Below are 70,760 nucleotides of genomic sequence, written 5' to 3'. Positions count from 1 at the left end.
ACGGAATAAACATTTAAAGGTCCAGTTTTGAGAAGCACTCACTGATCCTGGATGAATTTGTCTAAGGTCTACAGTGCCCTCTAGAGGTAGGCACTGGTAATATCCCCATTTTACTGGTGCCAACACCAAAAAACAAAACCCAGATTATTAAATCCACTTAATAGTAATTCCGGAACCAGGAAACGGAGGGGCTTAGCCCAGAAGATACACAGCTGCTGTGTCTACTCTCCAACTGAACAGATAGAAAGACAGACAGAAGCTCATCTTCAGGATATTTTCTGCCTTCCGCGAGCAGAGCTACACACGTGTTTGCCCTCTTACTGCATCTGGAATTAACTAAAAGCCACGCCTCTGGGTGGATCTTGATGGGGCGGGGGGGGGGGGAGGGGGCGTTCCTGAGTTTCCAGAAAGGATTAAATAAAAGAGGGAGAGCTTCCCACAGAGTAAGTAGCTCTTTCCAAAAAGCGGGGCTGCTTCTGCCTGTTCACCTTACTCGTGGTGAACGCATGGGCTTTGCTGCTGCCAAACCCGCTGACATCCTTTGGCGATATTAGAGCCCAACTTCTCCAGTATCCTAGGGTGGTCTGAAAACCAGCAGCTCTCCGGGAATCCCAGCCCGTCAGCGTCAGATTGGGGCTGGGGCTTCTGAAGCACCCAGGCTTTGCACTGGGCAGCTACAGGACTCTCAGTCTCTCCGGCATGTAGACAGACATTGTTCGACTATCCAGCCTGTATCATGTGAGCCAACCTGATGAATCCCCTTTGTAATATATATGCATTCAATCGGTTCTGCTCCTCTAGAGAACCCTGATACAGGTGCTGCCGTAACACCCGGACTTAGGCGTGGGTGTTTTTCTTTAACCAAAAAACTAGGGACCCAAAATGCATGACTAAGCCAGGGCTTTGCACATGCTAGCCAGGTAAGAGCTCTACCGCGGAGCGCACCTGCAGCCCCACAGCGGGACTTTAAACCGGTGCTGTGGAGCAGACAAGCACAGAAATCAGCTGAGCAGCCTGGGACTCCAGTGGGAGGAGTCACGCACCGCCCCCTCTCCTGACAATGCACTTGGCAGCCTAGCTGCTCCTCCTACAGGCACTATGCCACACCCCTCTCCAAACAATGTGCCTAGCAACCTCAGAACCCCCCAAACTTTCGCTTTAACAGGCCACACATACTTGACTCTCTGAACAATAGCAAGGATTTCTCCACTCCTAGGAACGGTCTAATTTAAACAGTTTCTACTCAAGACGATTCCAGTGTATCAAATATGAAAGAAAAAAGGGCAGCCATCACAAACCAATGTTGGGTGCATGTGCAGAAAGGCGAACTGTTCTTCGAGTGAACTTCCAGAGAGAATCCCCTATCTACCACCTTACGCCTGTGCAAATTGGGTATGCATATTATTAAAATCAGATGCATTATGGGAAGGGATGCATGCAGTAGGAAGACTGAACATAGGACTTAATCCATCCATCAAAATGTAGAACCACTCAAACAAGTCCCTTCTTTTAGACCCTGTAAGAAAAAGATCCTAGGCATGGCTTAAGACCCTTGAGCCTTCTCACGTTTGTGGTCTACTGATGGTCTAGACAGTGTGCCTCTCTAATCTATACTGCCCCTTCACTCCAAATAAACTTTGATTTCTTTGCAATTCTGTGTAGCCCTTTTTTTTTTTTTTCAATTCTTTGGGTAAGAGGCAAAGAACCCGGAAACATCCTCACAGACCCCCTATCTCCGGAAACAGCTTATCAGAGTCCATCTGCAGGCACAGCCAGGTCCAGTCTCCATCACCATGTAACTACACCCCAATCATGCAGCAAATCCCCATCCGTGGCCTTGGGAGAGGCAGAAGAGAAGGGGAGGAAGCCAGAATTTCCCAATAACTTGTTATGCTTGGCCCCAAGTATCTAGGGAAGATGGAGTGAGGCTTGTGCCCACCAGAACACCCTGGTCACACCAGGCTACAGGGATGCATCTGCCTGTACCCCCTTCCCGGATCCTTCCCGCTCTGGGGACCCAGGCCAGGCCCTGTGTGCTACAGTATAAATCCTCCCAACTGCCCCAGCCCTGGGAGCAGATCCCTTGGGGTCACCACCAAGAGCCAAGAATTCTGAGAATTCAGGAGGGGGTGGGCAGTCCTCAAGAAAACAAGCCAGTTACTTGATCCTTGGACCAACATAACATTTTTATTCACAGGCTGGGACTAGGCTCATCCTCCTGGGGGAGAAGCCCAGGCAGGCAGGCGGGAGCAAAGGCCAAGGTACTCATCCACTCTACGGCAGCCTTGAACTGTGTTGTGTTGGCTGGGGAAAGGCAACCCTGAGTGAGTACAACGAGGCTTTTCCTGGGTGTGAACCTCTCTTAGAAGCAGGGAGGGGGGACGCAATGAGGAGGCAGCTTTTCCTCAGACGGAAACTTGATGGCCTTTCAAACTCACAGGAATGTCCTCCAAAATGAATATGGCCTTTATTTCCCAACCACACTGCATTTTCTAGCATTGAGTTAAGCCTTGATAAATGTATAATGAGCATTGTGTCTGTTTTCTGGCCCAGAGAAACGGGGTACAGAGGAGTGTCAAAAATGAATGACAGGGGCCGGGAATGTGCATCATGGGAGAGTGTGTGCCTAGCATGTATAAAGCCCGAGCTTCGTCTGTAGCACGTCATAAACTTGGGTGTGATGGTGTGTGCCTCTAATCTCAACACTCAGAAGGAAAGAAAGCAACCAGGAGTTCAAGGTCATCCTTGGCCATCTGGGGAGTTTGAGGCTGGCCTGGGCTACATAAAACTCTGTCTCAAAAAAAAAAAAAAAGTAAAGGATCTGAATGTTCAGCAGCTGAGTGCTTGACAAATGTCCAACTTTCTCTGTTATCACAGTGATAAGAACCTCGACCAAAAGCAATCTAGTGCAGTAAAAGTTTATCAATAAATGTATTTATTTTACAAGTTCATGTGTGCACCTGAGTGTGTCTGTGTGCCGTGTGCATGTAAGAGTCTGTTAAGACCAGAAGAAGGCATCAGGTCCCATGGAATCAGAGTTACAGATGGTTGTGAAAAAAACATGTGAGTTCTGGGACCTGAACCCAGATTCTCTGCAAGAACAATCTGTGCTCTTAACCACTGAGCATTTCTCCAGCTCTCTTCAGAGCGACCATCTCCTTCCTATTCCCATGCACCCACTGTTTTCTGTCTTTGTGCCCTTCCTCTGGATAATATACAGATGCCACCATCCCCAGCCTATTCCATTCCAACCTCTGCCATGGAGAGCATAACATCTAATTATTTTTTTATAGATTTATCTATTTATTTGTGGGTGTATGTGTGGTACGCCAACAGAGATCAGGAGAGGGCTTCAGATCTCCCCGGAATTGGAATTATAGATCCTTGCAAGCCTTTTACTGTGTGTGCTATAGAATAGAACCTCCCAGGAATGAGTCCTCTGGAAGAGTACCAAGCATTTTCAGACTGAGCCATCTCTCCAACCTAAACTCAATATTTTTTAAAGATTTGCTTTTATTCTTTTTGATTATGTGTACACGTGGGTTTATGCACATGAGTGCAGATGCTCATGCATCTGCATCCATACACTGGAGCTGCAGTCACAGACAGCTGTGAGCTACCTCGGTGCTGCACATCCACAGTCCTAGCACTGGGGAGGCAGAGGAGGAGCCTGGCACTCACTGGTCAGCCTAACTGAAGTGGCATGCTCCAAGTTCCATAACGAGACCCTACCTCAAAATTTAAGGTAAAGCAGTGAGTAAGGAAGACAACTTGAAGCCAACCTCTGGCCTCCACATGTGCCTTTGAGGGCAAGCACACCTGAACAGACAGGTACACTACACACCACACATATACATATAAACATATGTACACACAGGAAAATAGAAATATTAACTCCGTGTCAGCAAACTTGATAGCAAAGCCATAGAGAGTACAAGACATCTCTTAGCCCTGCTGCACAACCCTTGTGGCCAGACTTTTACCTTCTCAGATTGTAGGCCCACCCAAGACACCTCTAAAGCCATCCTACAATCTCAATTATCAAAGAGAGGGGCTAACATTTCTTAGCAACCCTTTGAGGTATCGTCTGAGAGTTGCCAAAATGTTATCTATGGCTCCTGCTGAAACATGTCAGCAAAGTTCCCCATGAGAAGCCATGTCCACACCCTTGTTATACTTAAACCCCATTTGTAAAAATTTGTGTGTGTGCTGTATGAATCCATGTAGATATGTATAAACACATGTGCATGCAGGTGTGTGTGTGTGTGTGTGTGTGTGTGTAGTGAAAAGACAGTTGTTGTATCTCCATCAAGCAAACTCCACCTTAATTTTTGAGGCAGCATCTCTCACTAAACCTGGAGCTCACCAATTTAGCTAAGCAAGATTGTACATGTTGGCGTATTTGGTCGGTATTATAAATAACCAGACCAGCTCAAGAACAACTGGTATAATTTAATAATTGAAAAAGGGGGGAACTCACGCTACAAAAGTGGGAGGTCCGAAATCCAAAATGGTTCGGTGTGTAGAGAGAGTGCACACCTACCTACCCCGGTTTTTCTCTCTGGGCTCCAGGCGGCCACACCCTAATCAGCTGTGACTGATTGAGCTTCCCCATCATGCGATGGCCAATGATTTCTAAGGATCTTCCTGTCTCCATTATCTCATTGTTGGGGGAAGGTTTACAGCTAGTAACTACCCGCCTACCGGGGCGTGGCCTCATAGACTATTTACCCAGATGCGGAAGCGCATCTGGCCCCTTCTCTCATTCCCCTGGTTCCCGCTTGGCTAGTTCGGATTGTTTTGGATCTCATCTCTATCCGTTCAAGCAGAGAATCCTGGTTTTGTAAGTTTTCCCCCTATAAATAACTGTCTATCTCTCAGTTCTGAGTCAGTGTGAGATTTTTTTTAAGCACCCAATAAATTTGCCCATCATCCCATCTCTGGGATTACAGATACGTACCACTTCACCCAGCTTTGACATGGTGCTAGGTCTCCAAACTCAGGTCCTCATGTTTGCAAGCAAGCACTTTTTGCTCACTGAGTCACCATTCTCCAACCCGCGAAAGGTCTCCTTTTAATAAACTCCAATTATATCTATTCTGGCTCATCCCAAAATTATTTTCTATAGTGAAATCAATGATTTTTTTCCTGCCTTTTAATTTTTCAACCAATGGAGAAAAATGAATCTGTTTCTGCACCTCCCGGTGACAAGGACACAAGTCCATGCGCTGCCACTCTCATAGGAAGTCCCTGTTTTTTAGGGACTTCAACTCAGACCAAACTGGGATTCCTGATTTCAACACGGAAAGAGTTTTAGGACTAGCCAATCTGAAGTAGAGTTGGAGGTTTTATTGAAGATAATTTAATGCAAGCTTAAGGGTGGGAGTTAAAAGGAAGAGGGGTACTCAGAACAAAGGTCAACATACCCAAGTGGGGTCACGTGCTTCTCAAGAGAGCATGGAGAAGGAAGACACACCCAAGTGTGGATACAGCTCCCCCAGGGAGAATGAACAATGAATCGTCCTGGCATCTGTTGTGTAGACATTTTGGCACTTCTGAAGTTACATCCCAAAAGACAGCTAAGAACCAGTTTTCCCTCTTCTCCGTCTCCCGGTAAGAGAGCTACAAGGCTCTGGGATGCCTTGGGTGAAGTTATAGTGAGTGGAGGCAGACCCTGAAGCCACTGGGTTGCACAGGTTTTCAGACGTGTCTATCCCACAAATGAAGTTTCTAGGGCAGCTCCTAGGAGAGTGCTGATTTGAAGCTGGGAAGGGAGAAAGGCCGTTAACAGCTGATAACTGAGATGAATCCTGTTCCACTACAATACAGAGCCCCAGCTGTAAATGAAGACTGTGCTGCCCAGCCACCCAGACCTGAATAATCACATAGAAGCTATATTAATTGCAACACTGATTGGCTAATGGCTCAGGTGTTTTTCTAGCTAGCTCTTACATCTTAAATGAACCCATTTCTGTTAGCCTATGTGACTATTGCCATGTGACTGTGGCATTACCTCATTTTCTACACGTCGTCTATCCTCAACGACTGGCTGGCATTTGCTTGGCTCCACCTACTCTCTCTCTATATCTCTGTTCAGATTTCCTGCCTGACTTTACTCTGTTAAACCATTGGCCGAAAAAGATTTATTTATCAACCAATAAAAGCAATACACATACAGAAGGATATCCCATATCATCTCCCCTTTTCTATCTAAATAAAAGGAAGGTTTTAACTTAACATAGTAAAATTACATATACAAAAGAGTTATCAAGCAAGAATTACACTTACAATATTTAGTCTATTTGTATCTGACTTTGGTTTATCAATAAACCAAAGTCAATACCAATATAGTATTCACTTCTATATTGTATCCCCCCTTTTTTTTGAGAAAAACCTTAATCATGACATTTAACTATTTATAGTCAACCTGCTTTAAATAAAAAAAATTATAAACAATATTTGGAAATTTGGACATAGTTTCCTGGTAATTAGGGGCACTGTTAATCAAGTCTTTTATGAAGTATCCTGTGTAGTTGATCCATCTCAGCCAGCAGTCCTAAAGCTGTTGTGGATATGGGATCACCTGGGCCATCACTTCAGAGAGTCTTGTTTGATCAAACCATATTTATTGGTAAAGAATCCACAGCTTTCTATCCTCTATGGAAACAAAAGCAAAATCTCTTTTCCGAAGTAACATGTCCATAGACTTAAATTTTAAAGTCAAGATACCTTTAAAATATATATATATATATATATATATATATATATATATATATATATATATATATATATGTTGGTTTAGCTTAGCAGTCCATACAATGAAATGTCTCTCTAAAGTTAGCTCATTCATAGTCAAAAAATTCAATGAAAGTCTAATAATATACATAATCCAGACTCTACGTATTTTCCATCTTTATGTGGCTTTTTTACCCTATTTCTTTTATTTATTTTTTAATTTTGGGTTTTTTGAGACATGGTTTCTCTGTGTATCTTTGACTGTCCTGGATCTCATTCTGTAGACAAGGCTGTCCTTGGACTCACAGAGATCTGCCTGCCTCTGTCTCTCAAGTGCCAGGATTAAAGGCTTGTGACACCACACCCTACTACTCTATTTCTTCTTTTAAAGAACTTTCTCTATCCTTCTCCTTTTCTCTCCCAAGTTTATATCTATATCTAGATAGATAGATAGATAGATAGATAGATAGATAGATAGATAGATAGATAGATAGATACACACACACATATGGTTTTCTGAGACAAGGTTTCTCTGTAGCTTTGGAGCCTGTCCTAGAACTAGCTCTTGTAGACCAGACCTTGAACTTGAACTAACAGAGATCCGCCTGCCTCTGCCTCCTGAGTGCTAGGATTAAGGCATGCGCCACTACCACCTGGCCCAAGACTACGTATATTTTTAAACACTCTGTAAATTTTTAGAGGTTTTTCTATAAATCTGTCTTTACTGTATATCTCTATCTTTTTCTGAGCACATGAGTCTTTAACTTGCTAAGTGATAAGGCTAGAATTAAAACTTTGGCTGGTTCCATCTCATTCCTTTTTGAGAGTCTAACTTCATGGCGGATGTACTAGCAGGAGCCACATTAATTGCTACAGCTCTGTGGAGTTCCTAGGTCCATGCCACCACCAAGAAGTCTGCCGCCAGCTGCTCATAAACACCATTTGTGGCAGAGCCTCTTAAAAGAGCTGCAAAGTTTTTGCTGCAAATGCTGAGTCAAGAGCCTTTCTTAAAAGAGCCGTGCCTCTGTTTGCTTCTAGCAAACAGAGCCCACCAGAGACAATGATGTGACCAAGAAGCCATTCTTGACTCTGTCTTTTCTGTCTAGAATCATTTTTTTTCCTTTCAAAGCTTTCTCTGGCTTTATGTGGACATTCTTGCCAAACATTTGGACACCATTACATAAATGGAGACTGCACTTTTGTTTCCCAGCCACCCAGACCTGAATAATCACATAGAAACTATATCAATTACAACACTGTTTGGCCAGTGTCTCAGGTGCATTTCTAGCTAGCTCTTACATCTTAAATTAACCCATTTCTATTAGCCTATGTATTGGCATGTGGCCGTGGCGTTACCTCATTTTCTACATGTTGTCTTTCCTCGGTGGATAGCTGTCGTCCACTTGACTCTGCCTTCTCTCTATATATCTCTGTTCAGATTTCCCATCTTGCTTTACGCTGCCAACCCATTGACCAAAACAGCTTTATTCATCAACCAATAAAAGCAACACACATAGAGAAGGACACCCCACATCACCTAGCCATGCCACCAGACACCTAGGAGAGGAACTTTTCTCTCTGTCACATGTCCCTCAAATTTTCCCTCTCCTTGCGTACCCTGCCCAGCATTCATAAAGCCAGAGCTTTATCCCCAGCAGTGCATAAAAGAGAACAGCTGAGCCGAGCTGTGATTCCAGCACTTGGGGAGTACAGGCAGGAGCTCAAAACCATCCTCAGCTACACAGTGAGTTGGAGGCCAGTCTGGGCTATCAAAAAAGGGGGGGAGAAAAATATTGATAGGAAAAATTGATGGCCAGATCAATGGTTAAAGCCCTTGCTGCTCTTCCAGAGTACTAGGGTTTGATTCCCAGCACCCACATCAGTGGCTCACAACTTCTGAAATTCCAGCTTGAAATATCTAACTCCCCCTTCTGGCCTCCACAGGTACCCGCATACACCTTACTCATACACACAGACACAGAAATAAAAAAACAAAATGTTTGTAAAAGTGAAGAACGTTTCTGTTTCTGTTTTTACAATGTTTCTGAAACTTTAAGCACTGCACAAGGAAAATTAAACAGCAGGTGACTGCCTGGGTGACAATATGGCAGGGGCAGGGAAGGGAGCTGAAGAATGGTGAGCACCTATAAAGTACCAGGAGATACCCATGTTCCTAACAACTTCCCTCCAGGACAATCAAACCTCACTGTAAACCTGCGGAAACCAAGACATATGGTGTTTAGCTGTCTTGTCAGGAGTCATTTGGGGTTTATTGAGGCAGCACCCACTTCTAGGAAGACCGGCAAGACAGGGCAGCTGCTAGTTTTCTGTCTCTCTCAGCCACCCTTCACCCAGTTCAGCCTCGGGAGCGTCCTTGGAGAGAAAGGAGAGAGGGCAGGCAGGAAACTGGCCCTCCCATCAAAACCTGTGGTTCTCTCCATCTCAAAGGCAGGCCTCAGCTCCCTACAGCCCCACAGACATCAGCATTCACCTCAGAAGACGCAGAGGCCCAACCCAATCTGAGTGGTGGTTTGAGAACCTCATGAAAGGAAGCTTTATTGGAAAGGACTTAGGCGGGAGGCAGGCATGGGGCCTGCGACATGTCTGGTGGCTTCCTGTGAGCTCCTGGCAAGCAGTGATCATTAACAGATCCTGTTCGGGGTTTATGGAAGTTATGCACAGAATTTTCTTGCAAAGAAAAGTATTATAGGCTAGATTACATGGTTCTAAGGAGCAGAGGGGCTGGCTCCTACTCTGACTTGTTTTTTTATTTTTTCAAGTTTTTAAAGGCCCATGTAGGGTTTCTGGGACCTCACACCAGGACTTCTGATCATTTTTAAAAGCCTCCTTTTGCAAAACATAAATAAAATTAAATTTAAAAAAATGAATCACAAGGTGGACGCTTTGTAAAAGCTCAAGGGTACAACACTGGTGGTGTGTAACAAGTTGTTTAAAGATAAGAGCTGCATGCAGCAATTCGGGAGTACCTCAGCTGACAGAGTACTTGCCTAGCATGCATCAAATCCTGAGTTCAACTCCCGATATCACATCATAAACTGGGTGTAGGGGCATACACCCATAGTTCCAACGTTCAGAAGATGGAAGCAGGAAGATTTGAAATTCAAGGTCATCTTCAGCTACACACTGAGTTGGAGGCCAGACACACACACACACACACACACACACACACACACACACACACACACACACACAGAGGAGTGGGGAGGGGGAGATAAAGAGGGAGAGGGTGGAGGAAATCACACACAGTGTTATCACGAGACAGGCAGAGGGCCAGAGAGATCTTTCAGTGGTTAAGGACACTTGTTCTTGCAGAGGACCCGTGTTCAATTTCTCACACCCATATGGTGGCTCCTAACCATCTGTAACTCCAGTTGCAGGGGAATCTGACACCTTCTTCTGACCTCCAAGGGCACCAGGCAAGCACCTGGCACATACACATGAATGCAAGCAAAACATTTCTACACATAAAATAAATTAAATCTAAAAAACAAAAAGAAACAGGCAGAGTTAACATTAAGGTAACAGGTAAGTCCTCCTGTCTTTCTCTGTGTGAAAGCATGGGCATGCATGTGTGACCATGTGCATGCATATGCATGGATGCATGTGTGTGCTCATATTTAAGAGATAGAGGTAGACGAAGCCTCGGGGCATGAAGCAGAGACCAAATTGGAGGGGGTGCCTGGACTCAAACCTCAGCTAAAATTCTATTTCCGTATCTGCTCCTCTTCGGCTCCATGGCCTTAGCTGAGTTCTTCAACCTCCCTCCCATGGACAGAAGACAGGTTATAGACCCTGACCCTGGGGGTTGCTTCGCTGAGAGAAATTGAATATGAAGTGTTTCACGCACTGCCTCACACACAATAAATCCCAACTGAGTAGCCACTAAACGAATAGGTGTGTGTACTTCAGAACTTTTCCTTTATAAACGCGGTCCCACAGGGATTGAATTTTGTATCTCGTTACCTTAAGTGCTTCATCACGAGAGACGTGGGGAAATGGGTTTCTGGGGTGGGTTAATGAGTGTCCCCCACAGGCTGGTGTGACAGAGGCTTGAACCCCTCAGAGGCACTACTGGGAGGTGATGGACCTTCATAGAGCAAAGCCTAGAGGGAGGATCCTAGCTCGCTTGGAAACATGCCGTCAGACTGTGGGACTGTGATCTCTCCCATCTGTCTTTGATGCTCCTTGGCTCACAGAGGCAGCAATTATGTTCTCCCACCATGATGTTCTCCTCTCTCCAGACCACTCCAAAGTTGTAAGTCAAAACAAACCTCTTCTCGTTATAAGCTAATTGCTGTGGTTATTTCAGGTTAGCCGTACAAAGTCGACTAAAATAACTTCTGTTCCCAAGGAACAACTTTTCAAATGTGAGACTTTGCAAATACTAATACAAATACTGATTTCTAGAAAGAAAGGGGATCTCGTGTGCCCTACGCTGGTCTCCAATGTGTTCCATAGCCAAGGATGACTTTGAACTTCGGAGCCTCCTGCTACCACCGCCCCAGTGCCACTAAGCCTGGTTTATGTACTACTGGGCATTGATCAGTGCATTCTAGCCTCTTTGAGTCATACCCCAAGGTCTCAATTACATTTTTAACGACGTCAGTTGTCAATGCTTTGCACATGCTTTTGACCAGTTCCTTCATGACAACATGACCTCACGAGTCCAAAAAGCAGCAGATAGAGAGGCTACAGGTTCTCCACCTCCAAAAACCCTGCTCTTTATACCCGTGTCCCACCCACACTAGTCCAACCTACACGATGTGGAGAGGTGACTTCTCTTCCCCACCCTCAGCTGCCTTCTGTGCTAAGTGGGGACACTAAGCAGAGGCTCCCATTTTTGCTTCCCAGCCACCCAGACCTGAAAAGTCACCCAGAAACTATATTAATCCTAACACTGCTTGGTCAGTGAATCAGGCACATTGCTAACTAGCTCTTACATCTTAAAGTAACCCATTTCTATTCTTTTATATTTTACCATGAAGCTTGTGGTTTGTTACCTCTGGTTTCTTGGTTGGCTACATGGCTTCTGCCTGACTCTGCCTTCTTTCCTCCTCTATCTCTGCTCGGATTTCCCACCATGCTATATTCTGCCCTGCCATAGGCCAAAGCAGCTTCTTTATTAGCCAATGATAATAAAGCATATTCACAGCATACAGAGGGAAACCCCCATCAGGGGACAAACCAGGGCTCCACACACACCTCAGCAGGAGACTACCATGGCTACTACACAAAGCAATGAACCCTGTAGTTGGAAAGTTCTCAGGAAAAGGTAAAGTTAGTTACCAAGCTGGGAACGGGATTTTTTTTTTAACTTATTTATGTGGAATTTTACTTACTTACTCTTTTACTTTGAGACAAGGTTTCATTTTGTAGCTCAGGCTGGTCTTGAACTCATAATCCTCCTTCTGCCAACCTCTGGAGTACAAGAGTACAAGTAGGGATGGACCCCAGAGCCTCGCATGTTAGACAAGCATTCTACCACTGAGCTACACCTAACCCTAGCCTGAGACCTAAAGCTTCCTATTTTCAATATAGGCAGTCTAGCCAGGAAGATGGCTCAGAGGATAAGGAGCTTGATGCCAAGCTGGATGATCTGAGCTCAAACCCCAGAACCCACACGGTAAGGGAGAGAACCTACTCACACGAGTTGTCCGCTGACCTCCTCGTATGCCATGGCACACACGCTCACAAGCAGGCATGCACACGCACTCACACATAAAAATAAACAACAAAATTTAGGCATATGTATGTATGTATACACATGTACACACACTTGTCTTTGTCTGCTCTCCATTTTGGCTTCTGGTTTTTGTTGTTTTGCTTTCTTTGGTTTTTGTGTTTTGGTTTTGGTGCTTATTTGGGTTCTCTGTGTGTGTGTGTGTGTGTGTGTGTGTGTGTGTGTGTGTGTGTGTGTGTGTCACTAATTAGGATAATATACAATAACACAGGGACAGAAGTGGCCAGTCTTTACAACGATGGAGCTGCAATAAATGGAGTCACAGCTGGTGGCAGCAGCTCTGAGCTCTGTACCCACTGGCAGCCAGCAGGCCAGACACAGCTAAAGAAACAAGCGGCTGAGTGCCAGGGTGGGTGCACAAAGCCAGGGACCTTCTGTGTACCCCACAGGAGGCAGGATAAAGCTTTGCCTGTGGCCCAAGAGCACCCTTAGTAAGCACAGGTGACATAGGGAGTGCCCAGCGAGACCTGAGGGTTTAACCCTATGTTGTCACTTACAAACCTGAGGCCATGGTGAGAATATCGTAGACCTTAGTGTCCTCATCTATTAGGAGTAAAGGAGACATAACCTTTGAGAAGTCAGAATGGCACTTGGGGCACAATCGATGTTTTTAAAATGTTTTGGCTTGCTTGAGAGACTTGAAGGTTTCTTTTATCGCTTTTTAAAATGTTGTTACGTTTGATATTTATTTTCCATGTGTGTCTCCCTGCACACACATGGAGGCCAGAAGACCACTTGGAGCTCATTCTCTCCTTCTACCCTGTGGGCCTCAGAGGTGTTTAATCAGGTCATTGGGCTTGGTTGGAGCAGACACCTTTACCCACAGAGCCATCTTGCCAACCTTATTTTATTCTTTCCCTTATTTTAATTGTGTGTGTCTGTGCGTCAGTCTGTCTGTCTGTCTGTATGTGAGCTGGAGTTATGGGCTCCTGGGAGCCACCTGACCATCACCCCTCCCGCTGCCTCATGGTTCCTGCCACATTTCCGACCTTGACCACGGTCTATATGTTCATCTGACCCTGGCAGCCAGAGCCCTGTCTGCTCCTGTGTCAGCTCCCCCAGAACTGGCCAAAGCCCTTCCCCATTGCCAGTCAGGGATCTGAGCAACAAAATGAAAGTCTCAGCCTGTGCACGGGATCCACTGGGAAATGTGACTGCGTGAAAAATATACACCTGTGTGCTCGGGGCACTGGAGATTAGGGGTGCTATGTTAGGGGTGCTGTGTGGGCTCAAAGGGGCCAGTCAACCTGCTTCTCATCATTCTAGCCATAGCAACCAAGCCCGGCCAGAGAAAGGAGCTCTGTGGACAGATGTTCTATATTAGAAGGGGAGGCGTTTTATAGGTGGTTGAAATAGTCTGGGCTTTTGCAGACTTTTTTCCTGTATACTAAAGGACCCACATGCCCCTCCCCACAGAGGTTTCCACCCATCCAAAGTCTGCATCCCCCTCTGTTTCCTTTGGCTTGGCAAGCTGCCCAGGCTGGTTGCCCTGCACAGCTCATGTGCCCCCAAGCATCCACCCATTGGGAAGACCCTTCAGCATGCAAACTTTTAGGTAGAGTCTCAAACGTTTCAGCCTGAAACTCGCTATGGAGCCCAGGCTGGCCTCAAACTCATGATCTTCCTGTCTCTGCCCCCTAAGTTAGAGGTGTGTATCACCACGCCAAGTTTAGCAGAAGCTTGTTGAAGGGCCGGGCTGGGCTAGGGGGAGAGACATTCAGTGGTAGAGTTCTTGCCCTGGTTCCCATTTCTAGCAAAAACTAAAAGAGCTGGAGGTGGGTGAAGGGACAGAATGGCTCAGCCGTGGGTACTGGCATTGGCTTCTAGGATTTCGCTGCACAAATGTCAGTCCCTTAGGAGGGCAGGGAACATTGCGAGGTCCCTGAGCCAGTGCTTCGGCTGTCCCACAAGCAGCAAGGAGCCACCCCTGCACTGAGCAAGGCTTGAGACAAGCCTTTCTATTTCTTAGCTCTGAAGGCCCATTTGCAATGGTGGCAAGGAAAAACTTGGAAAAAAAAAGACTCTCCGCCTTCATTGCTTGGGACTGGATGAAAAATAGACTAAGTTCAGCGGTGAAGAAGCCACCAACTGCATCAGAACCATGCATGTAGAACTAGCTCAGGCAGTCGACTGTCTGTGAATGTGCATGCTGGCACACGCATGTGAATGGGAGCATGCATGTCAGGGCACACACACACACACATAGCAGTGACCCGAAAAGGACTTCAAATTTCTCCTGTTGGAGTATCTCCCCGACCCCTGGAGCTTGCTGTTTTTCAGCTAGGATGTCTGGCTAGCTGGCAAGCCCCAAGGATCTGCCCTGCCCACTTCCACCTCCAGCCCTGGGATTATAGTAGCACATTGCCACAACCATCTTTTATGTGGATACTGGGAACCCAAACTCGGGTCCTCATGTTGCATGTATGATTGTGATGGAATATCATAATCAAAGGCACCTTGGGGAGGAAAGGATTTACTTCACTTACACTTCACATCACGGACCATCATTGAAGGAAGTCAGGGCAGGAACCTGGAGGCAGGAGCTGATGCAGAGGCCCTGGAGGGGTGCTACTTACTGGCTGGCTCTCCCAGGCTTGCTCAGTCTGCTTTCTTAAAGCATCCAAGACCACCAGCCCAGGGACAGCACTACCCACAATGAGCCGGACCCTCCCACATCAATCACTAATTAAGGAAGTGTGTTACAGGCTTGCCTAATTTGTCAATGACTCGAGCTTGCGTCAAGTTGACATAAAAACTAGCCAGCACACACAGCAAGGGCCCTTACCCACTGCAACATCTCCCCAGTCCCTAGCCAGCCTACTTCCAACCCCAAGGCCAGCTACCTCTCTTCACTGTCTCTAATCACAAACCAGGAGAGCTGGAAGGCAGCTCAGCCACAAGGCTCCAGCAGGCCCTACAAGGGGGTTGTTTCTTGCACCTCCCTAGCTGTGCCCAGCCCGAGCAGGGCTGAGTCATGGAAAAGTTAGTTCTGCAGGCAGGCGCTCACCTCTCCCATTGAGCCCACAAAGGCTCCTTTCACGTTGTCAGGAGGGGAATAAAAAAAACGTGTGGGGCCCTCCGCCCAAGGCTTGGACGGGAAATCTCAAACTTCTTTCTGGAGTTGGATTCTGCACCTCCTGCCTCAAGAAACAGAAGAGAGAAAGAAAGGGGGAACGTATCCCACATCGCAAACTTCTTGTTGAAGCCAGGCCAGCCTACTAAGTTGCACACCCTTAGCCAATGCTCCCCACCCCTAGCTTCCTGGGAACTGGGGGTTGGGGGGATTGAGACAATTATAACTCTTCCCTGGATTGCTGATGCTGGAGGAAGCCCGAGGCTCACGGGGACACTAGGACTACAAAATCCACATCCTGAAAGTGGACTAGGTAGAAACAGGGTCATTGTCTATCTCGGGCTAGCTTCTGAATCTGTCAGTCCCTCTTGAAATTGCCTGGCAGGGTGTTTGTTTGTTTGTTTTCTTCCCCCTGTGACTCCAGCTCAGACCCAACAGGGAGCATCCTGTGTTGCCATGCATGAGTTACTTATATATATCGGGCCCAATTTCCTCCTGCTTCGAAAGGGCACGCGGCACCCACTTCCCTGGACCATTTATGAAATTAGGGTGTGTACAGGACACGTGTGAAGGCCCATTGGGGTTCTTGGTATCTTTCCACCTACTACCTGCCCTCTGTCCCAAACACACACCTATGGAACATTGGCATAAGCCCTCCTGGTCAGTCAGCTGGTCTGGCATCTGAACTCGATAGGATGAATAGCTGATCTCTGGGTTAGTGACCTCTGATTTGAAACAGGGATAGAAGAGGCTGTGATTTTTACAAGTCCTTAGCTTTTCAAGGTTTGGGGGTGTTAACCTTACACGGAGAAAAAGGCCAAAGCCAAAAGAATTAGCCCCTGGAAACTGGAGAAGCTTGGAGGTGTAGTGTCCCATATTAGCCACTAGGCGGCTCCAAGGCTAATAGATGAGGACAGAAGCTACGAAGCCTGTTGGGGTCTCCCTAGTTGGAGTCTTCCACATAGGCCTTGGCAACTGTTGGTTACCAAGTCTGACTCTCTGCTACCGGGATATCTTTCCTGTTGGAAGATGGGGAGAAATGGTCACTGCAGTAGGATGGGATCTAAGGATGGCAATGCTCAGTCCTTCCGACAGGCCTTTAAGAAGAAGAATGGAGACTGTGGGGAGTCTGCTCACTGCAGCCTTTGGCCAAGCCTGTCCTCCACCTCTCTCCTGCCTTCTTGCCAGAGTGGAGTGGGGTGGGGTGGGGTGGGAAGAGAAATTAGGTCTGGATTGAATTCCTCCCTCCTGCACTTCCTGGCTGGGTAACCTGGGAAATGGGATGACAAGGTCCCCAAGGCGAGGTCAGCCGGAGGGTGGAATGTCAGAACAGAACCGCAGGCGGTCCATGCAGGAGAGTGACTTCCTAGCCCCTTCATCCCTTTTGCTCCACCAGAAACTGGGAGTTCTCAGGCCTAGTCTCTCCCCAGAACCACAGTAGTTGGCAAATAAGGAGGTGATTCCCACCCCCTCCCCAAATCAGCACTTCTCAAGGGGACTTGCTCACACCAAGGCGGGGAGTATTAAAAGCAATTAGTTCCTCTTGCGTCTAGGGCCTGCTGGATCAATCTCCAGGACTGAGGCCCAGGACTCCCGGCCTGAACACGTCCAGAGCTGGAAAAGGCTGCCCCAGATTACAGGGCAGGCTCCCTGGCTGTCTCTCCTTCTCCCGCCCAAGGATGTGCAGAGGGGGCGGGCGGCAAGTCTCATCAGCGCTTTTAACTGGGCCTGCCTGTCATGACTCACCTCCTAGACTTCCCGCAACAGGCAACTCTAAATAGCTGGGGACCCACCCTCCCAACAGGGAGACGTTCTTGTAAGGGGTGGGTAAGAGGTTACAAGGTGGGTGCCCAACAGGGCAGCGGAGGAGGGGGGGACACTCAGAGAGAGTGGGTCCCTGCATGAACTGAACAGTGGCACAGGTTGAAGACGTGTTGTTTACAGGCTTTTCTTATTAAGGAAATTGCTGTCAGTCAAGGTAATTCTAGCCCAGATAAGCAATAAATATGCTCCCAGCTAATCTTACAGGGATTTTATTGGCACCTGGGGTCAGAGGTTCCTTTACCCTGCTCCCCTTTCTCTCAAAGTAAAATCCTACTCCCCAGAGGTCCCTCCACCTCCGCAACGTGGGAGATTCCACGTTGGTACAACTTCAGATGTACACTTTTCTGAAGAAAAAAGAGGACCAGGCAATGATGAAGCTTGACTTCCTGGTCCTACCTGAAGGGGGGAGGGATGGGGGGGGGGAGGGAGGAGTGTGGCGGGGGGAGAGAGAATGACCAAGTGACCTGACATGAACCCTTGGCGACCCGGTTGCATCAAGGCATACGCGAGTTTCCTCTCGGCTTGTCCCGCACGCGCTCAGGGGTGGTCACCTGGCCCGGGCTGGGAGGAATGTCTGATAGAGTAAGCCGGCTTGCCTGAGACGGTTCCAGCGTGTTCGAATTCCAGCTGGGAGCCCTCGGGGAGTAGGGCGGCAAGTCCCGGCTTGCAGGAAAGAGAAGCCAGTCCCAGGAGGGTGCGAGTCGCAGCGAGACCGGGTACGCGCCCAGGCGCGTGCCCCGCCACGGCGCAGGGGGAGGGGAAGTCGCCGCAGCCACTCAGAGGCATGGTAGTGAAGCCTCCCAACAACTTTAACTGTCAATCAGACTTAATGGGGTATTAAAAAAAAAAAAAAAGGAGGGGGCGCCCTTTCGGTGGGTCCACGCCGTAGCTGCCCCGCGAGCGAAGGAATACGACGGTGCAGACTAGGGCGTCCTATCCACGCGTGCTCCACAAGCCGGCCCCGTCCAAGTTGAAAAGGACAAAAAGAAGGCAATAAATGCTAAAGGGGAGAGAAGGAGAGAGAGAGAGAAAGCCAGACCGAGCGGCAACTCCCAGCCCGGGCTGCAAGAGAAGGAGGCGGGAGCGGGAGAGAGCGGGCGCGCGCGAGGGCGAGCCGTGCACGGGAAGAAACTGACACCCGGACCCCCCACTTCTCCTGCACGGTGCTGGCAATCAGATCGCGTTTAAGCAATTTCCTGAGCCCGAGAATAGCAATGAGTCGGGAGACTTTGGCGGACTGAAATTGGGAGCTGCAGTCACTCCCCAGGTTTTGTGTGTGTGTGTGTATGGTGTTTTTTTGTTTGTTTGTTTTTGTTTTGTTTTGATTTTTCCTTTTCCTGGAGGAAAGTTGGGGAGGGCGCTACAATTGAGAAACAGCTTTTTGTTTGCTTGTTTTTTTTAATCTTGCACTTTGAAACCGCGGACTGTAGCAGGGTGCGCTCTTGTGGTTGGTGCTTTTTTTTTTTTTTTTTTGGCTTTTTACTGCCCCCCCCCCCGCCCCGCGCGCGCCTTAACTCCTCTGTGGGTTTGTAAACATTACCTGTGAATTGCCCAGCCGAAACGGCTGTTGGGGCAAGAAACTTCTTGTTAGAACTTCCCACCCCCGGCCTTCCCTCCACCCCTCTCACTGTCCCAATCTTGTGAGACGCTCCCCCCTCCCGCTCCGCCGGACAGAGCTTATCCCCCCCCTACCCCTTTTCCTCGCCCAGTGCTCTGCATCTGGAAAGAGATCAGTTCAAGAGTGCCCAGGTGGGACGCCTCTCTTTTGCCTTATTCAGCTTATTTATTATTATTTGGGGTGTTTTCTTTCTTCCTTTTTTTAATTCCTGTTTTGCTTAGTCCGGAGAGTTTCGTCCGCCGCCTCCTACCTCCTCCCCCTGTGCCCGGCTCCGCCGCGCGGAGGATGGTGTGGAAATGGCTGGGCGCGCTGGTAGTGTTCCCTCTGCAAATGATCTATCTGGTGACCAAAGCAGCCGTGGGACTGGTGTTGCCCCCCAAGCTTCGGGACCTGTCCCGGGAGTCAGTCCTCATCACCGGCGGTGGGAGAGGCATCGGGCGCCACCTCGCTCGGGAGTTCGCAGAGCGTGGCGCCAGAAAGGTACGCGGCGTGGGGGCGGGGTGGCACTGCGACACCTGGAAGTGGGTGCCGAGGGTGAGGGGACTCTGGCGCGCGCGCTTGGGGTTGGGGGTGCTCCCACCTGCTGCGGCTGCGGCAACCAGCGCCAACAAGCTGAGCGTCACCGGCCCCTCACCCCTTGCATCACCTGGAACTGCTAAACTAGCCGGTTTCAACCTTTGTAAATTTCCCCGGCACAGTCTTTTTGGCAAAGTCCTAAACTGATCGGTTCCCCTGGGATTGGTATCTGACCGACTATGTGCCCCCACCCACCCCCAGACTTAGGACACCCACCCATTCCTCCTCGTGACTTCATCTCTAAGGTGTTGTGCCCCCTACACTTCCCCCTTCTGCCCGCACCCCGTTGAGCGCGGGGTGTGCGCGCCCCTGGGTAGAGCTGGAAATCCTGACTGCTAAGGTTGTGCCTGATATTTTGCTTGGCAGCTCGCTGCCTAGTCCAAACCTGGGCGGCTACAGCTCTGCAGGGACGTGAGAGGAGTACACGTTTGGGTTTGAAAAAGGGGGAGCTGGCTTGGATGGTCTAGCCTGGCAGAAAAACTGGGAGGCCCAGGTGTTTCAGAGCCGGACAGAGGGGTGTGAGGGTAACCAACCGCTGATAAGGACCCTTCAACCTTGATCCTCTCGACCCCCTCAGCAGAGGGGATCCTTCCCCCACTGGATTAGGAGGTGGCACTATGCCGCCGCCGCTGTCCACTGCTCTCGCTATGTGGGTGACTGCAGCTCCTCTTGCTCCGGGGACGTGCAGGAGAGTATTGGAGGGAGAGCCAGCTGTCACCCAACTTGCAACTGCAGACCAGGCTGACCCATCCAGTGGCAAGAGCAATGGAGAGGGATTTGAGACCGACCGGCAGACCCGGGCTGTCTCCAGCCGGCTGGCCAGGGAAGACGAAGAACAAACTAGGGAATTAGTTTGAAATTTAAACTGTTGCTAAGGAGGGGGTAGCAGGACTAGGCAAGCCAGCTGATCTGACGTGGAGCTGCATACCTTGGGGATTAGAGTAAATATGCTCTGTGGAAAGCCAAACCTTCTTGTAATTCCAGGTTGCTTTTGTTTTGTTAAATACTGCCGAGATTTACAATTCCTTCGGTGGCTGGGACTGAACTTTGGAGTCTGAACTATCAGCCCAAGCTGATTGCCTCTTAACTCTTCCCTGACTGGGTTGTCCTAGCACAGCTGGGGTGGGGGTCATCCAGCTGTCCCGGGCTCCTGAATCTCCTTGGGTGGTTTGGACAGCTGCTTAACCTTGCCTTTAAAAGGGGGCGTTTTTTAACCCTTGGACTCACTGAACTAAGGGGAAGTAAAAGTTGTTCTCAGCAGTTTCTCTTGGGGAGTGGTGGGGGTGTCCCTGTGGAAGGCTTCCAAAGCCCTTGGTGGAGGGGGACCAGGAGGGCAGAAGGGTTACTTGGTGACAGTTGCTTTGGCTTGGCACTAGTTGGTCGTCTGCGTCCCTGTCTCATCTGACTATTCCAGCTGGCCCTGTCCTGCCGTCCCTTTCACTCTCTGTGCTTGGCTGCAGTAGGCTTACGAGGAAAGCTTTGTCAATCTGGAAAAACTTGACCGACTGTAAACAATCCTGGAGTGAAGGCAGGAGAAGGCCCTGGGGTGTGTGTGTGTGTGTGTGTGTGTGTGTGTGTGTGTGTGTGTGTGTGTAAGTAACCATGTAGAGTAGATCCAGCAGGTTCATACCCTGGAAGGCACAACCCCGCCTACACGCTTGGAAAGGACAAGCTTGCCCAGGCTGATGAGAAATAGGCCTTTAATTGGTGACAGGGTCACCCAAAACAAAATCCGGGGGGGGGGGGGCTGGGAAACTGCCGGTGCCATTCACTTGGCTGGCAGGATAACCCCCTCCCCCCAGGGCTCTCTGGAATCATAACTCTCTGAAGCTAGTGGAGAGCCACTGCACTCAGTAAGCCGGTCTCCAGCTATCCCCGTGGGAATGTGCACTCCAGGCCCTCTTGTCTTCCTACATCTGGGGTCAGTGCACGGACCTGAGGACAATCCCCAGAGCCAGGAGTCCTTAAATCCCAGAGGGCTTGGCAGCAAAGAGCTGAGTGCTGTGGGGGTTGGGAGTTTGCAGTTGAGTTGCTGGGGGACAGGTGTGAACTGGGGGTGGCCCGGGAGTATGGGAGGGAGGTAGAGAAGGCCAGTGGTGTGCAGTGAGGTGGTCACCACCAGCAGCATTGGTTAAGGGAGAGGCTAACGCTGAGAGCGCTCCCTGCCTGAATACCTGGAGAAATTGAATCTAAGAGAGATTCCCCCCGGTGGGAAAGAAAGGCAGGCAGTTTCTGCAAACAGCAAGCCTGTCCAGGAGGGGGCGGGACAACCCAGTTTCCCATAATGACCTTGAGTTAAGTAGGATTTGCAATATTTGTAGAGCGTGGGGAGCCTACCAAGCTGACCCAAATAAAGAGTTTTCTTTTTTAAAAAGAGATTTACTTTGTTTATATGTGTGTGTGCCCGTACGTGTGTGCACACGCTCACACCCGCATGCACACACATACATACAGGTGTCTCTGGAAGCCAGGGGATGTCTGATCCCCTAGAGGTGGAATTACAACTTGATGTGGGTGCTCAGAACTGAACTCTGGTTGGTACTCTGCAAGAGCACCAAATGCTCCAAACCACTGAGCATCCCTCCAGCCCCTAAGAGTTCGTCTTAAAAGAACACAGATGTAAAAAATTCAGAAGTTCTTTATCAGGAAACAGCTCTCCCTACCTACAAGACACCAAGTTGAGCAGAGACAGAAACAGCAACCCTTAGGAATTGGGGGGGAGCCCCTTGTTGGGTCATCTCCTGAGCAAACCTTTTTACATTTTCTGTGTCTCTGTAATTGCTCCCCACAAAGCAGTGAAAACTCAGGCTTGTCCTCAAGTCTGCAAGTTTGTCACGGTTTTAGCATGACCTCTTGATGGAAGCAGGAGAAGATTTATGAGGGGGCTGTTTGGAAGTATTTGGACACTCCATATCCTTTGGTCCAGTTAGAGGCAAGCATCCAGACCATGACTGAAGACTTACAGAAGTGGGGGCCCTGGGACCAGCATCCCCACTCAGGACCCAACGTCCCATTTCAGGAAGGCACTGCAAGTAGCTTGGGGTTGCATCTGTCTCAGTATCCGTGCATTTACAGGGCATGTGACGTGAAGCAGCCAGCAGGGCCTGGCCCTCAGGGCCATCCCGTGCCCCCCACCTCCTTTGTGTGCCATCCCTTCCCACTCCCAGTGACTAAACTGGCCCAAGCTCACCATTCCCTTGACTAGAGCCCAGTTCAAAGCTTGCTTACAGCATCCAGCAGGTGGTGGCCCAGCTCTGGGCTGGTAGCAGGGCTGGAGGCTAGGTAGAGATACACTAAAGAGTCCTGAAGACTTGGCATCACAGCAGGATGTCACAGCAAGGGCACGCGTTAGTGGTGGTGGCTTCCGGTGGCGTTTGTCGTGACTTAACCACAGATCAGGTAGTTGAATGGCAAGTGACTCGTGGGGCTTGTCACCGACTGTCTCAGCCCCTCTTGCTGGTCATCAGATCTCTCTGAGTGAAGAAAGATTGGGAAGGTACACTGTGCCCCCACTTAGAGGACACTGCACACCCACTTCCAAACTTCTTCACGAGCCCCCAGCTTGCTGCTGCTGACCGTCCACACTGAGAAAGCAAGCTCTGCTGTACTTACGATAACGTGCCCTTCTACCTAGGGGAGGGGTCCGGTTGTCACATCCCTGGACGTCCTTCCTAAAGCCATGTTGCCACCAGCAGAGTCATGCAGTTAATGGTTCTTCCTTCCAACTGGGGCGTTCCAGACTAGAGAGACGTCACAGCAATTAAGAACACTGATGAATCCCTCTCCCAGAGAGCCTGGGTTCAATTCCCAGCATCTTCATGACAGCTCACAACAGTCTCTAACTCCAGTTTCTGGGATCCCATGCCCTCTTCTGGCCTCTGCGGGCGCTGCTACATGTGGTACATATACAAATAGACAAAACATCCACACATGTAAACAAAGATCTCAAAAACGGGGGAAGGGTTTCTACCAACACATAACACAGGAGAAGAGAGCCTCCCAGCATGCCCTCACCAGGACCTTGGGCAGTTATGGTTTGCCATTGTCCTCGTTTCTCAGGGCAGGGTACTGTAGGGAAGTATAGCCAGGTGTATTCCCAACCTTCATTCTCAACTTTAATTTTAATGTACCGTGAGTCTCTGGAAATACATGCCGGACATCCGCTTTGGCTCCTGGCTTCTGATGGGACTGGGATCTGTCAGCCTGGCTATGATCACTTGTGTGATTGGTGGCACGAATAACTGAAGTTTCACACAGGATCGTGGTCGCAAGCGTGATCGCCACTGTACACGACTGTCATCCCACACAGGACTGTAGCACTATTATATGTGGCTGTGGCAACATCTGTAACATTGTACCATTCATGGCCACAGGGCGTTTTTGTATTGTTCTTTTCAGTGGCCTTGATGGCCCTTGGAGGACTTGTAGCTTGTGTACAAAATAAAGGTGCAGTTGGGAGCCAGCTTTGAACCACTGATTCTCAGTTTCACAACCAGAGTTTCTCCTTCTGGCCTGCTAATCTCAGCCCCACCCAGCTGTCTCCCTCGGGGTCACAGGGAGGTCAGGCAAGAGTTGTTAGATCCTGGGGCCTGGTCTACAGAGGGTTCTGGGGTGCGGGGTGGTGAGGAGTCAACAGGATGCAGGCAGGATGTGGATAAACCCACTTCTTCAAAGAACCTTGTTGGGGTGCATTTAAATACAATGGGTGGGATGCTTGCCAAAGGGTCAGGCTGGCAGCCATCAGGGTTAATTTTAAAGCCAGGCTTGGCAACCCAGGCTTATTATTCCAAGTCTTGAGAGCTAAGGCAGTCGGATCAGTAGCTCAAGGCCAGCCTCTGCTACCTAGCAGAGTTCTTTTTTTATCTTGTTTTGCTGGTTTTTAAGATTTAATTATTTGTTTTATGAGCATGTATATATGCCTGAGTGTAGTAAGCGTGCCACCTGTCTGAAGGTATCTGTGGAGGCCAGAAGAGGACGTCAGATCCCCTGAAATTATAAGGGTTTGTGAACTTGCCAGTGTGGGTGCTGGGAACAGAACCCCAGGTCTCTGCAAGAGCCCCAAGTGCTCTCTGAACTGCTGAGTTATCTCTCCAGACCCCATAGCAGGTTTGGGATCATCTTTAGCTTCTTGAAACTATCAATCCCCACCCCCCCAAAAGGAATGGCCATCTGGCATAGTGACTCAAAGATGCAGGGCCTGCTGGTAAAGGACCACCCCTAGGTCCTAGCAGCCCTAGAAAGCCAGGCTGTCCATCATTTCTCAATATTCCAGTTAAACAGACAAGCGCCAGCAAGTCCATCTTTAGGGGACTGATATGGGCTTGACCTTTTAAGGAAAGGATCGGGGATATACATGAAAAGTCCTGGTCACAAAAAAAAAAAAAGAAAGAAAGAAAGAAAGAAAAGAAGAAAATAGAAAGAAAGGGAAAAAAAGGAAGAGCATAAATGTCTCTCTTTAGGTCACAGGGTGAATCATGAATCATCTTTCCCTCCTGTCACATCTGAGGCCACCATGCTTAGTCTCTGCTAAGAACTGATCTGTGACCTTTGAGCCTGCAGGGTGTTGAGGTGACTCTGGAGGGAGGGCAATCTTGGGGAGACTCCTGGAAGGAGCTGACTGCTCAGGGGAAGGCGGTGAAGTCCCAGCTCCTCCTAGACGGGCTGTTGTAGGACTCTAGTAGAGTCACCGTATCTAGGGTAAACATTGGAAGGAAATGGTTGTTTTCCATTGTATCCAGGGTAAACAGAAGGACTCGCTCTTTCCTAGAAGTACTTTGACCTTGAAGAAATCACTGTGGGAAACAGTGGCTGTTTGCTGTCCTCTAGAGAGCGGGGGGGGGGGGGGGGGGGGGGGGGGGGGGGGGGGGGTGGTTCCGAAGGAGCTGTACAGCCTTGGCGTGACCTTGGTCCAAGACTGTTCCTGCCACACCTGGAGGTCTTGTGTTAGTGGAAATACGATGGCGGGCCATCCCACGGAAACTACATCATGGTACTTTAGTTACCTTGCCACTTCCTGTACACTAGCATCTCCCAGGATCACTTGCTACTGTGGGTAAAGGTCGGGTGGGGCAGGAAGGCGGACCAGGTGAGCATTCTGCTAAGGAATGTCAGTGGCTCCCTTACTATCACCCTAGACCCGGCTACCACTGTATTGGTCTACTTGAGTTGCCATGGCTACTCAGCCAACGTATTTTCCACTCCAGAATGGAATCATGTTATGCCCAGAGGAAAATACATCACACAACAGGCACCCAGCCCAGTAGAGCGTGATTGGCCATGCCAGCCCTAAAGCTGAGGCCTGACCCACAGGCAGGCAGGGTCACTCGCCAAGTCTCCTGAGTGTTGGTAGTAGCTCACTAGTCCCAGCACCCAGCAGTGCTGTGTTACAACCAGGGCTGCTGGGAACCAGTTCCCAATAATAGCGCTCTTAGTGGGGGACCTCCAAGGAACGGGCTGCGTGATCCTGCAAGTGACTGTATCTCTTTGAGCATTGGTTCCCTCATCTGAAAAATAAAAGTATAAAGAGTCAGTCAAAAACTCATATAAACCTCTAACTGCTTGTAAAAACTTCCTCCCACCAAAATGAGTGCCCATCTGTGGGGGCAGTGGAGGCCAGGAAGGGGAAAGGGGACACCTCACAGCCCCAGCCCCTCACTTTGTTCATAGAGCGTGGGTGGCACCAACCACAAGGGACACAACCTGCCTGGGCCTGGTTCTGAACTTTGGCCTGCAGCTCCTCCAGGACAGACAGAATTCTGCCCAGGCCACAGAAGCTGTGGGCCAATCTTAGCCTTTGACCCTGATCTGGCGCACTCAGGGCACAAACCACGCTGTTGTCATGATTGGTGACTGGTGAATAGCCAGTTTCTTCCTGGGCAGGGACTGGTCCAATGCAGACTCTGCCGTGGCTGAGGGCTAGAGAGACCTGATCCCCACTCCCCTCCATTAGTCACTGGCTGGGCAGCGGTGATCCCAGAGTCACGGGTTACCATGACAACTCCCTATACCATGGCTGCTGCTTGACAAGTCTGTCCATCTAAACCCTCCAGGAAGAAGGAGGCCCAGGCAGGCTCTGGCTTTCCTTGCTGCCCGGGTGTCCTTAGGTTCTGGCACAGTGACTGGTGCTTGGGGGTATGTCGTAAGTGACTGTTGTCTGAATGGACCCAGGATGCTCCTATCCTTGCTATTGAAAACCGCTGTTTACTAAGCACCTACTACGTGTCCAGGACTTTTCTAGTGGCTTCACACGTGGCAACGCCACCTGTGTCAGTCACTTTTCTCATCGCTGTGACTAAAGCAGCTCGAGGGAGGAAGGGTTTGCCCTGGCTCCCAGTTGAGGGTTACACCGTCCTCGGTGTGGCGGCAGTTGAGGGTTACACCGTCCACTGTGTGGCGGAAGTGTGAGAAGCTCATACATTTCTGCAGTCAGGAAGCAGAGGGGCGAATTCTGAGGCTCAGCTCAACTTCTCCTTTTCATTCAGACCTATGTATTATCCTAGACCCAGCCTACAGTTAGGGTGGGTCTTCCTGCCCCAGTTAGCCTACCCTAGATAATCCCTCGCAGCCTACCCAGATATTTGTCTGCTGGGTGATTCTAGATCCTGTCAAACTGACAGTTATTGTTAAACCGTAAACCCTTCCAGTGTGGCTACCATTATCATTCTCTCCTGGCAACCAAGACTCTAAGAACAGGCCACCTAAAGTCACCCAGCTCCAGGCCAGGAAGATGGCTCCCTTGGTAAAGAGCATTGTCACACACGCGTGAGGGCCTGAGTTAGTCCCTGTACCTGTGTAAGAAGCTGAATACAGCAGCACCCACCCGTAATCCCAGCACTGAGAGACAAACACTGAAAAACAGAGACCCACAATCCCCGGGGCTTCCTGGTCAGACAACCCAGACTACGTGGTGAGCTCCAGGCCAGTGAGAAGCCCTGTCTCCAAAAAACAATGAAGTGGAGCTTGGCTGAAGAAGACGGCCAGCATTAACCTCTGATTAACCTCCGGCCTCCACAGGCAGCTGTGCAGATGCACAAACCTAGACACACACATAGACACAAAGTCACAGCTCCTAAAAGACCCCAGTAGTGCCTCTCAGTTAATCATTGCATGGAAGGGACCCCGCTGACAGCTTCCTGGGAAGGTGCATAGTGTGTGTCTCTAACAGCCAAGACAGTCTGCCCTGCTCAGACGACAGCAGTGTCAGCCACCCTGGCGGAGCCTGGAGGTGTCCTGACTGCACTGGGGGTCTGGGACCGGGAACGTAGCAGTGCCTAGCTCAGTCACCTCATACGGCTGTTTCATAAACCACCCTACCTCTAGGCCGACTTCTCTGCCATGAGGCTCCCCACCCTGCCCATTAGTCCTCCTCGGGAGGAACCACCAGAGGACCCAGGCCTGTCCTCCCCGCCTAACCCAATAGGACTGCATCAGGTCATTTGCTGACATCCATGTGCAAAAAGGGTAGAAGGGACTTCTCCCTGCCAGAGGAAAGCTCTCCACCCTCCAGAGTTAGTAGTTCAAAGGGACAACGTAAACAGCCACCAAAGTGGCCCCGTGGTCACGAGCGGACCTCCTGTGCAAACTTTGTAGATTTAAAACCCCGGGAGGCCTTTGCTAGACGCTAGACGATGTCTGGGGGCATTTTTGTAGGTGTGTAAGAGATCTATCTGTTCTTCCTCCCGCAGCCTCAGGCCCTTGAGCAGGCGGTTCTGAGTTGGCCCAGGCAGGCTCCCCAACCCCTGTCCTCCTGCAGCTCCTGCTGCCTGTCACCCAGGACCTATAACCAGTTGCTTGTCACAAGAACACTGCAGGTCACTGTGGGGGTGGGGCCAGCGTGACCACAGAGGGCAGCTGCACCTTCACCTGAGCAGGTGATGCTGCCAGACACACCCACGTGGGGCCCAGCCCTCTCCCACGGTCTCAGCTAGCAAAGACCTAGTAGTGTGCCCTGGCCTGTCACACCTACTTCCGTATGAACACACAACGGAGTGGGAAGGGACCTAGAGATGGCAAGGTACAGGTTCCGCATGGGCTGGGGACTGTGCTCTCCTGGGGTTTGCACCTCCTTAGCTGACACAAGTATTGTCTTGCATCATGGAAGTGTGTGTGTTTCTCAAGGAACAAGTATAATGAAGCAATTCAGATTTTTGAACTCTGGAGTCAGGAACAGCAAAGTTTGTAGGTTGGCTCCTCTGTTTATTTACTGTGTTACCCTGGGCAAGTTGCTAAAGCTCTCTGATGCTTGCATGAATTAAGTAAGATAGCCTGTGTAAAGTTCAGAGCGCATGGAGAGGAGTAAGTGTTGGCTGCAGTGGTGATTGAGTCTACAGGTCATGCTCTCTAAGGCAGAAACAGTTTCTTTCCTTTGAACTGCTGCTAATAGGTTGCCATGGGTTGCTATGCTGTTGATTCTGTGCCCATAATCAATGCACTCTATCCAAGCTTCTGTGGTCACACTGCTGGTGCTCACAAACTCAGTGCACATAACAGGACACACTCAAAAAGGGTTCCCGAGGTGAGAAGCCAGCCTAGATCTCAAGTGGACTGAATGCAAGTGTCAGAACTGTCTTCCTCTTCCCAGCTCCCCTAGGCTGCTGCAGTCCTTGGTTATGACCCCTTGTTCAGGCTCCCCCTCCATTCCAGACCGTATCTCTGTTTTTAACCCCTACGTATAGCCCCATCAGACTCTTCTGTCTCCTCCATCCATTCAGCAGGGGCCAGAACCCAGCATCCCACACACCATTCATGCCGGGCAGGCCCTCTGCCACCTCTCGGTCCCTGCCCTTCCTTTGCCTGCTTTTAAATTTCATTTTCACTTTAACTGTGTGTACGTGAAAGGGAAGGGTGTGTGCGTGTGGGTGAAGTGTGGGTGAAGTGTGTGGAGGCAAAGAGGGCCTCGGGTCCCCTGGAGCTGGGGTTACAGGATTGTTAGCCACCGTGCAGGTGCGAAGAACGGAACTCGGGTCTTCGGCGAGAGCAGTCTGAGCTCTTAGCCATGACACTGTCTCTCCAGCCCTCCTCGCCTGCTTTAAGGGAACCCTGTCTGCTAGCTCGGATAATCCGGGACAGTCCATCTAAAAACCAAAGAGTCAACACATTCAGGTCCCCCAGGCTTGTTTGCCCCTCTCCCATGGAAAGTAATGTGTTCTGAGGTGACACCTTGAGGGCTGCTTTCCTGCGAGTCACTCCCTTCTCCCTGTGCAGGGAGGAGTGGCCATAGGGCAAGTTCATCTTTCTAAACTGCAGCTGAATTCTCACCTCTGCTGTGCCACCTGCCAGGGCCAGGGCAAGCCAGCCACTTCCTGGCTGCACTCTTGATAGGCATGCTTCTAGGGTCCTGGTGCCCATCTCTGAAGTGATTTGGAGCCAGCGAGATGCGCAGCAAATAAAGACAATTGGTGAACCGAGTTCAGTCCCCAGAACCCATGTAAAGGTAGGAGAGAACCAGTTCCACAAAGCTGTCCTTAGACTTCACACATGCTGCGACACACATATCCCCCACACATACACTATACACACATACACACAATCGTGATAATTTCTTTAAGAAATGAACATGTAAGAGTCATTGGTTAAGATACTTGCTGCTCTTGCAGAGGACCCAGGTCCAGTTCCTAGCACCCACATGATGGCTCACAGTTGTCTATAATGCCAGCTCCAGGGGATCTCATGCCCTCTTCCAGATTCTCCTGGCACCAGACATGCACATACTACACACACATATATGCTGGCAAATACCCATACACATAAAATAAAAATAAATCTAAAAAGATGTTTTATGTGTATATATGCTCTTATTCTCTGAGCCATCTCCCCAGCCTGCGTCTTGGAGTGTGAATGGCAGATCTGTGTTTCCTGCTACCTGAGATGGGTGGAAGGAAGGCTTGTGGCTCAGCAACAGCGTTGAGTGGTGTTGATAGGTGTCCACTATGAGAGCTGGGCTGGCGTCCTGCGGGTGACCAGGCAATTGCATTCAGTCCTCCACTTGGTTTCCCTCTCTGGGGTCGCCATGATTTAAATTCTTTGTGGTTGTTTAACCAAAGGTCTTCTTATTGTGTGGCTGGTCCTCGTGGTAATCAACGGCTTTATCGTTGCTGACAAAAATGGCAACGTGATACCATACATCACTCACGTGCTCGCCAGGCACCCTATTACCCCAAATGCCTGACTTCTTAGCAGGGGGGTGGGGGAAGGGCAGCACATCCTAACTTTTGCCGTCCACGTAGTAACCGGGTGTTGTAAGGATAATAAAGTTGTACAGTGAAAGGGGAGGGATGTAAAGACCGAGCCAATCAAACAGAAGACTGTGCCTTGCCGTATCCCAGGGGTGATCGCTATCAGGGGTCATGGGACCCAGGGATAGCATAGTGGGTAAAGTGCTTGCTGTGCCAGTGTAAGGACCTTGAGTTCAGATACCTGTGTAAAAGCCATCGATGCTGTGAGCGCCTGCCACCCCAGTACCAGAGAGAGGAGACAGGTGGATCTCAGAATCCTGGTGGTCAACCAGCCTAGCCAGAACTGTGACATCCATGTTCAGTGACAAGACTCTGTCTCAAAAAAAATAGAGAGCCACAGAGCACATTCCAGTATCAGCCTCTGCCCCACCTCCCACCCCCACCGCCAGGGATCTGGAGCCACTTCAAGGCTTTCTGCTAAAAAAGTCAGTGTAGGGGTATCTGGGGCTCCGAGAACTGCTTACCTCTAAGGGGGCCAAAGCCCCAACTTCTTGTGAACTAGAAGCCAAGTTTGAGGGCTATCAGAAACAACACATGCCCTGGGCTCTCTGTGGCCCCAGGGTGTCCCCAGGCAGGCCCAATATCTCTGACTGCTCAGCTGCTGTCCTAATCCAGAAAGCATTTTCTTGCACTTTTGACCTTCCCTGGTCCAAGAAAGCCAGCGGGAAGTAGTGGGGCCCAGGGACCCTAAGTGACTCATCCAGTCACATAGCAAATCCGCTCCTGACTAGATTCCTGGGGGCCCTGACTAGACAGCTTCCCACCCAAAAGGCAGCCTAGGCAAGGAACTGCAGCCCAGGAAACCCTCTGGACTAAGCCAGCTGGCTGGGGACAGTAGGCACCATCCTGTTTGGCAGACTGCTATACCTAGAGACTGTTCCGTCTGTCTCCATGAGCTTTTGTAAAGTCCAGAGCCACCGCAGACACCAAAAGCCACCGTAGACACTTCCCAACTCACTGGACGAAGACCAGCGCAGACCTAAGGCCCTGCCCCCTGAGTTTGGAGGTCTCTTGAGGGAGGTGCAGGTCCGGGATTCCCCTGCAGAGGAAGCTGACTCCAGATGGTGGAAGCTGCCAGTCCTGGGGATGCTCCATAGGAGGCAAGCCCTCCAGCTGGCCAGGTGCCTGCGGCTGAGGTGGGTGGGTGGCGCATGGTTCACCCAGCGGCCAGCAGACTGGCTGCGTGTTGCAATGTCTGGTGACTTTTGCAGCATCCTGTCTGTCAGTATGTGCAGCTGGGCTGCCCTCACTAAAGAAAATGGAGCAAACCTGTGGTTGGAGTAAGCCTGCATGTCTCTAACAGGCTGCATGGCTAAGGCTGCTTGGCACCTGGCAGCCCATATGCAGCTCTGGGTTCAGCTGCCAGTTAGCAGCACCCATGACATCAGTGCATTTGTTTTTACTGCCAGTCTGGTTGTGGGGGAAGAACCTGAGGTCATAGTGGCCAAAGATCTGTACCTCTTTTTTATCTCTAACCCCTTGCCATCTGAGCCCAGCACCCCATTTCCTGTCTCCCCTCCTTCCTGTCTGCACTTGAGACCCCATTCCAGTCCCATACTCACCTCCTACCCCTGCATAATCTCCACTCAGGACCCTGCCCTAACCCCCTTAATCCTTTACCATCCCACCCCTACTTTCACCCAGGATCCTAATCCCAGCCCCCTATTCACCCCTTACTCTGTTCCCACATGCTCCCAGAATCCCAACACCAGCCCCCTGCTCCTCACTCCTGCCCCTAGCTTCAGCCAGAATCTCCCACCTCACCTCTGTCTACACTTTGGACTCCAACCCCAGGCCTCTACTAACCCATTGCATCCCTGCCTCCCCTCCACCCATCCAACCTGGGACCCTAACTCCTCCCCCACCAACCAGTCCCTATACACTGCAGTTCCCTGCATCTGCCCCTTCTTCACCAACACACACACACACACACACACACACACACACACACACACACACCTTACCCTACCCCCACTTACAGAAAGACTTCCTGGAGCCTCCTTCCAGACCAGCGATCTGAGCGCTTGTGCCTGGCCACTGCCTCTGTCATGTGAGCCTGCTGGCAGGCCTTGCTCCATCTACGTGGAACACACAGAGCCAGAGCAGCAGCGTGATCATTGTCAGGCACCAGGGACAGGGGCCACGCTGTCACTTGAAACTGTGTTTACAATCTAAATGGGTAGGTGGGCTGGCATCCGCTTCCCCTCTGCTTCACCAGGACTGCTTTCAGAAACTGGGGTAGCCTGGGGCCTTACTTGGTCAAGATCTTTCTCTTCCCAGATACCTTCGCAAAGCCCACTTTCCCCGGTGCAGGAGACCTGGGGCTCTGGATGACAGTTTTCTTTTTGTACCTTTCCTCAGCCCTTTGCAAGCCTGATGCCCCCTCCCCTGACAGCCCTGCAAGCCTCCTAGATCCCTCTCCTCCATCACCCCTTCCCAAGCACCCCATCACCTGAGTGTACTCCATGACTAGGCCCACCCTACCTGGATCCTAAATTCCCCTTCTGGGACTCCAAACTCATTCCAACATCCAAACCAGAGGCTGTTATGTCCCTGCTCATAGTCTGACTGCCACCAGACTCCACGCTATCACACTCAAAGTAGAATTCAGTGCCCAGTGTGGCTGGTGTCTGCCATTGGGCTGTGGCACACTGGTCATCACCACACCAGCATCACACTGAGCCCCTTCGCGCTTGGGGCCTGTGTATGCATTAGCCGCTCTGTCTGCCTCTTTCCTCCGGACATCTGCACGGTTCCCTCCTTCACATCCCTCAGGTATCCCAGCAGCCTGCCCCCTTCAGCACCACTTTCTGCCCACTGTCTTTCTCCGTCCTGAGAAGGTCTTGTTCCTCTTGGGGCACTTTCAGCCGCCCCTGTTTTGCCTGGTCATCCGGAGCTTTTGTTTTGTTTTGAGAAGGCTGTAGTGTGGTATGCACACGTCTGTGTTGGTGCGTTCAGATGTGTGAACCTGTGCCTGTATGTGCATATGAAGTTGAGTGTCTTTCTCACTCACTCTCCAGCTTATGGACTGAGGCAGGGTCTCTCCCCGAGCCCTGGGTTTGCTGTTTGGACTAGTCTTGCTAACCAATTTACTCCCAAGACTCAGTTTCTGCCTCCTGTGCTGGGATAGCAGGGGATCCACCGTGTGACTCTGGGAATCCAAAATCTGGTCTTCATTCTTACCTGGCAAGCACGTTAGGACACACTGGTCTTCTGTTCCACAGGGTCCAACTGGAGGAACTGGGACAGAGGTCATAGGACTGCAGCCAGGAAGTGTAGCCTGTCTCTTGCCCTTTGTGGCTTGCCCTTTGCTGTCTGTGGTAGTAACTGATATTTACGGGAAGAAGTAAGGGCCCTTGTTCTTCTAGCTGGAGAGAGCAGCTGACTCAGAACCAATGAAGAATCACACCAGGGATTGGGGATGGAGGTAGGGAGACCCAGTCAGGTCTCACTTGATTTTGAGCAAGGCTCAACACTGCCTCTTGGCAGGCAGCAGTTTTAGGGTCTCAAGAGAGAGCCATTGTAGAGAGCTGGGAGTGTCTGTCTCCAAGAGAAGACAAGAGATTGCAAATAAGGCAGGAATGGGGGGTTGGGGCAAGTGTCAATCAATTGGTACTGACTCCCTGAAGGCTTCTTGGATGTACATCTGGAGTAATCATGAGGAAATAGGATGCCCTTCAAGGACAGCACACAAAAAAGCTACACTGAGGTGGGGGAGGAGTGGGAATGATCACTCAAATGGAAGCTAATCTTGTCCTGAGAGGGCTGGCCACTGATAGGTTTTACTGAATGAGCTATGGAATCCAGTAGCAAAGTCCTGCTGAGGTTCTAGAAGGATCTCTGGCTGTTGTGTTGCATCTTAATTGAAGCAGGGGCAAGTGGGAGCGGATCAGTTGGGGTCATGGTCACAGTCGTCTTGAGGAGAGAGAAAAGCTAGGCCTGGAGTGGCTGGATTCAGAGCGTGGATGACAAGAACTTGGATGGGCTGGGTGCAGAGTTAGAGATAGGAACTTATATGGGACCATGAGGCATCTTTTGGGGAGACCAGAGGAAGCGTCTGCAAACAGCACTGTGGTAGACTGGTCTGCTGACTGAGCCCACTGACTCCATGACTTTCTGGCCTCAATGTCACGCAGGGTCTCTGGAGCTCATCTGTTGAGTGGGGATAACAGGAACCACCTATGACGGCCACAAGTAGTGACCACAAGCTAGGAAACTTATAACCGCAGGTTTTAACCTGGTGTGGTGACACAAGCCGAGGTAGTTTGATTGCCAAGTTTAGGGCCAGCCTGAGCTACAGAGTGAGACCTTGTCTCAAGGGAAAATAAAATAAGACAGGTAAAAATTACAGATATATTCCGTCACAGTTCTGAGCCCCACTCCCCCAACAGAGTCCTCTGTTCAACCCTTTCATCTCCAGTGAGGACTTAGGACCCACCCTAATCCATGACGGTCTTTCCTTGGGGATCTTGACTGGGTTGTATCTGCAAATAAAGTCACAGTTGTGAGCATTGGCTGTCAGGACCTGGACATGACTCCATGAGGTCACATATCCTCCCACTCATCCTGGTCTCTTGTGAGGATGTAATCTAAGGTCCCTCAGATAGGGCCATGCACAAGGCAAGAGCCCAAGAAGCAATAGCTGTGGTCTCCCACTTGCGTGAGGATCACAGATGACCCTGGTAGGCGCCATCCCTCCCCCTACCTGCTTTGCCAATGCTGCCACCAAAAGGAGCACCTGACTTGCTGGCCCTTTGGTCCAGCCTGCATGACCTGACTAGCAGGAGCAGGAGCCACACAGATACAGGTCTGTGCTGCCCCTCCTTCCCAGGGAGGCCATCCAGACAGGCACGTGGGTGCTGTAATACCCGGACACGTTGCTTAGTGATAGCTGTTCAGTGAACACAGGATCCCTTTGTTCCCCAAGGCAGTCAGTGGCCAAGGTCACAGGTTTGAGAATCAGGTAGCATATGAGTGTGATCCTCAGTACCTCAGTACCTGGGTCGGCCATGGGAATCCTGTAATAAACCCGAGGCCATTAGTATTGTCAAATAAATACCAATATTATTGTCAGTAACATAGCAACAGAAACAGATGCCACTTCTCATAAAAGATCCTACCACCTAGAAAATGACTGTGTCAGCAAAGTGCTGACTGTTTTCCCATAAGGATCTGAGTTTAGATCCCTGGCACCCATGTAAAAAGCTGGGACCACCATCATAAGTCTGTAATCCTGAGCTGCAGGTCCTGTGAGAGCACTTTGTCTCAGGGTGGAAGGCAATGGAGGAAGATACCCAGCATCACTCTCTGACCTCCACACAAGTGCACACATGCACACGCACACCACACACACACATATCCTGCAAAACCCAGAGCTGTCCATGGTGGTGCTGAGAAGACCATCTGAGACTGTATCTTGCCTTCCCTGGTCACCGTGTTGAATGCAGTAACTGAACCTCCCTCCCAGTCTGTCCCCTGTGAGTGTGGACTGGAGCATGTGGCCTTGGGGAATGACTCAGGGGGATGGCAACTCAGCAGGTACATGCTCATCACTTTGAATGGTTGTCATTTGGAAAGAAGGGAGCCCTCTTTTCTGTAAACAGGGTGACAGGACAGCACTGGCAATAGATGAGTCATGGGATAACCACCTAGGGCTTGTCGCTAGGAAAAGGACCTCCTAACAGAGCCAGCTAAGGGCTAGAGCTTCAAGCCTGTTACTGTTTGAATCAGTCTTTGTAGTGACAACAGTTCTAGATGCTGAATTAAAGTGATACTCCTGTGGATACCTGGGGCCCTAGAACATGTCTTCCAAGCCTTCTCCTTCTTAACGGGCCCAGAGGCTCCTCCCTAGAACTCCCAGAGTCCAACTTAAAAACCTAGCCTCCTAGGGAAATCTACCCACCAAGGTTCTGCAGCCGACCTTGCAGATGGGCACTTTAGACCCTGGTCTCTGCCTGCCTGGCCTGTGGCTGTAGCCGAAGGATGTCTTTCAAGTCAGAGATAAGATGAGACAGAGACCACTTAAGTTCTGGAGTTCTTACCCAGGCAAGGCCGTGTCTAAGGGAAGCAAAACAGAGTGCCCCAGGTGGGGGCTTTGGGCCACCAGCATCATCAACACCTTCAGTTTTGTGGGCCTAGCAAATCTTCTCCAAAAAGAGGGCTTTGTGGCTGTTGTGTTGTTGATAATAATCCCAGCTGATCCACAATGAGCTTCCCTAAAGCAGCACTCAAACTTCAACTCATGGGACTTCCTAGGGTTGTCAAGCTCACAATTAGAGGGACTTAACCCAGACTGTCTCCAAAGTCAGGGTTCCACTGCATTCAAGAGATGGGTTTTCTCTTCTTAGAAATACCTCAAGGTTGAGCTAGGGATGTGGCTCAGTTGGCTGAGTGCTCACCTAGCATGTGTGAAGCCCTGAGTTTCATTTCCAAGCACTGCATTAAACCAGCATGCTGTTAACAGTCCTGGAATCCTGGCACAAATCCAAGCAGAAGGACCAGAAGTTCAAGGTCACCCTCCGCTCCTATTGAATTTTAGACCTGGGTGGGCTACAGCAAAGTAGGTAGCCAGCTGTGGTGGTACACACCTGTAATCTCAGAACTTGGGAGGTAGAGACCGGAAGATCTGGAATCCAAGGTTATCTTCAGCCACCTGGAGAGTTCAAGGACAACCTTAGCTATGTGAGACCCGATCTAAAAAAAGAAAATACACAGGATTGTAAAAGGTGTTTTTGAGACAGGCAGCCCATGATCTCAGGATCCTTCTGCCTCAGCCTCCATAGCTCATTTTACAGATATGTACCACCATGCCTGACATCTTTAGCTTTGAGTGTGTGCTCTGTTCCCAAGCCTGTAACACAAGCTACCTGGAAGGCCGATGTAGAAGAGTCATGTATTCAAGACCTGCCTGGGCTCCAAAGCCAACTCAAGGCCAGCCTGGCCAATGTTTGACCCTGTCTCAGAATAAAATGTTTTTCAAAGGAGAAAGGTCATGGAGGATCATAGCTCTCTGGTAGAAAATGTTGCTTACCTAGCATGTACAAAGTCTAGAGTTCAATCCCTGGAGCACAAAAAAAAAAAATAAATAAACAGAAAGTACTGTGTGCATGTCTCAGACACCACAGTCCCTCCCCCAGGGATGTACCCGTCTCCTCCTGTTCAGTGCCACCCTAACTCTGACTGTATGATAGACTGAAACTCCCAAGCTCCCTCTTACCCAGTCATTAGCATGGTTCTTAATAAGCATCCTCCTATCCCCTCTCTGCTATGCTGGGAGTGACGGCAAGCCACACCCTACTCCAAACCTCCCCCACCCAGTCTGCTGCTCAGCCCACCACGCTTGGAGTCTCCCTGGGCATTTTCCTTCTGTCTGCAAGGTCAACATTGCCAGTCTGACCTTAAGCCACAGTGCCCAACTCCCTGCCAAAGGACTTGGACCTGAGACTACCTGCTCGGGTCACTGGTGGGATGCCCCACTCCCCACACTCCCACCACACACACAGCCAGTCTCTAGGCTATCTTCCTGGAGAGGAAAGGCAAGGCTGAATAGTAGAGATACCAGTGTCCTAGGATCAGTAGACCTTTCTAGATGGACCAGTGCCATGCGACTGGGTCAGCTGAGCCTGGCCAGTGCCGGACTCACAAGATGATGAGGAGTCCCTGAGGGATTCTTAGTCAAGGCAAAGGGCTTCCAAATGGTTGAAACACTTCTCTGTCTGCCGGTGGAAGCCCCAAACAAGGGTTAGCCTTAGCAGGGAGGAGCAGGGGTTCTGAGTCACAACAGTGAGGACAGGAGAGGCACGACCCTAGGCTAGTCACTTTATTCCATCTGAGACTCACATATTGTGGGGAGGAACATACACACCCACAAGGTGTGAGGCTGAAAGAGGGCATATCTGTCTACTTGGCACAGGGCCTGGCCCATGGCAAGGACTCTGTTAATATTCGTGATTGGCCAGTGTTGTAGGAAGGGTGGAAGGAACAGCCAAAGAGGCTTTGGAACTGAAGGGGCCATTCAGGCAGGCTCTGCTCTGTGGGATGAATAGGGGTTCGCAAAGAACCTTGATGTTTTAAAGAAAAATGGTGGAGAGAGATGACAAAGAGCCATTTTATCGTGAGTGGAGGCCCAGGAGAGGTATTGATGGGGCTGAGGCGGGGCAGGGGTTGCCAACGCTGAGTTACGGTGGGGAAGGTTGTGCCGTGCCTTCTGTTCTGCTCCTGTTCTTATTGTTACCTGTCTTCCTTTGAGACAGGGTCCTACTGTGTAGCCCAGGCTGGCCTTGAACTGGCTGTCTTCCTGCCTCAGCCCCTCCTACTGGGATTATAGGTGTGTACCATTACACCTAACTTCTGGGTTGTTATTGTTGTTGATTTTTTTACATGGGGTAGGGAGAGGGTGTTAGGAAGTCAGAGGACAACTTGAAGTAGTCTATTCTCTCTGTGTGAGTCCCAGGGTCGTCAGACTTGGTGTTCAGCACCTTTACCAGCCGAGCCATCTCACCAGCCCCTGGCTTTCATAAGTCACCTTTGTTCGTTAGCGACTTTTCCCATGAGCAAACATCAAGAAGTGAGTAGCAGCCCGGGACAATCCTTCCCCCTGGAGCCCCTCTGAAGATGCTTGTTCCCTTGACCTGTTGAGGTGTCAGGGGTAGGTTTTTCTGGGTTATTCCTTGCTGCTCCCCTTTTGTTTGCACCCTGAATCCTGAACTTCTTTCCTGGCCATAAGGCACGAAGTCTTTGAGTGACTGTAGAGTGTCAAGGGTGAGGTGTGATGTGTCTGCCCTTCCTCCCCAGTGAAAGCCCAGCAGAGCGAGCCTCCGGGACACTCAGTGGACACCAGCTCTGCGCTGAGTCCCCCCCCCCCCACCGGGGTCTTGAGAGGGAACATACACAGTTTTATTTTGTTTTCAGTAGGACTGGGGATTGAACTTAGGAGAGAGAATAGCAGCGGTCACTGGCCGCCTGTGCTTGGAGCCAGACAGTGCTGATGGGCAAATGCAGCTCTGCCACTCAGTGTGGATGGCCTCGGACAAGGTGCTTGACCTCTCCACACTGCAGTTTTCTTCTCTCTGGGTAGTCACAGTACGGCTAGCTCCCGGCTTCCCCTAGATACCTTTGCTTATTCTTTATCCTCTTACCCTCAGTTGGACTGATGCTTCCTCAATCCCTTAACCTTCCTTACAGGGATGGGCTCCTGAGGTGGGAACTGTGTTTCTTTGGTTCTCTTAGGTCCCAGCACTGAACTCAACCCCTCCCCATAGAAGATTCTCTAGCCCTGATAGGTAGGTGGATGAGACTGTGGTAGAGACATCGAGATAGACGAGGCACAAGGAGAGCTTTGCGGGCAGGAATGCATACCAGTAGTGGGTGGATTTGGAGTTGGGTCTTCAAAGCTTCACCATGCCACAGAACTGCACCTGGATTCAGATCCCACCTCCATCTCCCACCAGGTGTCAGGTGTGGCCGTGGACATCTGACTTATTTCATTGAGCTTTAGTTCCCAAGTACAGAAAGTGGCTGATGTAAGTCTCTAACCCAAAGGCTTCAGCTGCTGAGTCTCGTGGATGCCAGTAAGGCAAAGCAGGGCAGGCAGACCCTCACTGACAGTCCGTACCCAGGCCAAGGCTTTCTCTCCTCCTCCTTCTCACCTGAGAGGGGAAGGGGACAAGAAGCCCATTGTCTCACCTCACAGAGGACTGGAAGCCAAGAGGGTAGAGACACCAATCCTGATTTCATACATTTGAGCAGACTTTCTGTATGCATTGCACCCTTCAGGGACACAGAGTCCCCGAGAACCAGGCAGGGCTCCAGGAGGAGCCTGTCACTAGAGCAGCTTCACCCGACAGTCCTGTGCCTTCAGGCCCTCTCTCTGGTCCACACAGACCGCATTGGAGCCACCATCACCACAGAGATGCAGGCTGACTCAGAAGGACAGATGGCCTTAGGGTGCCCTATATGCATCCACCAGAGGACCTGGTGACACATGCACATGGATGGCATACATTCACAGAAACATGCCTATGTTCAGATGCAAGGCTCACGGACACCTCTTCATAGATGCAGGCTCATAGTCATAGATACATCTTCACAGGTACATGCCTATCAGCATGCTCACAGACACAGACATCTACAGATGTGAACTCGTAGATGCACAAAATGCATGCTTACACTTACAGACATGCAAGTGCGCACTCTGATGGACTCGGAGGCACTAGCACTCACAGACATGCAAACCCGGGACACAGAGATTTGCCCAGGGAGATGCACCTGCCCCCGGCAGCTCACCTTTGCCCAGCACCATGGCTAGCTCCTTGCCTGCATGCTCTAGCCCCAACAGGCCTCCCCTCAGCTCGGCCTTCCTGGATTAAGTGCTCTAGGAAACCCCAGGCCCCACTGACTCCTGGCCCACACACACTCATATATGGAAGATTCTGGGGCTGCAATGAGCTCAGCCACAGAGAACCTTTCATTCTTGAGAAGTAGTTTAATACCCACCCACACTCTCCCAATTTTGGCCCTTAACATGTATTCATTCATTCAACAGACAACACGTGCTATGGTAGGCACTGAGCTCTTAAAATAAATAGAACAGAACTGGGCCCTGGAGGTGTCAGGTTCACAGAGACACTTAGCCATTGTACCAGGGAGAGGGATAGAGCCACTCTGCCAGTACACAGGGTTGACCTCAAGAGGACCAGGGTCCCGACTGTTGTCTTTGCCTGCTCACAGGAGACAATACATACAGGCCTTCATCCCTTCATCCCGCCTGCCTGCCCACTGCTGCCCACCTCTTAGGGCCATCTTCCAGCCCAGTTGACAGGACTGCCCTCCCTAGTTCCTGGTTGCAAACGTTCTGAGCAAAGCATCGCAAGCTTTAGAACCCTGACCTTCTCCAGATAGCCATGAACCAGCAAGAGCGTGGGTCACCCAGGCTCCTTTGGATGGGACCCTCTGCACACCTATTTGTGCTAGGAAAGCCACGGGGGCTCCTAGTGACATCAAGTCCCCTCATTGATGACGATTTTTTGGGGGGGTGGGGGTTTTCGAGACAGGGTTTCTCTGTGGCTTTGGAACCTGTCCTGGAACTAGCTCTTGTAGATCAGGCTGGCCTCGAACTCACAGAGATCCACCTGCCTCTGCCTCCCAAGTGCTGAGATTAAAGGCGTGCGCCACCACCACCCGGCCTCATTGATGAATTTAAAGAGAAAAGAAACTGATCCATGGCTAAAGAGTTGGCTGCGCGGTTAAGAGCATTTGCTGCTCTTGCAGAGGACCCGGGTTCAGTTCCTAGCACCCACACGGAGCCTCACAATCACCTGTAACATGCTCTTCTGGCCTGCACAGACACTGGATCACACGCAGAACACATACATACATCGGGTACACATGCATACACAAAATAAACTTTTTAAAAAACCTTTAAAAAAGAAAGAAACACAGACCCCTGCTGGAGCCTAGCCTGTATTGTGCTGATTTTCCTGAATGCCGTGGTTGCCTAGTTCTGCCTCTCTACCATAAAGCTACATCTCAGGGCAGCTAACTCCTCAGACACCCAAACCTGGGCTCCTTTGTGTGGGGAGATATTATCCTCCTTCAGGTCAGGGCTGAGGACCAGCCAGACTTCAATTCCCAGCATCCTATGGGCCAGTCATACACCTGCCCAACCCTTCTAAGCACCCACTTACAGGTCCTGTCAAGGTCACTGGGTCACTTCTACACTTATTCCCTGCTGGGTAAGGAAGCCCTTGCTTCTTAGCAGGAGTCTTATTGTCTCTCTCCTGTCCCTCCTTGCATCCTTCCTTCCCAGTGTGAGCACAGTGAGACAGTGAGCTGGAAGCCACCCAGGACCCTGTAAAAGGAGAATGTGACCCCATCCTTCCTAGTGGCTGGTGGGAATAATCCCAGCTCTAAACATAATTGGCGAGGCCAGCTGGTCCCTAACAGAAAACATTCTAGAATAGTATACAGAAAGCTTTTCTGTTCCTTCTAAGAATCAAGGAAAAGGCCAGACCTGGGCTGGCAGGAAGTGTCCTGCTGGGAGGAATAGATCAGAAAGGTACGAACTTAACATACCAGCTGATAGGCCATAAGCATGCTCAGAAACAGCTGGCTCACTTTAGAGTAGGTGGTGTCCCTTTTAAAATCTTGTTGGGGCCCTGAGATGGCCCATTGGTTAAGAGCACTTGCTGCTCCTCCAGAGGACCTGAGTTCTGTTCCTAGTACCCATACTGGGCAGTCTGTAACTCTAGCTCCAGGGCATCTGATGCCTTCTTCTGGTCTCTGTTGTGTCCTGCGCCCATGTGCATATACCCACACACAGGTACACACGTGTGCATGCAGACATACCACACACATACATAAAATAAAAGTAAAAATTAAAAGAAAAAACTTGTTGGCCATTGTGCTAGCTAATTTTATGTCAGCGTGACACAGGCTAGCGTCATTTGAGAGATTGAACTGCAATTGAGAAAATGCCTTCATAAGATCTGCCTGTAGGCAAACCTATAGGACGTTTTCTTAGTGATTGAGTGGGGAGGGCCCAGTCTGTTATGGGTTGTGCTACCCCTGGGCTGGTGTTTCTGGGTTCTACAAGAAAGCAGGCTGAGCAAGCACGAGAGCAGGTCAGTAAGCAGCACCCCTCCATGGCCTCTGCTCCTACCTCCGGGTTCCTGCCCTGCGTGAGTTCCTGTCCTGACTTCCCTCAGTGATGGACTGTTAGTTTCCTGAATAAACCCTTTAAGTTGCTTTTGGTCACAATGTTTCATTACAGCCATAGAAACCCTAACTAAGACAGCTAGCAAGATAGCTTAGCAGATAAATACAAACCTGTCAACCTAAGTTTCATCCCTAAACCTACAACAGAAAGAGAAAATCAACTCTTAAAAGTTGTCCTCTAACCTCAACGCATGCCCAGGCATGCACTGTGGTACACCACACACACACACACACACACACACACACACAATCACAATGAATAGTTAATACTTTGCTTTGGGTACTTTTGGGGTGGAATCCAGGAAGCCGGCATTTTAAAGACTACTGAAATCCTGAATTCCTGATATCAGTCATTATATCAATACAGTCTGTTGCAGAGACAGCTATTCCATGCTAGAATTCTTTCCTTCCAGATTATTCTCTGGGGCCGGACTGAGAAATGCCTGAAAGAGACCACAGAGGAGATTCGGCAGATGGGCACCGAGTGCCACTACTTCATCTGTGATGTGGGCAACCGGGAAGAAGTGTACCAGATGGCCAAAGCTGTCAGGGAAAAGGTCAGTAGCTTGGGCATGTCTGGCCCCAGCATACGGAATCCATGCGTTCTGAGAGGGAGTGTTGCTGTGGCAGACCTTTGTGTGGGGGACCTTTGGGGACTCTCCGTGAAGCTCGTCCAAGTTACTTGGGCAGGGACTGGGGTTGATAATACAATATGAGTAGACCTCTGTGGTCCTTTGAACATGTAGACCCTATGAGTTTCTCTCTAAGACAAATGTCCCATTGCCTTCTGGGAAAATCCTTTCCCTAATCCAAGACATTTGGGCTGGGTAGATCAGTGAGCACCAAGAGAGAAAAAAAAATTCATTTTGTTACTTATCCCACCCATGGTAATATTAACCATTTTTATGTGACCATAACCTCATTTATTATAAATACGCTGCATTCTGGGTATAGTATGTACCATAAATTATTTCTAATCCTCAGACACAGCTGGTATGGCCCCAGCGCCATTTATAAACAAGACTGATGCTCAGAAAAGCCATGTGACTGGTGGTTGCGGAGCCCGGTCTGTGGCCCTCGGGTACAGCCCCCAGGGACTGGCTGCCCTCACGGCTCCACAGCCCCCTCTTGCCCGCAGGTGGGTGACATCACCATCCTGGTGAACAATGCCGCTGTGGTCCATGGGAAGAGCTTGATGGACAGTGATGATGATGCCCTCCTCAAGTCCCAGCACGTCAACACCCTGGGCCAGTTCTGGGTAAGGGTTTTCCTGGCCCAGTGCCAGCTGTAGGTATGGCAGAAAACCTGGGTTGGAGGAGGGAAAAGAGACGTTCAGTGGCACCAGGGCCCATGCCATCTGGGACATGCAGTGGCAAAGTGGCTAGATAAAAGGAATGACTGACTGGCGGGAAGACACGGAAACTTCTAACCGGTTGCTATGATGCTCTGCAGCAGGAGGCCTCAGCCGCTCCATACTGGAAGGCTAAGTCGCTAGGGTAGCTATGCATCTAGAGCGGGCTGTTCTCCCTAGTGCAGAGGTGCAGGGCTTGGCAGAAGCTGCACTGCTCCACACTGACCCCCGTTCCCCACCCTCAGACCACCAAGGCCTTCTTGCCGCGTATGCTGGAGCTGCAGAATGGCCACATCGTGTGCCTCAATTCCGTGCTTGCGCTGTCGGCCATCCCTGGCGCCATCGACTATTGCACATCGAAAGCGTCGGCCTTCGCCTTCATGGAGAGCCTGACCTTGGGGCTGCTGGACTGTCCCGGCGTCAGTGCCACCACTGTGCTGCCCTTTCACACCAGCACCGAGATGTTCCAGGGCATGCGAGTCAGGTCAGTGCACCTGTGAGACCAGCCACCTCTCCTGAGCCAACCCCGCCAGCAGTCTTCACAGAAAGGGCGCCGGAATCCCTTGGCCTCGGTCTCACTCTCAGCCCTCATTTTCCATCCCGAGGCCACAGGGTTCTACTGCACTATGCCGGTTGCTTTTCAAGCTATAAGGAAGGGAAGGCTTTTGAGGGTACCGTCTGTCCTGGTAGGAAGTCACAGTGGCAGGAACATGAACACAGTGGCAGGAAGCTGGCCACACGGAATCCACAGTCAGGAAGCAGAGAGAGACGAACGCTGGTACCCGGCTTGCTCTCTCTCTGTTTTGTTCAGTCCAAGACCGGCTGCCCACATTTAGGATCCCGCTTCTCACTACAGCAGCTGACACTAAACACCAGCACTGAATGTACACAGTGGAATGCTACCCAACAACAGAAGAGGAAATGAGTGAGCTGCAGGAGGAAGCTCACATCCATGATGCTGAGTGAAAGAAGCCACGCTAGCACGTGCTGCCCGCTCCCATGTACGTGGCATTCCAAACCAGGTGCTGGAGACAGGATCAATGGTATAGAGCCTAGGAGGGAGCCCGAGGAAACTTTGTGGCTGCGGTGGTGGTTGAACAAGCGAAAGTTAATTGAGCTGTATGCTGAAGGTGCGAGTCTTTTATAGAACCAGGACTGGTGAGGTGGCCGGGGGTAAAGGTGCTTGCTATCAAGCCTGACAGTCTGTGTTTGACCCCTGGGACCCACATGGTGGAAGGAAAAATCTGACTCCAGCAAGGTGCCCTCTGACTGCCACATGCATTCTGTGACACATGTGTACCCACGCATACATGCAGTGTGCATTCAAGCACATACTACACATATATGGACACACACATACAAATAATTTCTTAATTTATAAATGCAGATTTTAGCCCCATATGAGGAAGCCCCAAAGCTCAGTAATCAAGCCTCTTGCAGACCCATCTTATGTAGGAGAATGGAACCAGGCTTAGTGTTCATGCTTGCATGCCAGGACCCGGGTGGCACCCTGCTGTAGCTGTGATGTACCGCATGATGCCAGGCTTCATTGTCAGTCTGTAAAAGGGGGTGATGACTGGCCTCACAGGCAATAGATGGCATTGATAGGGAACAGTGTATCGCTACACATCACATACCCGATTCAGTGGAAGATTGGTTTTCTTCTCAGGACTATCACGCTTTGCTCCTCCAGAAAATGGCAGGAGTGGTGCTTACCTGATAGATGCGGATTAAGTGAGAAATAGGGATGGTTGTAGCAGACATAGCACAACCCTGGGACACACAGTTTGCTCATAAAAGAGGTGCTTCCCCTGTTATTTTTTTTTTTTTTTGAGACAGTCTCATCTGTAGCCCAAGATAGACTTCAATCCATGGTGATCTTTTGCCTCCGCCTCTTGACCTCTGTGACTTTAACAGTGTACCACTACTCTTGGCTATTGCTTTTACCAAGAATAAACATGGTCTTTGATGGATTTTACTAGTTTTCATAGAAGACAGTCTCTTTGGAGTTTATCCAAAAGTAGATATTTCTGCCTGGCTTGCTAACGAATTATTGTACATTCTCAGTTTCAAGGAGGCTTTACTCTTGACTATACCAATGTCCTGGGATCAAATTTTGGGTCTGTGTAACCTCCAGCAGGTGACTAGACTTTTCTGTGCCTTGGTTTCCCTGTTTATATATTTTAAAGTGTTTCCTAAGTAGCACCTCGGCTTCACAAGTTGGGGAGAGCCTGTGTGGGAACCGACTGGCCATGTCTGCTTTGTGAGCACTAAGTGGATGCCAGCTACCCGCAGCTGTGCAGATGAGCGCCAAGGACCTGGCCAGAAGAGCTGTGCTTAACCAACTCCTATTTATTGAAAGAAAAGTGAAAAAAGAAAAGTCTTGGTTTTGTCCTGTAACCATCTAAGCAACTTCCCAGGGATGGTGGTCAGGTTGGGATAGAACAAGTAGGCATCCAGCAAGACTGGCTGAATCCATGGGGCCACTGTTCTCATTGGCTGACTTACCCTGTATTCCAGCCACACTAGACCCCCGTTTCCACTACACTGTTGTTGCATTTGACACCCCCCCCGTAGCCTTGCAAATGAGCTGTAAACCCATTTCACAGATAGAGGAACTGAGTGTAGAAAGTCATATGTGTGAGACAACACAGCTGGAATTGGGCTATCTGATCAGGCTTCTCTGGTCACTTCCCGGCAACCTTTGTTGTCACACACACACACACACACACACCACCCCGACATACACACACACACACACACACACACACACATACTAGGGGAAATCTTAACAGGTTTGAGACCTTTCCATCGGGTCCTTCTGCAGGGGTCTTACCTAAAGGGTTCCCTAAAGCCTATACAGTTGGGTCTTGCTGTCCTGTCTCCTCTCCCCTAGAGACAATGCTAGACACAGGTGAAGGCTGGAGATTACAGAGACGCAACCATGTCAGTGGAGTTGCCGTCAGTGAGCTACCTCAGCACGCGTTTCTCTGAAAAACCCAAGGCCAACCCTTCTAGGCCACAAGTTTCCTATCTGAGGATCACTCACTATCTTGGTCTGGGAAGAAAACCTAGTCAGCAAAATTTGATCTCTAGAACCCAAGTTTATAAAAATCCACGCCAAGGTAGCAGGCACTTGTCTTCCTAGCAATGCATAGTCAGAGGCCGGCAAATCCCAAGGGCTTGTTGGCCAGTCAGGTCGGTGAGCTCCCAGCCAATGAGAGACCCCAAAGTGCATGACTCCTGGCACAAGAGACTGAAAGTTGACCTCTGCCCTCCACACACATACATGTTACGTACCTGCACACACATGACACTCATGCGTGAACAGACCCAAGCTGCACTTGTCACGTGACTGAGGCAGTACAGGGAAGGCACAGCAGTCTGTGAGCCCCAAGGCTGCCCCTTGCTCAGGCTTGGCATGATGATGATGACTCACCACCCTTAATCTTACTGGCACCAGAGTGAATCATAGCCCCCTGAGGGACAGAGGTCAGGGCCAGCAGCCCATGCCCTGTACCTTCAGACTGAGGAGAGCAAGAAGAGCCAGAAACAGCCGCTGGAGCAGTGCTAGGGGCTCACCCGTTTGCCCCCTGCTCCGCTGTTTCCTTATCCATAAGTTGGAGAGAATATTTGTGCATGGGCCCAACACTTAGGGAAGAAAATGGGTGCATAGCTCTGGGGTCAGATGCTTCTGGACAGGCGTGGGAAGCGCCTGTTGTTTATTTGACGCCTGTTCATCTGGAAGTCCCGTGGAAAGTCATTCTGTATTTGACTGACAGGCTAGTGAACCAGCAGGCTGAGGCCCTCCCAGGCAGAAAGGCCCAACAGAGGAGTGGGGCAAAATGACAAGTATTTATTAGGCACCTACTGTGTACCAGGTCTTACTAGATCCTGAGGATGCACCAGGCAGTGAGATTCGCTGAGCCTTCTCCCTCAGGAAACATCTAACCTGATGGAGGAGACAGACCCTTGACAGGGAGCAATCTGTTGAGCAAGGCTATTCTGGTGTGGTTGTGGTTAAGGCAACTAGAAAGGAGGTAAAATCAGAGGTCCCCCAGCGATAGGGGAGGCTGAGTGATCTCTCGGGGGGGATCAAGGAGGAGTGTGTATGCTGTGAGAATGGCTGATGAGGAAAGATGGCCCAGTAAGAAAGACTGAGGGCTGACCCATGCCGTTGACTGTGGACTCTGATTCCCTGACTCTATTAGAGATGCCCCCTGCTAGTGGGCAAACTCCACTCACATGGTGAGGCAGGAGGGACCAGGATTGAGGGACTCGAACAGGCGTGGACTGGGGGAGAATCCCACAGCCTCCAGTCCCTCAGAGAAGAGAGCCCAAGTGATGCCCTCAGACACACTAGCCACTCACTAAGGGGCCCAGCCGAAAGGCCAGCTTCTGGAGAAATCAGTGTTTTCTGCCTTCAGGTTTCCCAACCTCTTCCCACCGTTGAAGCCAGAGACAGTAGCCCGGAGGACGGTGGAGGCTGTGCAGCAAAACCAGGCCCTCCTCTTGCTCCCGTGGACCATGAATATCCTCATTCTCTTGAAAAGGTATGGGGTGGGGAGAGAGAGCTCTTCACCGGGTCGAGGTCCAGTGGGCCCTGGTGGAGAAAAGGCATCAGGCAGGAGAAAGTGAGTGTAGAATTGATTAGTCATGTCTGCCGCGGGCAGGGTGCTGAGGAGTAGCACTGAGTAGTCTAGTGGTAGTAGACTGAGCTGAGCAGTAAGGCCGACTTGTTGGTCGACGGCTCTCTGTGAGGTCTGTTATTATTTTTTTTCATTTCTTTTTAAATTTATTTTTGAGGGACTTACCTGGAACATACTATAAAGCCTAGGCTGGCCTTGAACTTGCAATTCTCCTGTCTCTCTAGGGTTGGGATTATAAGTGTGCACTACTCTGCCTGGTTTAAATGATTGAGGGATCCAAACAGCTCTTGTTTATGTGAGTTTTGTCTACCACTTACTGCGTTAGAAATTAAAACTGAGGGGGAAGTTTTAACAGGAGTTTCTATTTATACTATTTTTCAGTTATAGAAAACGGTAACAGAACTATTAAGTTATCATAGCTGCTTTGTTTGTTTTCCTGCCATTTGAGTTTCTTTAGACAGGATCTCACTGGGTATCCCAAACTAGCCTCAACTCCTAAATATATTTTTTGTGACCGCAATTATACTTTCTAAAACACCACAGACAAGTAATCAGGAGAGATGCGGGTTGTGTTCTTGTAGATCTCGTCATTGTCTGGTTTAATCTGAAACAACTAGGTTCTTACATCTGATTTCTGTCAGTTGGGATAGTCCCCTGTAGCAAAACCCCTGAGAAACCTGCACCGCACGTGCAGAGAAAATAGAAGGAAAAAAGACAAACGTTGGGCTGGGGGTGCGGCTCAGTAGGTAGAGAGCCTGCCTAGAAGAGGCAGGAGGATCAGAAGTGTGAGATTACCCTCAGCTACACAGTCAGTTTGAGGCCAGCCTGGATGATATTCTGTAAAGACCCTGCCGAGAAAGAGAGAAATAAGGAAGGAAGGAAGGGAGAGGAAAAGAAAAGGAAGGGAAGGAAGGAAGAAGAGAAAAACAGATCATACTGTGGTATTACTATAAGTATCGTAGAGAGATCTCAGGCACCCTCAAGAGTTCCTGGACCACATTTTTAAGAACCACTGCTCTGCAGGCAGGCATCAGGCATAGCCCCAGCTCCCAGGTAGCTTAGCTGAGTCCAAAGACAACAGGATTTTCAGGCCGAAGGCTCAGTGTTTGGAGAAGTGTCTCAGCTCTAGCGAGGTGGGGTTTACCAGGGAAGACTGCCTTGGGAGGTGGGCTTCCTAATGGAGATATCTTCTCCTCTAGAATTTTCCCAGCACGGACTTTGCCTCAAACTGTCCAGACTCGGTGCAGCAAGACCTTACATCTGGGTCCCATGCTGAAGGGGCTAGTTAGTGCTTGTGGCTCAGTGTGCTCTCCACACAGGGAGGGCTGTGTCGCTCCCGCCGCGACTGTGGCTCCTGCTTGTCAGGAAGTTCAGCCCCTGGTTCCAGGCTCACCCTGTTGTTATCGTCAAACATCCACTCGCAGGAAGGCCACACCCTTGGCTGTGTGACTAAGGGAACAGTGGCAACCGGCCCTTTGTCTGCCACTCTGCTAGCCTCTGTGCAGGCAGAGGTGAGGCGTGGAGAGCAGGGGAGAGGGCACGTGGAGTGGTCACACTGTCCCAGCATACCCTGACCTTCAGTCCAGGGTGCTCTCTGGCTGCCAGAGGGATCCTCTAGAGGAGCAGGCACCAAACTGGGGGGATGGCTCAGACGGCGATGTGCTGGCTATGTAAGCTTGAGAATCTGAATTGGATTCTCTAACACTGATGTCTGCCCTTCATATGTTTCCTGCACTGAGCAGGTGACTGTGTACACACACACACACACACACACACACAGAGAGAGAGAGAGAGAGAGAGAGAGAGAGAGAGAGAGAGAGAGAGAGATTTTTTTAAAAGGAGGGCTGGTGAGATGACCCGCAGTTAAAAAGTTAAAAACACTTGTTCTTGCAGAAAACCAGAATTCAGTTCCCAGCACCCACTTCAGGCAGCTTACAACCTCCTGTTAACTCCAGTTTCAGGGGGATCTAATGCCCTCTTCTGGTTTCAGTGAGCAACTGCACACAAGTGCACAAACAGGCACAAAATACATAATTCAAAATAGAACAAGACTGAAAAGCAAAAACCCACAGAAGTGTATCCATCTTGGGGTTCTGGAGGCTGAGACACCCAAGAGCATGGCATGGCATCTGGCAGGGGCCTTCCTGCTGCCTTGTGACACGAAGGAGAGTTTGCCCATACAGGACGGAGCAAGTATGCCCCGAGAGCTTGTTTCTATAACAGAGTCACTCAGACTGCCCATTAATCCAAGACTGGGTGGATCCCCTCATGACGTAGCCACCTCTGTCTCACCACAAAGACAGTCAAGTTTCAGCTTGCATCTTGGAAAGTCCAGAACACATGGAAAGTGCAGCAGCTGCTGAGAACACACTCCCTCTGCCGTTCCTATGCTTGGCCCCTCACCTAATCAGAGTGCTGATTCTCAGAGTTCAGGTGCTGTCTTTGGAAGGGGAGCTGGTGTGTGGGTTGCAGAGGCTCTGAAACCATTGTCTACTACCTGGTGTGACATTGCCACCGTTGACCCTGTCACTGTTGCCCACCCTACTAATCGTCTTCCCTTCTCCCCCCAGCATACTCCCACAGGCTGCACTGGAGGAGATCCACAGGTTCTCAGGGACGTACACCTGTATGAACACCTTTAAGGGGAGGACATAGAGGCTCTTCAGACACACCTGAGGAGCCACGGAGCCTGGGGGGAGCCACAGGACCCGGGCACACATCCGTGTGCCTGTGCGTCGGCACATCTGCTGGGGGAGCAGGACTGTTCCTGTCCCTAGTGAAGATTCTGTGGCTCCCGGGTCAACTCCAGGACCTTCGTGCAGGACTGATGTGTGTAACTCTGACCCCCATGGGGAGGCGAGACGCCATTCAGCAGCCACCTGACAGTTTCGCACCTCTCTCACTCTGTAGGTTTATTGTTAAATTGCTTCTCCAGTCTAACCCACCTGAGCAGTGTGCATCGACCCTGTCCAGGGGAGTCTGTCCCCAGACACCCTGCCTTCCCCTCCAAACCCTGTCACCCTCAGCTCATGCAAACTGGTTAAATGGCAGTAACGCAAATAAAGAGGTGGCTTGCGCAGCTTCCTTTTGTTCCCATCCTTGGGAGGGAGGCAGCTGGGAAGGAGCCTGTCCCAACCACAAAGCCCCATCCTTTGAGAAGGAAGGGCTCATCTCAGGGTCTACAGAGAGCAGGAGAGGGCCTGCAGCCCAGTCCTAGGAATGAGGGTCAGGGGAGCCCTTCCAGACACATAGCTTCCCTTGTAGGATCCCTGAGAGCTAATCTACAGAAGAGCTCACCACAGATAGTACTGTCTGTCCTTTCTTCACCCCACTGGCCACCAACTTAAAAGTAAAGTCAGCCTTCGCTGAGCACCCGCTGTCTACCCCGCGTGAAAAAGCCGAGATGACAGCAGCAGAAGATGTACCTCATCATTTTGGCCAGCACTGTGGGGTGCTACAGACCCCACAGCACATCTGATTGTGGGAGAAGGGAAAGCCCAGAGAACAGAAGAAGCTGGCATGGTCCCAGACCAGAGTAGAGGTACCCATGGTTCTCTGGTGTGACTCTCGTGCTGAGAAAATTCAGTCAGTGACTCTGTGGTCAGTGTGGAGCAAAGAGCAGTGTGACTTGTCTGGAACAGCGTCCATCAATACAGCTTTTACAGGTGAGTGGCAAGGAGCAGGCAGGGGTGGTCTCCAGACAGGAAGATTAGGAATAGCGTCCATCTATACAGCTTTTACAGGTGAGTGGCAGAGAGCAGGGTGAGTGGTCCCCAGACAGGAAAATTGGGAATAGCATCCGATGTTCATGAAGCACTAGCAGGGCACTGCCAGCCTAAAACATGGCGTTTGCTGTGTTGGTTACCAGCTCTCCCTGCGGCTACTGAAGACAAAATACAAAAACAAAACACAGCTCAAAGCAACCACTATGAACAATATAACCACTTGGTGGTGGGTGTCAGCCAGATATGACCACCAGATCACCATGGCTTCCAACAGGAAAGGTGTCTGCCCTGCAACTCAGTTTATTCACGAAACCGTCTTCACTCTGGGCAGCCACTACCCGAGACGAGTTGTCCCAGGGAGCAGATGTACGCTGGCCCACCATCATGCCCTCAAGTTCTGCCTGGAAATAGTGTATGGCACTTCCACTCCCATTTCATTGGCCAGATTCAGTCATGTGACCATGCCTGCCAAATATCCTGGGAAGCTAAACTATGATCACACATTCTACCAAACCATGGAAGAAGACTTCAACTCAAGGATGTAGTATCCCAGGGCCCCTTGCTGGAGCTGAGCAATGGCTGCAGAGGTGGTGCCTGGTTCTCTTCCCAAGCACTCTTCCAAAGGGAGAATTTGGAAGCTTGTTCCACAGATGAGAAGTTGAGTACAGATCAGGATGTCGGCTTGGCCAGGTCCAGAATTTGAACACAGCTCCGACTCCTGGATTCCCATCGCACCAGACAGTAGCAAACAACAAGGAGTCAAGTCGGGACCATCCATCAGCTTCCTTTTGGTCCCTGAGGACAGGTGTCTCCAATGTGTGGAATGTTACTACCCTCCTCAGCCAAGGCAGGTGCCTGTGGTTGACTCCTCCAGGAGAGAGGCTGGGGTGAGGGGGTCCATCTTAGTGGACAGGGAGAAGTGCATGGGGTAAGGTGGGGATCCGGCCTGCTGAGCCCCCAAGTTTCCTGACCATCTCTGAGCAGCTGATGTGTTTCTGTGCTCATGGCCTACCCCGGGGACACCCCACCAAGAATGATCATCACCTTGCTTACACGGAAATCTCTGAGTTTCCCAGAATGCAAATGATTTCTTTTGGTAGTCGGATGGAGTCTGTGACCCCCACAACACACACACCAACACCCCGTTTTGGGTCTTTTTTGGGTCTTTTTTTTTTTTTTTTTTTGGATTGTTTCCCAGAGGAACCAGGGAAAAGGCCTTGGGCATATTCCCAGGAACCCTCTCTGGTCCCTCACTGGGATGGTTTGACTGCCTGGAGAGCTTCAAGAGTGAGAGTGGAGAGCTAATTCTGTCCCTTTGCTTGTCCAAGAGAAGGAGAATGACAAGCGCCAGCCCCCTGAGGAACATAACAGGCTGTGCCAACCTTGCAAAGAAGCCTTGGGTCCTGGGAAATGACCCAGTTGCCAGGCTGTAGGTTCCTCCCCAGCCCCAAAGAGAAGCAGATCAGGGGTGGGTGCCAAGCCCAGGGAGGCATCAGACCTCAGCCCTGACTGGCCCTGCTCCAGGGAGCAGGCTGTCTGGCTGGGCCAGTGGTCAGGAATTCAGTCCTGTGGACACCAGTAGCTCCCGGGGACCAAATACTTTGAGAAACCAACTCTCCCAGGAACAAGCTGATGTCTAAAGCCCCAGAGCTGACTCCAAGAGGCACTGCTAGGCCCCTGCCCCTCCTACCTTAGAGCCCCATCCCAAGGGAGGCAGCGTTCACCTTTGCAACGTTCCTATCTGGTGGAAGACAGACAGACAAAAAGAACCCAGGCCACAAAGCACGGACGCTGAGGTCCTCAAAGGACAGCTCTGGGGTGGGGGAGGAAGGAGGAGGCCCATGGGGGACCCCCTCCCCCCGAAGAGCATCTTTCCGTTTCTCAGGATTTGGGACAGAACTAAGCGGCCAGAGGACTTCTCTACACACACTGCTCACTTTAGGCAAAGCCAAAAGGCGAGAAATATCTGCTGACGCAGAAGGCAGGGCTGGAACCGCTCCCAGACACTTCATACTCAGTTCCCAAACATTCCCTGGGTCTTGGAGTGCGGTTCAGTTGGTGGAACCTTGTCTAGCCCTGGGCTTGATACCCAATACCGCAAAAACCAGGCTTGGTACATGCTTTTATTCCTAGTACTTGAGAAATGGGGGCAAGAGAATCAAAAGTTCAAGGCTGTCCTCAGCTACATAAAGAGTTTGAAGCCAGCCTGGGATGCGGGAGGCCCTGTATCAAAACCACAATCAAAAAAACATTGATTAGGGGCCAGAGAGATGGCTCGACAATAAGAGCACTTTACTGTCAAGCCTGATGATGACCTGAATTAGGTCCCTGAAGTCCACAGAGTAGAAGGAGAGAACCAATTTCCTCAGAATTGTCTCTGATCTCCACATGTATCCCATGCACTCATACACGTATGTGCGCACACCCAACTCCACCTGTATCTACATGGAGGGCTGTAGAGAGTGGGACTAAGTTCTTCACAACCCTGAGGGCCACTCTGCCTCATCTGTTCAAAGCTCCAGCTCTCTCAGTCCTTGAGGTCTTCAGCCACAGCCCTCCAAGTGGAGCCAAGGCTCAGACACGCACCCCAACTTTCCCAGTCTTCTGGGGCCAACCATGAAGTCAGAAAGCTCTACAGGAAGTGGGAGGCCCTGGGATCTGGCGGGAGGGGAGGTTGTCTGATTCTCCTGTCCCGTCGTCCTAATAAAACACTCTGACAGAAGCACTTAAGGAAGAAAGGGTTTGCTCGGGCTCATGGTCCAAGAGACAGTCCATCATGCTGGGGAAGTTGAGGAAGTCAGAGCATAAAGTAGCTGGGAACCTTATGTCTGCAGCCAGAGACATGAATGCAAGATCTGCAGTAGGAACCATGAATGCAAGCATGCTAGGGCTCAACTCACCCTCGGTCTCAAAACAGGCCAAAATCTCCAACCTAGGAAGTGGTCCTTCCCACAATTAGGATGTCTCTTTCCACATAAAACAGTTTCCACAGGGCCCTTCCTCCCAGGTCATTCTAGGTTCTGTCTTGATAACAGTTACCATTCACCATTATAGAAAGGAATTCATATCCTCGGGGTCCAACCTGGGCTCAGCCACCTCCTCTGTAAAACCATCTCTCCTGCCCTTCTGTCTTTGGGCTGTGTGACTGTCCAGTGTGGACTGAGCTTAGGAAGGCACAGTGAAGTTAAAGCAGTGAGTGACAGAATATTCTCACCCCAGACCTGACCTGATGGCCTGCCCCTCAAGATCCCTGGATCACTCACTGCCATTGCTTGGCCCGTGATGTCCCTCAAGGCATGGCTGGCTGTAACTATGGTGTGATAAGTTGATACCCAGAAGACCCCATCATGGGCAATGGTACAGGAGTGAGGCGAGGCCTCGGGAGGGCAAGTGTGGAGTCCCCAGCAGAATGGAGGGTTCTTCCTAGAAAGATGGGTTGCAGTTCTTCAGTGCCTGGGGCACGCTAATCTGCCATCCTTGTCTCTGAGAACCCTTTGACACTCACAGCCCCCATGGCTTGGGAAGAGAAGAAACAGCAGAGTCACCTCCGAAGGCACAGTTGGAATGGCATCCGTCGCCTCTCTGGGATTCTGTTCTCCAAATGGGGAATGTCCAGGGTGAACAGAAAGACTGAGCTGCAGGGTCCACACAGAGGTATCATACCAAAGTAACTGGTAGCAAAAACTCTCTGCATTAGCCAGGATTCTCTAGAACAAAACAAAGAATGAATGTGTGTGTGTGTGTGTGTGTGTGTGTGTATGTGTGTGTGTGTGTATAAATCATACATATCATATATCATAGATATATAAACCACACACATATATATATATACATATATATATACATTTATGGATTTTATGGGATTTATCAGAATGACTTACAGGCTGTGGTCAAGCTAGTCCAACAGTGGCTGTCAACCAACGAAAAGTCCAAGAATCCAGATATTCAGCCCATGAGACTAAATGTCTCAGTTGGTCTTCAGTATTCACCAGAATCCTGAAGAAGTAGGCTCTAATGCCAATAAAGGAATGGGCTTGCTAGTGAGCTTCCTTCTTCCATGTCCTTTATACAGGCAGCCAACAGAAGGAGTGGCCCAGATTGGAGGGGGATCGTCCCTCCTCAAAAGATCTGGATTAAAATGAGTCTTTAATTAAGAAAAAAGAATCCCTAGAGGTGTTGCTAACCACTTGGGTTTTAGTTAATTCCAGATGTAATCAAGTTGACAACCAAGAGCAGCCATCACTCTGCCCGGGTGACTTGTCCTGACCCTGGACGCTGTCTGGTCAGCGCACACCACGTAGCTTTATTGACATAAGAGCCAAACTCGTCGGCTGTTGAGATGGTTCAGTGGTTAAGAGCACATAGCTGCTCTTCCAGAGGTCCTGAGTTTAATCCATAACAACCCCATGGTGACTCACAACCACCTATAATGGGACCTGGTGATGCTGGTAGGCTACTATATGCATAATAAATAAATACATCTTTAAAAAAAAAAGTAAAACTCATTAAACTGTGTGATCCAATGGCATGTAATATATTTTTCAGGGCTGGTCTTCGTGGACACATGGGCCTACATGCACAAACCCACAAACATACATACACATATTTACATAATTAAAAAATAAAATCTTTTTCTCAAAAAGGAAAACCAGTATATAGACAGAATCAAGATAAAAATCACACAACCTTCTCAAGAGATGCTGAAAAGGTCTGATAAAACTTGATATCCCTTCACCATAAAAGTCAAAAGAGACTAGGGACAACCTGAGCACCATTCAGTATAAATTCTATATACAACAAACCTCTAGTTGACATTATATTAAGTGGAGGAGAACTGAGAGCCTTCACCAAAATTAGGAGCAAGACAAGACGTCCTCTTTCCACTTCTACTCAATGTAAGACTTAAAAGTTCTCAGCCAGTTACTAAGGCAGGAAAAAGAAAGCAATACAAATACGTACATACAGATATGAGTAGGAAAGGAAAATGTCAAACAATGCCACTTCCTTTGGACAGCCAAACAATTCTTCCATTCTTTGACTAGACCACAGTTTATCCGTCCATCACAGTTGATGGACGTCTGAGAACAATATCTGCTTGCTGCATTTGCTTCCTTAAGACCAGACTCTCCGTGAGGGCAGAGCGTCTGGCACAACCTGACCGTCTGCACTAACGTCCTCTTCAGCCATGACTGCCAGATGGAAGCTGACCTTCGTCCTAGTATACAGGGCCACTGTGGACAGGCAATGCTGTCCTGGGCTCTATAGTGCCCCTGACAGTACCCCTGTCTTCACCCACTAGCTGACGATCAAAAACAGCCCCCTGGACATTGTGGAATGTCTTCTAAAGAGCTGAGTACCCCCCTTTTACGAGCGTTTGATCTTTGGGTCACTTGTTTCTCCTTAGCAACACCCCAGGGCTAATGGCTTGAATGACAAGGGCCGCCCTGGGCTCATGTTTGAATGCTTGGTCCCCAGTTAGTGGGACTGTTAGAGAAGGACTGGGGTGGGGCAGGTCCTTGCTGGGGCAGGGGAATGACGCTGAGAGTAGCCTCTGAGGTTTCAAAAAACCCATAGCTGCTGGGTGTGGTGGCCCACACCCTTAATCCCAGCTCTCAGGAGGCTGAAGCGGGCAGATCTCTGTAAATTCAAGGCCAGGCTAATCTGTATAGATAGTGAGTCCCAGGACAACCAGAGCTGTCCTTTCTCAAAATAAAAAAAAAAAAATTAAATAAAAAAGAGCAAGAAGTCGGCATCAGTTGCTGCACACAGCCGTGGGAACTGAGATCCAGGAAGATTTGGTGGCCTGTCCCCCAGGAGGCCAGCAGATCCAGGAGCGTAAACCTCTCCTGTTCCAGGGTTAGCATCCCTAAACCTCCAAAAGGTCTCTACTCAGGCCTCTGCCTCTCTCCTGGTGAGTTACCCAGAGTCTGCAGAATTTTCTACCAACCCCCACCCCAAAACAAATCCTTATCATTCCTTTCATTTTTTCAAGGTTCCCAAGACAAAGGAAACCAGCGGTTGAAGAAGACACCCGCTGTGCTCAATCCCAGGCTGCTGCTGGGGTGGAATTGGATCCTGCCTGGGAAGGTGACTGGGTCTGGGCCAAACCCCAGACTGGGAGAGGCAGGAGAACCTGGCTCTGCACTCGCCAGCTGCTCCACCCTGGAGTGAGTGTGACGTGAGTTTAAGCGTCCCAAGTGCCACGCTGGAGTCCAAGTGCCTGGGCTTTGTGCTGGGGGTGGGCAGGCGAGGGTCTAGCCCAGCCCACCCTTCTTGCTGCATGCGCTGTGTGAGATGCCTAAGGGAGAGAAGCCAGCTTGGCTCTGTCTGTCCAGATCAGCTGAGAGCCTGTCTGTCTGTCTATGTGAATCCTCTCTCTCTCTCTCTCTCTCTCTCTCTCTCTCTCTCTCTCTCTCTCTCTCTCTCTCTCCTCTCTCTCTCCTCTCTCCCACCTTATTTATTCCTGTCCTCTCCTTATGGCCTCAGCGGCCAGGGACAAACCTAGTACCTCAGGACTAAGACTAGAGAGATGGTTTGATAAGAGCATTCATTTCCTGTGCAAAATATGAGGACCCAATTTCAAATCCCCAGCACCCATGTAAAGTCGGGAGTGGCTGAGGGCCTGTGATCCTGGCAACCGTGGGCAGGTAGGGGTAGGATGAGAGACACAGGAGGCTCTCGTGAGCTTGCTGGCTATCAAGCTAGCTCAGTGATCAGCAAGCTAGCACAGGGGCAGAAAGCAGTAGAACAGGGCACCCCAAGCCTTCCTTTGCCGTCTGTATGTGTGGGTGAGTGCACACATATCAATAAATAAAACTGCTTAAACCAAATACCTAATACAGATCGTTCCAATCAATAAATTCCCAGAGCCCCTGACAGTGTACCCAGCACCTGCCCAGCTCCTGCATGGGATGGCAAACATGAGTCAGTGGCACCAGGGGAAAGAATGCCAAGCTTGTAGACAATGTCCCCAGGTGGAGTCTGCCAGCCCCAAGTCAGCCACCCCCTAGCCCCCACCTCACTCACTCAAGACAGTGGTTCCGTTTCTTTCTCCCTGCCCTCAGCAATAAAGAGCGGTGACATCTCAGCTTCTGAGAAGGATGTGAGGAGTTCAAAACCAGGCTGGAGAACTTGGCAGACACCGCACTGCTATCACCTTGAGTCCCAGTACTCCCAGGTGCCACCAAGCCACAGAGAGGGACCCAGTTCCAGCTCTCGGCCTCTGAGTTGAAGCAAGGCAGCATCTGGCCTGTGCCCACGCGCCAGCAGTCACAACCAGGGTAAACAAATCCAGTGAGGCCTGCCTAACCCTTTCAGACAGAAATTTAAGAGCTGGCGTCCTAGCCAGCAGGTAATACCACCACTACTACCCACCCCCCCATCGACAGCAGAAAAATTCCCTTTGATTGCTGGCATTATACACAGCCATTCCTACTTGGTAAAAGGCAGGGTTTATTGGTTCTCGGGTCCAAAAAGCCCAATGGTAATTGGTGTCAGAAATGGCTGAACCCAGGACCTGACCCACACCAGCCTCTCTGTCTCCTTCACTTCCGTATGTCTGGACTGATCACCTTCTGCTCAGCTGTGACAAGAAGGCTGCCTCAGTTCCAGCCTCAGTCATACTTTCCCAGGTTCAAGGACAGTTAGGAAAAGCAAGATGCTAATTACCCAGACTTAACTCTCCTTGGCTACAGCAGGCTTGGGTTGAGTCCCTTGCCCTCATATAAACCGATGAAAGCAGCCAGAGGATGCTCTGACAACAAAGCCTAAGTCTTGCATTATGTCCCTTGCAGCCAAGAAGCAAATCAGCCTGGGAGCCCACAGACTGAGAGTTGGAGATGGTGAGCTCCTTGCCCAGGAAGGGGGTGGCAGGATGCTCAGCAGCACAAACGGTGGCTGTCATCAGGGTGACCAGTGGTGGGACCCCTGACTTGCCCCCTGGGTCTTGGGAGTGACAGCTGGCTGAGGTCCTGACGTGCACTCTGGAGTTCCCAGGACTTGGTCTGACTGGCAGTTGGCTAGCAAGGTGACAGGAAGTTGGCAGGATCCTAAAGACGGGCAGTCAGTTAGCATCCTGGTGGGCAGTTGGCAGTGTGGTGCTTGGCAGCAGGCCTGACCTGTCTGTCAGCCCATCCCCACTTCCCTGAGGAAGAGGGGGAGAGGGACTCCCTCACTACCCACCACCAGACTGCCACGTGGCCTCTCCGTCCACTGGTGGCACCTGGAGCAGCTTTTCCTACTGTCCAGACTCAGAGGCCACGCAGGCTCCAGTGCATTTTGCCCTTGTTTGGTAACAAATGCCCCCGCCTAGCAGGGCGAGAGGCTCTTTGGGGCCTGCAGTGTCTTCTGGGAGCCATGAGCCACCCCAGGCCCTCAGAAGAAGAAATCAGGAAATCCTGGGAAGGGCCCTGATTTATCTTCCTCATTTGCTGTAGGTGACTTGGGCTCATTCACCTTTCCTGTTCTCAGGAGCAGAGGCCAGCCTTGAAAATAACTGTCTGTTAGAATGTGTGCTAGGTGGGAATGGGGAAGATCTCCAAAGACATCTTTGTACGCAAGCATGTGAGTGTGGAGAGAGGGAGCATGCAGAGAGGCAGGGGTGCTGAGGCTCTGTGGAAGAAGGAAAAGGTCAGAACAGCTGGGGAGAGAACCAGAGCCACCGTGGAGGACACAGTGGATCCTGAGAGGGATTAGAAACCTCCCGCCACATCTTTGAGAAAGAGACAGGGAAGGGAAGGGCTGTGACCAAAGCAACTCCTTAGAGAAGACCTTCCAGATCCGGAAAGGCTAGGTGAGAGACCCTGCCTCAGAAAAGAGGGTGGAAAATGGCTGAGGAAGATGCCTGTGGCGGTTAGAATGAAAATGGCCCCCATTAGGCCTATAGGGGTGCATTATTAGGGGGTATGGCCTTGTTGAAGGAAGTGTGTCACTGGGGGTGGGCTTTGAGGTTTCCAGAACCCTCTTCCTGCTACCTGCCAGTCCAACTGTAGAACTCTAAGCTACCTCCCCACCACCATGCTTCTCATCGTGATGATAATGGGCTAAACCTCTGAACTGCAAGCCAGCCCCAATGAGATGTTTTCCTTATGAATTGCCATGGCCTTGGTGTCTCTTCACAGCAACAGATAACCTCCACACACATAAAATATAAACACATATACATATAAACACATATACCATACACAACAGAATATTCTGTCCCTTGTTGGCTACAGAGGGATATGTACCCCATGCCCGTGAGGTCCGAATTACTACCCTTGCAAACTACGCTCTGACCACACATACCTGTGCACCCCCAAGTCAGAGCAGAGTATCCAGGAAAGGCCTCCGAGGCCCAGAGGTGACAGGGACGAGACAATTGTTCTTTTTGTATTTTTATTCTACTGCTTTCTGGGAGCAAGTGAGCATCAGAGCTGCCAGACAGAGCACAGTGGGACTATGAGAGTGAGGGGAAGGTGGCCTAGTTTGCTCATTGCTGTGAGAAACACCGTGACCAAAAACAACTGGAAGAAAAAAAGGTTCCTCTGGCTTATGTTTCCAGGTCACAATCCATCATTGAGGGAATCAGGGCAGGGGCTCAAACAGGAACTGAAGTACTGACAACAGGGGAACACTGCTCCCTGGCTTTTTTTTTTCCTTTTTCTTTCTTTCTTTCTTTCTTTCTTTCTTTCTTTCTTTCTTTCTTTCTTTCTTTCTTTCTTTTTTTTTTGTTTGTTTTTCAAGACAGAGTTTCTCTGTGTAGCTTTGGAGCCTGTCCTGAAACTCGCTCTGTAGACCAGGCTGGCCTTGAACTCACAGAGATCCATCTGCCTCTCCAAGTGCTGGCATTAAAGGTGTGCACCACCACCGCCTGGCATGTTTACCTTTCTTATACAGCCCAGCGAGGCCCAGCTGCCCAGGGGATGGCACTACCCACAGTGGTCTAGACCCTCTCACACCAATTAGCAGTCAAGAAAATGCTCCACAGACACGGCCAGAGGCCAACCTGATGGAGGCAGGACTTCAAGAGAGGTTTTCTCTTCCCGGTTGGGTCGAGCTGACAACCAAGAGGAGTTGTCATAGAAAGTGAGCGCCGGGCTGACCACACTGGCTACTGTGGTGGTTCTGTCAGTAACGAGGATACCGAGGGTATTGTCTTGGCTCCCCAGCCTGTCCCCTTGTCAGAGTCGACTGGACGCACCCTCTTTTCATGTGTGTAAGAGATTAAGAGCTGGGCCAGCTGGATGATGTAGGGTGAAATATTTGCTATCAAAGCTGATCACCTGAGTTCAGTCCCCAGATCCCACAGGACAGAAAGAAAACCAGCTCCTACAAGCTGACCTCCGGCCTCCACACGTGTGCTCACGTGTGCATGCAAGCACTCACAATACACCGGAAATAGGTAGAATATAAACATTTATACAAATAGGATATAAAACCGGGGGTGGAGGCGCAAAGAGGGAGAGAAATTGGTACTGGGATAGAGATGAGTCTGCGGGGGCCCGCTCTGAGCAACAAGGAGAGATGGAAGTCTGACACCAGGTCCGTGTGTCCAGCTGCAGTCCTAGGCCAGAATGACAGATGGCCGTGAAGGAAAGGTCACTGTCTCGGTGCCATTGTGTACCCGGTGAAGGCGACGGGTGGGACACCTTGTACAGCTTGGCGGATGTCTGGCCTTTGGGGCCCCAGACCAAGTGGCAACTGGACTTTATTTTGGTCACTGAAGATGGAGAGACGATCTCAGCCATAAATAACTGCCGGCCAGGCAGCAAGCCTCTCCCCCAGGCAGCCTGTGGGCCCCAGGATGCTTCAAGGCCAGCGTGTCCCTGCCTGGCCACAGGCAGACGAAGGGTTAGTGGTGGCCCAGGAGCCCAGTGGGGAGGCGGGGGAGAGAGTCGAGGGGTCTCGGGCCTGGGTTCAGAGTGAGGTTAGCCAAATAGTGGATAAATTAAGAAAGGGAAACAGACAGCTCCCCTCGCAGCGAACTTTTCACCCAGCTAACCCGTTCCTCACCCACTCTCAGGTGGCGGTGGCGGCTCCCACCTCGGGGCTGTCACCTCTCCTGGGGGGATTGTCACCTGCCTCTTTCCCGGGTCCCCACCCCCACAGGCCCAGGTGAGAGCCTGAGAAGGAAGGCCCCAGGAGGGAGCGGCTGCCTCCTTTCACTAATCAGAGGACTTCCCATCCCTATCCAAGTTCATGGTGGGCAGGATGGCCTTGGCCTCCGCTCTCACCAGGACAGGGCCAAGTGAGACAGGTGGGCTGTCTCATTTGACGCGTGGCATCTTCCAAGCTCAAACCCCCAGCCCTTCTCTGCCTCCAGCTGCACACCCTCTGAGGCCACCCACTTTCTTCCTGAGCAAGGGAAGGGCCCGCCCTAGGGTAAAGTACAATCATCCTCGATCTGGGATCCTGACACAATTAGACTTGTCCTCAGACAGTAAGTAAGTCTCCCCGCACTGGGTCTTATGGGCAGAAACGCCCTCTCGGGCTATCACATCACGGGATCTGAGCGAAAGGAGGGCATATGTGTCAGGGCAACCCTGGCATCATAGGGTCTTCCCTGGAAAAAAGGAGGGAGGCATGTTAATTAACCCTCCTTGTCAATTTTACTGGATTTAGAATCACCATGGAAACACACCTTTGGGTGTGTCTCTGAGGATGTGTCTAGAAAGGTCTGAGTGAGTGAGGAAGGCCCACCCTGAATGAGATCAGGACCGTCCCAGGACAGTGACTTCAGGTGTGATGTGACCAGCCACCTCACATTCCTGCCACCGCCACCGTGCCTTCCCTACCGTGGCAGACTGCGCTCTGGAAACCGTGAGCTGAACTAAACCCTGCCTTCCTTAAGTTGCTCAGGTGTTTCTGTCACAGTAACAAGGGTCTGAAGAAGAGCTGAAGGAGGCCCTCAGCCCAGCCACCACGTCTCCTCTGTCCCTTCTTACTGTCTCATCACCAGTGGTTGCCCAGCCTGGATTCACGACGGCACTTGGAGTATGGATACGCATGACTCCAAGGCATGAAGTGAGCTGAGTTGCGCTGAAGGGGGCGCACACCCAGGCACTGGCAAGAGCCTACTATTTATTCATTCTGCCCTGTGGTGTACTGCGTATTGTGCCCAGAGAGAAAGAACCAGTCAGACACGAACTGCAAACTCTCTGAGAGAAGAAGTGTGGGGCAGAGGTTGAATGATTGGCTGTGGGCATAGTCAACAACAGGACCCATGTCAGGTAGTTCACAGGGCCAGGATGGGTTGGTTCATCAGAGTCAGGTTGTGGAGACCATGGCTGGGTGACTACAGTCCTAACGACAAGGCTATGTGAAGAGCTGGCTAGGCCTCTTATCCAGGGGTAAGGAGCAAGGGCTGAGGCCAGAGTCACAGACTTGGCTTTATCCTTGGACTTCTCAGCATGATGTCCTCTGTCCACCTCACATCTCTCTGGCAGGGCTCTATCACTTCTTCCAATCACAGGGAAGACCTGGAATGGGTGGGTGTCAGGATGAATCACCCAGCTCTGCCACTGCAATCTTGTGACACAGACGCTCCCAACCCTGAGCTCAGCTCAGTCTTCTCTGGAATGGGCACGCAGCTGCGGTCTGCCTGGGCTGGGAAAGAAAGGTGACATACAGCTGCCCGGAAAGTCCCAGTCCCCGGAATAGATGGAAGAGGAGGGCTGAAGACCCAGCTTGAGGCTGGGAAGAAAGAAAAAGTGTCTGGCTCCGTCTTCACGGTGACAGTGACAGACACTCAAAGGCAGCCAGCACACCTGGAGTTCAGGGAAGCCTGAGATCTCTGGTCTCAGCCATGGCCTGGACCTTTCTTCTATCCCTAGGGATGTTCCTCAGTGCTGGCAGGCTTGATACCTTCATAGGAAGGGAGGCCCTGTCCATCCCACATTCCTCTCTCCTCCTCTCATCTGATGTCCCTATTTGTTTGATGGAAGACTCTGAGAAGCCATCTGTGCCTCTGTGAGACCCAGAGCCATCTGTCCCCCATCTCTAGCCAGGGGTAAAACAATGTTAAAAGATCATAGCCACCCCGGTTGTATTCCTGAGTAGGGCAGGGTAGCACAGACTCTTTCTCTTATCTCTCTGCTCCTTGGGGTTCAGAATCCCATAGGCCTGGGGACAGGGCCTGCTGGAAGAGACTGTTTATCGCCTGACATTCATAGGTCATTGCCAAGAAGCTGAGGTTGCAGGTGGCCTTTGGAGAGAGAGCACTGATTTCTGAATTCCTACTTGGGATTTCCTAAACCACCATTTAATTCCTCACATGAGCTGGGCTCTGCATTCCTGACTATATTTGTGGAGCTGGTGATCAGCCCAAAGCTTTGCATGCACGAGGCCGGTGAGTGACTTGCCACCAAGCTCCACCCCAACAGAATCCTCACTGGCTTTAAAAATGAGTGTTGAAGGCTTAGCACGTAGTTCAGAGGGTAGAGTGCTTGCCAGCACACCTGAAGCCCTACGTTCGATCCCCAGCACTGCACAAACTGGGTATGAAGGTGTATGCCCATCATCTCAGCACTCAGGAAGTGGAGGCAGGAGAATCAGAAGTTCAAGGTCATCCTCAGCTACCTGAGACCCTGTCTTGAGAACAGCCATAAAATGAATATTGGAATGATTTGAGTTCTGATTAACCTCTCATAGCGTCCAAGAGGCTTTTCCTAGCCTACCTCATTAAAGATATGTCTGTCCAGAGAGTTCTCTGTAGCCATAGACTGTTTCTTTGTTTCCCAGCAACTTAGACCCGAATAATCACACAGCAACTACGTAAATTATAACACTGTTTGGCCAATAGCCTAGGCATATTTCTAGCTAACTCTTACATCTTAAATTAACCCATTTCTGTTCATCTGTGGATCATCATGAGGCCTACCAGTAAGGTTCTGGCTGGCGTCTGGCGTCTGTCTCCTTTGACAGCTACATGGTGTTTCTTTGACTCTGCCTTCTTTCTCCCAGCATTCAGTTTAATTTTCCCCACCTAGCTCTATTCTGCCCTGCCACAAGCCAAAGCAGCTTCTTTATTAACCAATGATAATAAAACATATTCACAGCAAATAGAGGGCAATCCCACATTGGTTCTCTGTCCAGATGTCAGGTGAACAAAGAGTGGGAAGAAGGAGGGAAGGAGAGGAAGAGAGGGAGAGAGGGAGAAGTAGTCTCACATTCAACTGAGCGACACTTTGGAAAGTGCTACTTTAAAAAAATATGGACCATGTGGGTTGGGGAGTTGGCTCCTTGGGTAAAGCCCTTCCTGGGCAACCTAAGTTCAAGTCCCCAGAACCCACCCCAAAACTGGATGTAGCCGTCGGTATCTGTAATTACGGTGCTCATACAGTGAGGTGGAGCACTGGACCTTTGGAAGCTCAGGGGCCAGCTAGCCTGGCACACACAACAGGAAAGAAAATGGAGATGAAGCCGTCTCAAACCAGGAGACATCAAGAACCAATGCCCACTTCTCCCCTGACCTCTCCACACATGCGTGAATACTCACATGCACACATGAAGGTTTTTTTTAAATGTGTCACGTAGTCAGTGAGGAGAGACATGTTCTCTGAAGTTGGACCCATCATCAAACAGTGGGATTTTCCCCATAAACCATGACCTTTCTGCTTCCTGTGTTTCCCAGAATTCCTGGTCCAGGGGCTTCCCAGAGTGGATGATCCATCCATGGGCTCATTGTTTTAAAATATTTTTCCAGGATTATTAAAAAGATGATTTTTGTGACAGGAAAGAAGGGGAAAATGAAAGCAGATATTAGGCGCTCACTAATTCTCAGAGAGCCAATGCCATGTTTCTGTCTGCGTATGACCCTCCCCCTGCAAAGACAAGGCTGCAATCTTCTCTTTAATATTTTCAATTTATTATGATTATGCTGCTGCTGTTGTTCTGTGTGTGTGTGTGTGTGTGTGTGTGTGTGTGTGTGTGTGTGTGTGTGTGGTAGGAGGTAATGTATGGGCACAAGTGTGTATCTGGAGGGTTCTGAGGATTGAACTCAAGTCGGCAGGTTTGTGAAACCTTTACCTTCTGAGCCATCTCACTGGCCCTATAAATCTTTTCTTATTTAATTTAATGTGTGTGTGTGTGTGTGAGAGAGATTCCCCTTTGTATGCTGTGAATAAAGAAATTGCTTTGGACCTATAGAAAGGTAGAACTTAGTTAGGTGGGGAAAACTAAGCTGAACGCTGGAAGAAAGGAGGCAGAGAGAAGGAGAGCCATGTAGCCCTGCAGGAGACAGATGCTGGGAACTTTACCCAGTAAGCCACAGCCATGTGGCAACACATAGATTACTAGATAATTTAAATTAAGATATAAGTGTTAGCCAATAAGAAGCTAGAGCTAATGGGCCAAGCAGTGTTGTACATAATATAGTTTCTGTGTGATTATTTTGGGTCTGAGCTGCTGGGCAGCCAGGAAACAAACAAGTGGCCTCCTTACAATGTGTGTGTGTGTGTGTGTGTGTGTGTGTGTGTGTGTGTGTGTGTGTGTGTATACAGAGACCAGAGACAGTCTCTGGTGTTATCTACAAAAATATTATTGATTTTCTCTGTTGGCTGTCTATTGCTGGGCATAGGGCCTACCTGTAAGTGTGGTTCATATGTCCAATGAGACTCCACTGGAGAAAAATCATTTTTCCTTTGTGAGAAGTTGTCAGCTGGTTAGAGACAGGAGCTCCTGTGCACATCCCCCTCTGAGTGCCGGGACCCTGTCTGGCTTGAACCTGTGCAGGCTGTGCACATACCGTCACGATCTCTGTGAGCTCATATGCACCGTGATCCCTTCGTATCTGGAGAACACTATTTCCTCGTTGACCATTCATCCCCTCTGGCTCTCAGAACCTTTCCACCTCCTCTTCCCTGCAGCTCTTTATATATTGTAGCCGTTCTTCTCTTGTATCCTGTTCTGTAACATTTGTATACAATACTGGAAAGCTTATCTTTTAATGTCTGTTCTCCCTCCCCCGCCATGGATATCCTCAGATATGCTAGAATTATACACACACACCCACATCTATCCATTGATCAAATGTCCAACAAAAGCCTATTAGGTTTGCGGACTACAGTGCTGTGTAAAACACATTGGTTCCTGCTGGAGTTTGTCGGGTGTGCATCCGGCAAACATCAGATATCTGCTTGGCTGTCTGCTGGGACCTCAGACAAGCAGAGACAGCTCTGCCTGCCGGGCTTCCTACAGCCTGATGCTTAACATGTGGCATCCTCTTGGGCGGGTCTTGTGGAGCCCAGCAGAACCTGACCCAGAATGGGGCTCCGTCTTGGGGCTCTCGGGGTGGGGGGGAGTGAGGGAAGGCTTTCCGGGGATGACTTGTCAAAGGGTGCAGAAGGCTGATTTGGAGCTGACAGGAAGGAGGAAAATCTCTAGAAAAAAAGTTTTAAGGTCACTCCAGGCCAGATTTGGGTCTGGGCACCAGGCCTCTGGGGCTTAACTGAGGTCCAAAGACTACTTTCATTTGTCTGTCGGCCCAGCATTTGAGACTTATCCCTCCCCCTGAGGCCCCATCTGCCCTGCCTTCTTCAGGTAAGTCATTTTTTGGTCCAATGAGGAGGACATCAATGCTGAAGGCCAGATGCCTGTGTTGGAGGGCCTGCGCCAAGGACCAGAAGAACCACGTGGAGTCCCACCATGGCCATGCTACTTTGTCTGACCTCGGCTGGGACTTGGCCTCCTGCCCTTTGGGAGTTCACGGGGAGGTAATGTCTCCTCCAAGTAGAGACTGGCTCCTTCCCACTCCAGAGAGGCCTGCGTATATAGATAAGGCTCTAAGGAACCAAACAGCTGGGACTCCTATGACTGTCCTGCTCTTGGTATAGGGCCCTAGAGAATCCTGAGGCAGAGGATCTACCATGGCAACGCCTCTAATGTTGACGGGGTGTTATTTCCCTCCATGGCCCCTGCTTCCTGTGAAGTCTGGGGAATAGCTAAGAGTTCAAGTTCATTTGATGACACCAGCAGAACCATGACAGAGATTGGCATCTTGACTACCCCAGGTGGCCCAGAAAATGTTACAGATCACACTCTGGCTCTTTACCTCTGGGGGCACCTGGGGCTGTCTCCTTTTGCCCCAGAGGGAAATTCCTGAGTGAAAGACTCGGGGCCATGGGAGTAGCTTCATGGACTTCAGAGTCATGTATGGTTGAAATCGCTCTGCATCTACTCTGCACAACACTGGGCAGATAGACATCTCTGAGCCTCGCTTTCCCCATGTATCACCCCTAAGCTGTAGGACGGGGCACCGACGGAGGGCATGTGGCAACTCTTGATTGAAAAGTCAGGTTTGCCCCTGGTACCTCCTCAGAAAGTCAGTCAAAGGGACCAGCAAGATGGCTCAGGAAATGACATTGTCAGCTGCTGAGACTGACAACCCAAGTTCGATCCCCTGAAACCCATAGAGTAGAAGGGGAGAACTGACTTCTGCAAGCTGTCCTCTGAGCTCCATGTGCATGCCATCCACACAGACATACAGCACAGACACACAGACACACAGACACACACACACACA

At 50.3% G+C, this 70,760-nt stretch overlaps 1 protein-coding gene and 2 long non-coding RNA genes across 5 annotated transcripts; 1 reads left to right on the top strand and 2 right to left on the bottom strand.

Annotated features, from left to right (window-relative positions):
• The first annotated feature begins 18,261 nt into the window (after positions 1-18,261).
• On the top strand, positions 18,262-52,614 carry Dhrs3 (dehydrogenase/reductase 3). 3 transcript variants are annotated; one of them, XM_048461233.3, is made up of 7 exons: positions 18,262-18,660; positions 19,233-19,491; positions 43,949-44,092; positions 44,674-44,793; positions 45,132-45,370; positions 49,314-49,439; positions 52,106-52,614. In XM_048461233.3, exons 2-7 carry the CDS (start codon positions 19,297-19,299, stop codon positions 52,188-52,190), a joined length of 909 nt encoding a protein of 302 aa, XP_048317190.1. In that variant the 5' UTR covers positions 18,262-18,660; positions 19,233-19,296; the 3' UTR covers positions 52,191-52,614. The 3 variants fall into 3 exon arrangements, with proteins under 3 accessions (XP_048317190.1, XP_048317180.1, XP_048317196.1); XM_048461223.3 differs by lacking the exon at positions 18,262-18,660 and adding an exon at positions 18,893-19,142; XM_048461239.3 differs by lacking the exons at positions 18,262-18,660; positions 19,233-19,491 and adding an exon at positions 18,895-19,142.
• Positions 30,345-31,488, bottom strand: LOC125417691 (uncharacterized). Its single transcript, XR_015002164.2, has 2 exons — positions 31,003-31,488; positions 30,345-30,680 (listed from the first exon to the last, which is right to left on the bottom strand). It is a non-coding gene; the product is annotated as an uncharacterized LOC125417691 (long non-coding RNA).
• Positions 35,161-37,659, bottom strand: LOC125417696 (uncharacterized). Its single transcript, XR_007237229.3, has 2 exons — positions 37,409-37,659; positions 35,161-35,839 (listed from the first exon to the last, which is right to left on the bottom strand). It is a non-coding gene; the product is annotated as an uncharacterized LOC125417696 (long non-coding RNA).
• Positions 52,615-70,760: the final 18,146 nt, after the last annotated feature.

The sequence above is a fragment of the Myodes glareolus genome, chromosome 6, assembly GCF_982192425.1.
Source record: "Myodes glareolus chromosome 6, mMyoGla1.1, whole genome shotgun sequence".
Classification (NCBI taxonomy): Eukaryota; Metazoa; Chordata; class Mammalia; order Rodentia; family Cricetidae; genus Myodes; species Myodes glareolus.
Note: the sequence above shows the minus strand (reverse complement) of the source record. Positions and strands in the feature narration are given on the sequence as shown.

Coding starts and splice junctions, on each gene's coding strand:
- Dhrs3 (XM_048461233.3), top strand. CDS start 19,297: ATGGTGTGGAAATGGCTGGGCGCGCTGGTAGTGTTCCCTCTGCAAATG. Junction 19,492..43,948: donor CAGAGCGTGGCGCCAGAAAG/GTACGCGGCGTG, acceptor CTTTCCTTCCAG/ATTATTCTCTGGGGCCGGAC. Junction 44,794..45,131: donor ACACCCTGGGCCAGTTCTGG/GTAAGGGTTTTC, acceptor CCCCACCCTCAG/ACCACCAAGGCCTTCTTGCC.